The 62,378-nt window shown below is 39.2% G+C and overlaps 6 protein-coding genes across 6 annotated transcripts; 2 read left to right on the top strand and 4 right to left on the bottom strand.

Moving 5' to 3' along the window:
- Nucleotides 1-12,365: 12,365 nt before the first annotated feature.
- Nucleotides 12,366-12,938, bottom strand: LOC135707377 (adult-specific cuticular protein ACP-20-like). The gene is made up of 2 exons (XM_065229222.1): nucleotides 12,880-12,938; nucleotides 12,366-12,821 (listed from the first exon to the last, which is right to left on the bottom strand). The coding sequence occupies exons 1-2, from the start codon at nucleotides 12,886-12,888 to the stop codon at nucleotides 12,396-12,398; spliced, it is 435 nt and encodes a 144-aa protein (XP_065085294.1). The 5' UTR covers nucleotides 12,889-12,938; the 3' UTR covers nucleotides 12,366-12,395.
- A 13,556-nt stretch (nucleotides 12,939-26,494) lies between these two features.
- LOC135707461 (adult-specific cuticular protein ACP-20-like) lies at nucleotides 26,495-27,055 on the top strand. The gene is made up of 2 exons (XM_065229323.1): nucleotides 26,495-26,542; nucleotides 26,596-27,055. The coding sequence occupies exons 1-2, from the start codon at nucleotides 26,534-26,536 to the stop codon at nucleotides 27,019-27,021; spliced, it is 435 nt and encodes a 144-aa protein (XP_065085395.1). The 5' UTR covers nucleotides 26,495-26,533; the 3' UTR covers nucleotides 27,022-27,055.
- Nucleotides 27,056-31,436: 4,381 nt separating this feature from the next.
- LOC135698563 (cuticle protein 7-like) lies at nucleotides 31,437-31,866 on the bottom strand. The gene is made up of 2 exons (XM_065218635.1): nucleotides 31,861-31,866; nucleotides 31,437-31,802 (listed from the first exon to the last, which is right to left on the bottom strand). The coding sequence occupies exons 1-2, from the start codon at nucleotides 31,864-31,866 to the stop codon at nucleotides 31,437-31,439; spliced, it is 372 nt and encodes a 123-aa protein (XP_065074707.1).
- Nucleotides 31,867-41,019: 9,153 nt separating this feature from the next.
- LOC135708044 (cuticle protein 19-like) lies at nucleotides 41,020-41,410 on the bottom strand. The gene is made up of 2 exons (XM_065230019.1): nucleotides 41,402-41,410; nucleotides 41,020-41,326 (listed from the first exon to the last, which is right to left on the bottom strand). Exons 1-2 carry the CDS (start codon nucleotides 41,408-41,410, stop codon nucleotides 41,021-41,023), a joined length of 315 nt encoding a protein of 104 aa, XP_065086091.1. The 3' UTR covers nucleotide 41,020.
- A 12,714-nt stretch (nucleotides 41,411-54,124) lies between these two features.
- LOC135698640 (cuticle protein 19-like) lies at nucleotides 54,125-54,567 on the bottom strand. Its single transcript, XM_065218741.1, has 2 exons — nucleotides 54,559-54,567; nucleotides 54,125-54,499 (listed from the first exon to the last, which is right to left on the bottom strand). Exons 1-2 carry the CDS (start codon nucleotides 54,565-54,567, stop codon nucleotides 54,125-54,127), a joined length of 384 nt encoding a protein of 127 aa, XP_065074813.1.
- A 577-nt stretch (nucleotides 54,568-55,144) lies between these two features.
- LOC135707877 (cuticle protein 19-like) lies at nucleotides 55,145-55,629 on the top strand. The gene is made up of 2 exons (XM_065229817.1): nucleotides 55,145-55,179; nucleotides 55,255-55,629. Exons 1-2 carry the CDS (start codon nucleotides 55,171-55,173, stop codon nucleotides 55,627-55,629), a joined length of 384 nt encoding a protein of 127 aa, XP_065085889.1. The 5' UTR covers nucleotides 55,145-55,170.
- The last annotated feature ends 6,749 nt before the right edge of the window (nucleotides 55,630-62,378 follow it).

The raw sequence follows: 62,378 nt of genomic DNA on the forward strand, positions 1-62,378 counted from the left end.
GATCGGCAAGTGATCACTACCGTGGGGATCTTGGATCACATTCCACGTGCAATCCAACGATAATGAATTAGAGCAAAGTGTGAGGTCTAATCTACCTCCATTTGAGGATGGACCAGCCAGACGTGTTACTTCTCCATTGTTAAGAATTGTCATATTGAAGTTATCACAGAGGTCATATATCAAAGTAGAACGGTTGTCATCATACAGTTCCCCCCAGCCTGTACCGTGGGAATTAAAATCTCCCATAATCAACCGTGGAGTAGGAAGAACTGAACAGATATCTGAAAGTTGTTTTTGACTAATCGAAACTCGGGGAGGAATATACACAGAAGCTATACAAAGGCTCTTGCCTTTAACAAAAGCCTGACATGCGACAACTTCAATACCTGGAAATTGTGGAAGATTCACTCTATAGAAGGAATGGCACTTTTTGATCCCCAAAAGTACTCCTCCTCCACGCGAATCCTCACGATCCAGTCGAATAATGTTAAAATCATAAAAAGGAAGATCGATATCTGAAGAGAGCCAAGTTTCACAAACAGCAAATGCATCACAATCATTATTGTGAATTAAAAACTTAAAAGAATCTAATTTAGGAATGAGACTTCGACAATTCCACTGTAGAACAGTGATCAAATCCCCGACCTCGTTTGGAAAATTATCCATCGAAGGAAATGATTGCTGCAATGAGGGGCCACTTCAATGTCAATTGCTTCAAGAGGGTCTTCACAGAAGGAAGCATTGCCAGAACAATGCTTTTGAGAGGATCAGAAATATTGAGGTACTTGAGAATATCGTCCACAATTTTATCAAATGAGAACAACCCGGATGAAGAAGGGGCTTCTGTTCTTAAAAATGGGCCATCAGGGGTTTTTGATGTCCCCGGGAGAGATGGAAAGTTCTGGTTATAGTCAGTTCGGCGGAAACCAGGAGGAGTTGAAACTTCCTTTTTTTCCATCACTCCTTGATTTGGGCAAGCTGATTTGGGGTTCCTTATCTGCAACTTTCCGCGAACGGATGCGTTTTCGTTTCCGTGCAGAACCTTCCGGAAAACTGAAAGAAACTCCCTCCTCAGCCAAGTCAGAGTCAGACTCGTCATCAGACAAAACAGCAAAGGGATTTTTGTCGTTGGTTGATGGTGTGGCTGTTTTTAGCATTGCTGCAAAAGACTGCCTGGAACGCTCCTTGTACGCCGGGCACGATGAGAGACCATGAGGAGTTCCCTTACAGTACACGCATTTTGGTGCAGTGACTGTGCAGGCGCCATCCTCGTGCTTCTCCCCGCATTTGGAACAGCGTGCCTTGCTGCCACAGTGAGAGGCCGTATGTCCCAACTGTTTGCAATTTTGGCAGTTCATGACCCGAGGAACAAACAAACGCACAGGTAGCCGAAGTTTTCCCAACTCGATGTAGTGAGGAAGGGCTGAACCAGAAAAGGTCACCCGAAACGAGTCTGTGGGGGTAAAGTTCTTTTTACCCTCGCTGAAAGATACTGAGTTCAGCTTCTGGACTTCCAGTATCTCAACCGTGGGAAGCAAGGGGTTCTTGAAACGGCCAACCGCTTGCTTCGCCAAGATCTCGGGGGTCAGACTCGCTTCGGTGACCACACCTTCGATCTCCACATTACGAGCTGGGATGTACACTCTATACTCGAGTGTAAAGAGCTGGGAGGCAGCAATCTCGTTAGCTTGTTTCAGGTTAGAGACGACAACGCGAAGTTTATTGTACCTCACCTTCGAGATTTCGGTCACGGCCGAGAACCGCTTCGTCAGATCATTAGTAATTTGCATTACATTCAAAGGTTTCTTTTTGGGCTGAAAGTAAACAACCCATGGGCCAGTCGAGTCTTCTGGGTAGGCTCGCGATCGGGGGCTTATCTGTCCCTGTCCATTACCAGACTGAGATGACGAACCAGGGATGGCATCATCTGATTTCTGGGATGACAGACGTTTTCGACCCTTCTTGCTATCGCGTGGCAAAGAAGTGTCATCTTCCGACAAAACGTCCATTTCGTCTTCCGACAAAATGTCCATTTTGCCGTACTAGTGGGAGCGAAAAACGCTCTACCACTGCAACGATAATCAAAATTACTCGGACACAATACACGAGAAAAAAAAAATACAAACACAGAAACACAAACTTAAAATTTAACTGATGGGAGAAAGAAAGAAACAAGAAACAAAAACTTATCTGATAATCCTATACTACTACCACCGAGCGTTTACACAGCAGCAGCGGAGCGACGCGCAGCTTTGATGATCTTCGATCCGCGTGTGCGGGCGGTCTTCGTTGGTGTGTGCTTATGTGAGGGTCGGCACTCAGCTGAACACACGAGATGGATGAGCGGTTTGAATGTGGAGGCAGATGCTGACACTCGATGACGATGATCCGTGTGCACAGGTATGCGTGACCACGCACCGATGGTGCGCAAAATGGTTGGCGAATTGGCAATCGCAAAAACAATTTTCCTTCCGATGATGCCGAAAACACACTTTCTTCTCAGAAAAAAAAACTCACTTTTTGATAAATTTATCGGGAATTATGCCAGGAATCACTAAGCGAGAAAAAACTGATTTTTTACGTCAGATAATAGCGAGAAAACTTCCAAATTAACAGAGCGCGAAACAAGTCGACCGTACTTCTTGCTAGGACGCAGTGAGATGAAGCAACATAGTTGTTGATTCTTTTATTTGAAAAGTTGTTAACAATATTCGTGCAAAAATACGCCCTTTTAAATGGTGAAATGAATTAGTTATGCATAACATTCTCATAGTTTTGACATGAAATCCCGACCTTTCTAATGCAACTAATTGCATAAAAATCCACTTGCTTCTTTATGGAATTTGAACATTTGAAAATGCAGTCAACTCTCTACAACTCGATGTTCTATAACTCGAAGCATTCTGCGGTCCTTTCAATTTTCCATGTATCGTTCTCGCCATGAGTCGATATTCTGTGATGATTTGTTTAACAATGAATTTGCTAAGGTTCAATCGAATTAACTTTACAGAGCCAAGGATTCTTGTTCACTTTACAAAATTTCATAAAACTCAAAAGGTACAACACAATCAACACTTTATCTTCCGCTATGCAATAAGCCTCCTCCATGAGACCGGAATCCGCTTGAAGTGACTTCATTGTATGGCAGTATCGCCAACGGGGGGCAGAGTGCTTCCATTGCAGCAATTGACGCAAAACGTGGTCATCCACACACTCATCACGATAGCTTTCCAAAGTCGACGACGCATCGACCAAAAGAACTGCTGATGAAGAACAATGAGGAGGACCACACAATGGCTGCTGCCGAGTAAACAGACGATCGCGTGACACACATCGAGAGTGGATTTCTTCTGTCGCCAGTCTAGAGAGAACACTTAATGAATTCTGTGATTTTGATGATAAAATCGATCGAACTTTAAAAACATGATGACTGGTGATCATATTGAGTACACAGGACCTATTGACCAGAGCAGAACATGTTCCGTACCAGGACCTATCATGAGATATATCAAACAGGTTATATTGAATGCTCAGTGCTGATGCTGGGTGATTTGGCCAGGTTGAAGGTCAGTTGGCCGAATGGTCATTAGGGTGAATGGTCATTAGGGTGAACGGTCACTTAGCCGAACGGTCACCAGGCCAAATTCCGGAAAGTTATTTCTTAACACTTGCGAATAAAATTTGCTGGATTGGTAGAGATAAAACTAGCAAATAATAGAAGGATAAATAAGACTATACAATTTCGAACTCAAATTGCCAAAAATGATTCCGTCTCATGTCAGGAAGAAGAAGAAGAAGAAGAAGAAGAAGAAGAAGAAGAAGAAGAAGAAGAAGAAGAAGAAGAAGAAGAAGAAGAAGAAGAAGAAGAAGAAAAAGAAAAAGCCAACTACTATAGAAATTCAGGGTGTCTAATACCTGGAAAAAAATCGTGGAAAACCGGGATTCCTCAGGGAATTTTCTTTTTCCTGGAGGAACCTGGCATTCTTAGGGAATTTCATCATTACTCAGAGAATTTTGAAAGATTATTTTATATTTTATTATGCAAATATTTAATTTTCCTCGTTATTTTCTTTCACTCAGTCAACTTAATAGATCTTTCAGTGGATTTATCTTCAGTAACAAAATAAATTTCTTTAATTAGAGACTTGCATTGTATTTTTTTCAGATCCGGGAATATTTAAAATTTTCACAAATTTTGAATTTGAACAAAATATTTTGAAATTCTTGGCTAAAAAATCACTATGCTTGGAGTTATTTCCAAGAACTTCTTTCCTAGCTTATTTCCAAGACCACAAATTTGAAAAACATCAAAATTAAGGACCTGGCATAATTTCCAAGGCTCATGAGATTGGATGATAGTATCTAATGAACTCATTCCAAGGGAGTTCTGGGAAGAACTGTGAGGAAAACTTCAAATACAATCTGCTAGCATGGTAGTCATAAGGAACTCCAGATTCTATGTAAACCCTGAATACCAAGGAAGTCTAAGTAAACCATGCATTTCGATTCGGAAGAAATTTTAATGGAAATTCATACAAATTTCTGAAGCTAATTCCAAAGGAATCATAAAGAGATCTCCAAGGAAATTCAAAGAAGAATTCCAAAGGAATTCTAAGCATAATTTCAAGAAGTTACAGGGAGAAAAATAATCTGGAACATAATCTCAAGGTAGTTTTTGGAGAATACATCGAGAGTATGCTAAAAGTGGGATTACAATTATATCTGAAAATAATTCCTGGAAAACTTCAAAAGAAGTCGGAAAAAATTCCAGGAATGTTCTGACTTGAATGCAAACTAATGTTAAATGGGAAATCTGTGGAATTTGTTACTGCGCTGCAAGTGAACTCTTAGGAAAGTACAAAGTATGTTCTAATTTCAATAGAAAGAGTAAAACTCAAAAGACGTTCGAAAATGATTTTTTTTTTAATTCCGAGATTATTCCAATTGATTTCTTACTCATTTCAAGGTAATTCCTAGGAAAATTTCCTGAGAACGGAGTTCTGATAATGTTTCCAAAATAATGTCAGATAACAGTTCAAAAGATTTGTAATCAGTGTTGACTAAAATCAAAATCAGAAAATCACAATTAGAAATCTTTCAAGATCAATATCACCTAAAATCACAGGCACCAATATCACAAGCCATCATCACCACGAAGATCATACGTGATTTTCGACCAATATCAGCCGCTATTTTCGATTTTCAAAATCAACCAGTATCAATATCAACCAAGATCAAAATCATCGAAAAACATAGGATTAGAAGATATGTGAAATTCTAGAATTTGGGGCATTCCGAAATTCAAGTCAACATTCCGGATGAAATTAAAATGGTGGATTTCAACCCAAGATGGCTCCCACAAATCCAAGATTGCGGACCAAAATCCAATATGGCGGCCCCTGGACAGGGAATATGCATCTAAACCCATGCAATATGGGTATCTACGAAATGGGCTCCATGAGGGGAACTGGAAAATTGGCATCCTTCGCCATTTTGGAATCCAAGATGGCGGATCAAAATCCAATATGGCGGCCCCCGGACAGGTAATATGCATCTGAACCTATGCAATATGGGTATCTGCGGGCTCGCTAAGTGGAAGTGGAAAATTGACATCCGCCGCCATTTTGAAATCCAATATGGCAGACCAAAATCGAATGGCAACCCCCGGACAGGAAATATGCATCTAAGCCCATGCAATATGGGTATCTACGAAATGGGCTCGATGAGGGGAAGTGGAAAATTGACATCAGCCGCCATTTTGGAATTCAGAAGGGAGGACCAAAATCCAATATGGCGGCCCCTGGACAAGGAATATGCATCTAAACCCATGAAATATGGGCAGGGTGGCCAGACCTACCGATGTATCGGTAGTCCTACCAATTTTCGGGATGCCTAACGATTCACAGACAAAAGGTTAAAAATTATCGATTTATCACTTTTCCTACCGAGAATCACAGATATTAAGTAATCCTTGTAGTCAGAATTAGCATTAGAATTAGAAATATTGTTTTCGATACGTTTAAAGCAGAAGAACTGAAGAACAGCCCCCCCCCCCTCGCTCACAAAGGTTTCAAGTATTGGGAAAGTTTTCTTCAGACGGCCTACCGATACCTACCGATAAAAGTTTTGAGAAGCTACCGATAGTGAAAAAAATAATCTGGCCACCCTGAATATGGGAATCTACGGAATGGGCTCGATGAGTGGAAGTGGAAAATAGAGATCCGCTGCCCCTGCCCATATTTCATGGGTTTAGATGAATATTCCCTGTCCGGGCCGCCATATTGGATTTTGATCCGCCATCTTGAATTCCAAAATGGTGGTGGATGTCAGTTTTTTTTCTTTGACTGTAATACCAAGCTATTGATTTTCCGTTTGGTTTTTTGTTACCTCAAAATCAGCTAAGGCTAAAATCAGCCTTGATTTTCTGCTTTGTGATTTTGCTGATCTCAAGATCAGCTGTGATTTTCGACCGTTCCTGATTTTGGATTTTCTTGATTTTTTCCATCACTGGTTGTAATCATGTTTTGATGATATATTTTTAAGAAAATTCAAAGGAGAGTTCCAAGAAAATTGCGAGGAGCATTTCACCAGTCCTAAACAAAACTTTAAATGAATTCCTAGAAAAGTTCCATTGGAATTTCTGGAGCATGCAAAGTGGATGCTGTGGAGAACTCCAAGTGAACTTTTCGTAAAAATATCCTGGGAATTCCTATTTAACACTACATAAATTATTAATTTTTAAGGTACACTGCAGATTTATTCCAAAGAGTGTTCTGCAGATGGTATTATGGAGCAAACTATAAGACATTTCCAGAAGGAGGTCTTAAGGTATTCTGAGATGTTTCAAGCAGAAAACACTGAACAAATCCTGTAAAGATTTCCAAGGGATTCGGTATGATTTCAACATAGAATTTATTTTCGAGACATTGGAAAAAAGCAAAGAATTAAGATCCAGGATTTTTATAAAAAAAATAGGGGAAATGTCGGCTTCGGCATGACAGACTATTTTCGGCAACCCAAATTGAAACACTATTTTCACTGGATTTTCACTTCGCTGGAAACACTTCGCTGAATGCATGCAAACGATTCTTTATGCTTTCAGCTTCAATTTGACTATATTTTTACCACTGAGAAAAAGCAATCTAGCAAGGTTTTCTTGAAATGCAACACACGCACTACAAATTGTAGCTGATTTCGAGTTGCCAATAATAGAACAGCAGATTTACATGCAGTTCAAATGGAACGGTTGCCGAAGAAAAACTGGTTGCCGACAATACTCGCTCTCACTAGATTGGAGCTTTGTAAATGCGTTTCAAAACAGTTTTTGACGATTCTTTCGACTGAAATTGTTAGAGCAGCTGGCAGCAAAAGATTGTAAATAAACCAATACTGCATATGTGTGCGTTCCTTAGAGAAAAAGGCTATAGAAAGAAGGTCGCTGCTTAGGTTGCCGAGAATACGTAAATTCTCCAATTAGATAAGATCCAAGATTTGGAAACATTTAATAAATTATTAATTACACACACATTAAAAGCATTTATAATCCTGGATTTAGAAAAATCTTTTAGATCCAGGTAATTTTATTTTAAAATATTCCGAATATGGGAAAATTTTCAATATTCTGGGACGTTTAAATAGTCAGAGCAAATATCTAAGTGTTTAAGATCTTAAAAACAAGAAGAAGCTCGTCAAAATTTATTTAAGCCTCGGCTAGTGACAATTTGGGACCTCCATTGGCTCAATCGGTAAAGGCGCAGCTACAAAGCAAGACCATGCTGTAGGTGACTGTGTTCGATTTCTTGTCTGGTCTAGACATTTTTCAGGTTGAAAAATTTCTCGACTTCCCTGGGCATAGAAGTATGATTGGACTTGCCACACAGTCATACTAATGCAAAAATGGTACTGGCACCGAAAGCACGCAATTAAAAACTGTGGAAGTACATCTAGAACACTAAGTTGAGAGCACACAATAATCTAATATGCGATATGCAATAAGCTTGGAATGCGAAGAAGAAGAACAAGAAGAAGTAGTGACCATTGTGCCACATCCAGAAATTACTAGAACATTTGATATAGTGACAAATTAAGTTTTAATATTATAAATTAACTACTTCCACACAGTGGCGCCGGTGGTGTAGTGGCAAGCGTGATTACCTCTCACCCCAGCAGGCCTGTATTCAATCCCAGTCGGCGCCGCCGAGATGTTCTGAGGCATAATATCTCTGATCACGTCTTCCTTCGAAGGGAAGTAAGCAGGGTGCCTTCCATTCATTTTGACTAAAAAAATGTTTTATGAAATTATAGAATAATAGGATATTATGATGATATTTTGTATGTGTAAGTAATTAGAAAAGATTGTAAAGTTTGTGTTTCACATATCAAACCTGCGAATTTAGCTTTGACAGAGTCACGATGAGCGTTTTTTCTGATCGCCTCTTCGCGAAGAGTGAAGAGCGAAGAGTGGGTGAGATAAATTACAAAATCGCTTATTGCGACTCTCATGTAGCAAAATTGGCAGGTTTTATGTATCAAACACAAACTTAACAATCTTTTCTTGTTGTTTACATATTCAAAATATTTTCATAATGTCTTATTATTCCATAATTTCTTTAAACATTTTTTTAGTCAAAATGAATGGAAGGCACCCTGGAAGTAAGTAAAGCCGTTGGTCTCCGGTTCATGAGTTGATGGGTCGATGGGTAGCGTCCAGGTGTGGGAGCTGCCTGCCTGGCATCGGTAGCATTGGTGCTCAGCACGGAAAACAAGATCGACGGAAAACAAACCAAGCAAAAATAAAAAAAACTACTTCCATAAATGGATCTTGGATCTATTTTTCAAATTCATATGGGTAAATAAGGCCAGATATTTCAGTTAATTGTGTATTTCGGTATTGTTCTTAAAATTATAAACGATAAATAAAAAAAAAAATCTACTAACCGATAATTCTATAACTCGATGGTCCCTTCAATATTTTGTTATAAAAAATTGACTCTAGCATATTTTTCAAGAAAAATCTTTTATAATTTTCCAAGAGAAAGCAATAGCAAAATAGTTTTTATCAAAAACATGCTCAATCAAGTGTTTAAAAATCAAAAGTTTATGTTAAAAACTGATTTTTTGAGGGGTCGCCCTGAGTTTCCATTTAAATTTAGTAAAAATCGAGAACTATTAGAAAAAGTTTCTTTTCATCATTAGTAAAATTGGCTGCAAATAAAATAATTTTTTAAATTTATAATATTTTATTTATAAGTTGTACACAAACACTTTTAAAAGCTACGGATTTTCGTGTCTTCGGTGCACTTATTATTTGTCTCATAAAGAATAAGTGCGCCGAAGACACCAAAAAGAATTAATGTAGAACCGTAGATTCATAAGCGTTTGCGCACAGCTTATACATTTATATCTTGCGATACGCAATACCTAATGATGCAGAGAATTTATTGTAAAATCCTTATTTACCATAAGTTGTACGGTACAATATTATCAATTTTATGGTGCAAATAATAGGTTTTATTGCACTGTAACAGTAGGTTGTGTTGTCATCTTCTTCTAGGCGTTTTAAGCTTCTGTAGCGAGCGTTTTGTCAGTTCTCTACTCAGTGTTCTAGATGTACTTCCACAATTGTTAATTGAGAGCTTTCTATGCCATTCAAATGCATGAATTTGTATATTGTTCCAAGAAACCTAAATTCATAAAATCATCAGAGTTGGTTGGAAATGCTATCAAACATTAAGCTTTAGTGTGATAATTTATTAGCTAGAGAATGGTCTTAGAAGAGGGTAGGTAGGTAGATAGTTCCGTTAGAGTACGGCAGTATGAAAATTGAATAGAAGTTGAAAATGAGCAAAGGGCCATTAATGCGACAGTACAAAGTCAAACGCACACTTCTTTGCCTAACCTGAACGATGTACGTGGAGATTTGAAGTATGTCTTTAAATCTACAGGTAAAAAGTATGCGCCTGACTTTGCTCAAATACTGCCTGTGGAATAGTTCTAGTGACGTTTCATCACTACCTAAAGCCCCACGTTGCCGAAAACATTTCCAGTCGATGCAATTCTTCTCTACCCAAGTATTGTGTTGCTCCTCTCGTCATGACCAATTTAGTAATCTCAGAGAGAAAGCTGTAGGGTGGTTGTTGTGTGCTGTACCATCATTAGTAGTATTGACGGCTACTCCCGCCTTGAGTTGTTACATTCAAAGTGTTTTTATGTTACTTCATATGCGAAGTTAGCAATTTTCAGAGTTGGTTGGAAATGCTATCTAAGATGAAGCTTTAGTGTAATTATTTATTAGCTAGAGAATGATCTTAGAAGAGGATAGGGAGATAGTTTTGTTGAGTAAACTGCTATACAACAAAAACCTGTCATACAAAGGTTATTTAAACTGTTATAGAACATGTGTGGTTGGAGTGTGGCAAGCACAATGATGACACTCTATTCCTAGGGAAGTCTAGAATATTTCCAACCCCAAAGATTCCCTCGACCGGACCAGAAATCGAACCCACCGCCACCGGCTTGGGAATACCGTGCTATGACTGACTAGGCTCATTGAGGCCCATTGTAAGGTGCATTTTTTTTTCAATTAATTTTTTATTTGGGATGTTCATGCCATTTGTTTTGCAGGTTATGATTTCCGAACACGACACGTTTTCAAGTACCTAAAACGAAGTTAAATTGATTAGTGGCTTGCTATGGAGCACCCATTGTTTTTGTTCAGTTATAACACTTTTTAAAACAAATTATGTTGCAATTGGATGCTTCCTAGCGTCCTGGAAAAAAAATGTACCTTGAGAAAAATAATGACAAATATCAGCGATCAAATACGCTGATCAAACTGAAACCCTTTTTACCAATCTCTTTACAAACTGAAATATTATTCACATTTTTTTTTTCAATTACTGCCAACATAAGCATCCCAGACAACCAGGAGTCGTATACCAGCGTACAAATAGAATTGTAAATTAGTCTTGATAAAGTCAACATCGCATACAATAATGATATGCTTCGTATAAAGTTGAAGTAAATTCGCAAAGAATGCAAACTTTCGACCTATTGGATGAACCTATTTTTGTATCGTACCGTATCACAAATAAACTTGAATGAAGTTGTATGGTTTTTGAGACTAACATTGTTATAACAGATGAGATCGTAAATTATGGCTTATCGAATCCATGAAAACTAATAACTACAGATAACCATAGATAACATAAGAATGTGCACACTAGATCGCATTTGAGATTGCCTCAAATCAAAATCCCATGAGTCTATAAAAGCATTCCATCTTGTAGCATTAATGCAAAACTGCGGTCCAAATGCGATTTTCTCAACTGATCTTTGACAGATCGTAAATAGTTACACATCTCTATTGCGTGCGGAGGTGCTGATGAAGCTGAACCGACTCAAGATCCAAACGTAATCTGATGATTGTCATCAACATCAAAATCTTTTCAAGTCCAAGTAGGCTTTTTGAAGCGCATAATTTATCACTGATATAATCCTCCGTACTTATAAAGTAAGTGTTCCAGTAATAGTGGTGTACCTATAGTTGCGGTATGGAGGTTGTGCCGGAATAGTGAGGAGGACCCGGATAAGATTATTTTTCATCGGTAGCTCTTCTAAAATAAAGCATATTTGTATATTTCAAAATTAAAATATGCCCAAAAGTGACGGAAAATAATTAACTTTCCTTGAGATTTTCACTCCTTTGCACCTATAGTTGCGGTAGTGTTCCTGTAATAGTGGAACCCATAAGTGCTTATATGGTGTAGTGGATTCAGTGGTGGTTTCTGGATACGAAGGTGTAATGTATCGAGACTAGCAGCGGGAAATGTTTTTTGTGCTTAATTTTATATGGATCATCGTATTTCTTTTATATTGAAATCGGAAAAATCGTTACTGGAAAGCCAGTATGTATGTATATGGCCTCCTTTTTGGAACGTATATATCAAATCTGTGCATCTTTTACGACTTGTTTGGTTCGTCTATCACTGTGTACATCCGAAATTATATGGATCAAAATGTTGACTGGGATGTGGCTTTATTATTGTTTAAGAGCCATTTTTAGAACTTAACTAAATGACCATTTGCGTGGATCATTTCCGGTGATATTTCTAATAGTAAGGTGGTGTCTTTCAGAATGCAGAGCACTTTCGTGATGCAAACTCGCTGATTTCACATACGCCTGTAGGGTAGTACAGTCTCATAAAGAGTGTGGGAGGTACCTAAAAATGAGACGGGTTTGGGCAAAAGAATATTCAAGACTCAGAAGACAATAAAAAAAGCCAAATATGCACAGTGAAATCGCACCCTTTAAAGGCAAGATCTTTATTTAAAGAAATCGAAAGTGGTGAGTGAAAGATGTGAAAGTAACGAGATCAGTCTACCAGCATTTTCATTTAGTGATGATACGAATGCAGGTTCGAATTGGCGTAGCTACTGGCATGACCATGTCCGTGTCCGTGTCCTCCAAAAGAAGCCTCTTCACCTCCATATCCTCCCTCATGGTGTCCATACACCTGTGGGTGGTGAGCATGGCCAACGCGTTTCACATGGGCCTGGAATCCATTATGCTTGTCGGAAGTGTATTCCACAATACGCTCCGTGCCATCGGCCTCATGCAGCGAGTACTGGCCCTTCACAACATCTCCATCGCGGTGTTCCCACTGGCTCTTGTGATCTCCGGTTTTGGAATCCTTAACACCGTACTCGAACTTGTATTTTGGATGGGAGTGATGTTCCTCGTGATGATGATGTTCACCACCATAGCCGCCTTCCCATTGGGCTGAAACGACCACGACTGCCAGAGCAAGGACTAGAACGAACTAAAATCCCACGTTAGAGTATCTAAGATCAATTTAGATTTATCGAGCAATATACTACCTTCATCATGTTTGAACCTTTTCTGATGCTTCAGATATGAACACTCAATGAGAACTGATGTCTGACTGTGCCGTTGTTTATGGTTTTATACCACACGTTTGGTCATTGCATACTAGCAGAGCACGATTCCTTCGGCCTGAGCTTGTAGCAAGATTTATTGATTGAAAGCATGATAATCATGATACCAAAAGCCTCTCTCAGTACACCTGCGAGCTTGATGTTCAATGGACTGGAAAGATAAAAAAAAACAAAAATTAAATAATTAAATCTTAACAGTGTGGCGCAATCAATTGTCATTAGTTAAGAAGTTGAGGACATTTTCATCTTCTTACTGGCCTATGGTTTCCATCCGGATATTTAGTTTTTATTTCAACATTTTTAAACATTTCTAAATCTTTACATTAATTGCATTTCGACGAGATAAACTAGCCAACGAGCTAAAAATCTCTCAATAAAAGCTTAAAAAAAAAACAAAATAAAAATTCCTTTCATTCGTTTATTGTGTGGTAAGCAAAATAATATTCTATGCCCAGGACAGTCAAGAAATGTTTTATTCTGATAAATTCGTTGACCGCACCGGGAATCGAACCTTGCACCCCTTGTATGATGTACTTTTGTTCGGTCGCGATATGCATTCAGCTTACTGGGCCCCCTTCAATACTTTTGTAGATTTTTTTCCCTTTTTCTCGAGATGCATGAAAAATGCATTGAATTCCAAATCAACCAACAATTGCCATCTACTACATTGACAAATTTGCTACAACTTTCATCCAACAAGTGGCTTTAATTCCTACCTTGGGTGCCAATTTTGTTTTTCTTTTGTTGCGTGCTTTGCGAGTCATGTTTCGCTAATTTAATTAAGGTGATTTCTAAATTTGAAAACCGCTCAAGAAGTTGAAACTATGTAGCGCCTGCCGCCTGCCGGTTCTATGTTTTTCCATACTGACTAAATATGTGGTATAAATTGTGATACAACGATCTTAGAAAACATCAGTTCCGATCTAGCGCTTGCATTCAAAGAATCAACACAGTTTCAAATATGATGAAGGTAGTTTAATTGGACATTTTCAAAATGTTACTTAATATTAAAACATGGAATTCTAGTTCGTTCTAGTCCTTGCTCTGGCAGTCGTGGTCGTTTCAGCCCAATGGGAAGGCGGCTATGGTGGTGAGAATCATCATCATGAGGAACATCATTCCCATCCAAAGTACAAGTTCGAGTACGGCGTCAAGGATTACAAAACCGGAGATCACAAGAGTCAGTGGGAACACCGCGATGGAGATGTTGTGAAGGGCCAGTACTCGCTGCATGAGGCTGATGGCACGGAGCGTATTGTGGAATACACTTCCGACAAGCATAATGGATTCCAGGCCCACGTAAAACGCGTTGGACATGCTCACCACCCACAGGTCTATGGACACCATGAGGGAGGATATGGAGGTGAAGAGGCTTCTTTTGGAGGACACGGACACGGACATGGTCATGCCAGTAGCTACGCCAATTCGAACCTGCATTCGTATCATCACTAATGCTCATTTGCATTGTTTGGCAATAGGATGGCATCTGATACTTTTCTAGATTTCTGTAAATAAATTATTGTCAAACAATATATGATCGATTATATTTAACTCAAAATTATATGCAATTGTGAACACTGACCTGTGACGTATTTTAAAACATTCATTTCATTTCAAAATATGATAATTGCTTGTTTATTTTCGTGTCTGATTTAATGTATTCATCCTCATCGAATGATTAAGCCCTGTACAGGAAAATGTGATTTTCAATCGTTAGACAAAATCATAAAATTACGAGCTTAACTTAGTGGGAATATAGAACTTGTAAACTTTTTACAACCTTCTCTTATAGAACTTGGATGAATTTTAAGTCCATTCGTAGCTTAAACAACACTGATAGAGGTGAACTAGCCAACGGCTAAAAATCTCTCTAATAAAGTTTAAAAAAAAAACGTAGGTAAAACATTTTTTTTCGGAAGAGTGTTCAAAACGAAATTTGGCCCCTCCTGTGGGGCAAAAGTTCGTTTCAGAAATGCACAGTGGTCCACAATGCAGATTTATGTGGAAGGATATGTTTGAGCCTGAAATTGAATCTTTAGACTAAAAGTTTTGTATACAAAGTTGATTCTTATAGTTAGGCCCTCATTTTTATGACAATGAATTCTAGGGTGGATCTTATTATCATTGAAATCAAAAATCTATCTTTTTTGTTTGAAAAAAAAAAAATTAAGGTATACATTCATCGGTAACATTACAGTTGAGCTAATTTCAAGCAACTTTGTTAGGAAAAACTGTTTTGTATCTCTTAAATTAACCGACTTAGAGCTATTTTCTTGAATTGAGTTAGGGTGTCTCTTAAAAAACAGTTGTTTTGCTCTAGTTTTCTTATTTCAAATTTTTCAGCAAAGGTGTCTTCAACTAACTTTTAGATCTTTAGAAGGCGCAAATTTTTGCTGCACAGTGCTTGTCGATATCTTTTTGCTATTGAAAATCTTTAAATTTTCCTTTATGATATGAATTACATTAAGAAACCACATGTTTATGCCCAGATAATGTCAAAACTTGACGAACATCGAAATCCACTCGAAAATAGTGTTTTTCCATATTCTGCTCCATTTATAATTGATTAAAGTTAACAAATTCGTTTTAGACAATTGTGAATGATTACATGGGTTTGGGACATGACTCACTATATATACTTCCAGCTTCATAGCATCAATATATCAAAAGTACGATGGTTAAAATTATGTTTAAGAAAAACGAAATCATGAAATAAAATTACCCCTTCACTATTGAATTTCTTTTATTGTCTACCCCTAAAGTTGGTAACGATGTTTTTATATATCCTCCTGAAATGCACAGAATTGCCTACAATTCTTCGAAAAATACCACAATTTTGGAAATTTTTTGGGAGAAAGTCTGACTCTAAAAGACCTTTCAAACAAGTGCCAAAACTATCAGTTTTATTTCGCACAGGCGTCGTGTAGGTAGTAATACTAACCTCAACAGATTACCCTTTTGAATAATTCCTTATCCCTTACTACGGACCATGCATCACATGGGAAGTATAATTCCATTGCACATCATAAATTAAATACTCGCTCAGCTTGACATAGAAACAATTACCCAAATTCTTAACCTACTGAGAAAACACTCAGTCAGCACCAAAACCCTTTCCTTTTCCTTATTTTGAGACCATTTAAGTGCTACCATATGTACACAATTAATTCCGTCCGTATGTACGCCAAATAGTTTACAAAACAAGCCTAACGCGTTGCTTCCCTCCATGCTAGTTTTCATTTGAAGAACCCGGTAAAATAAACTCACATTCTACTTTCAACTGTCTAAGACTATAGTGCATAAATCCGAAAGTCCGATCTTGCCACAGTCGAAAACATCAAATCAAACTTTTGCCCCACTTTACCTACCTTTTCGAACTTTTGTCCACAACGTATAAATTTTTCACAGCCCATAGGTTTGAATAAGAAGAATCAATAATTTATTTATTTATTTAATATTTCTCATCTGACTTTGTGTTGTCTTAATGAAATTAGATAATTTGATGGGGAAAAGCCGAAATGGCGTAAAAACCCCACATGTTTTCACAATACACAATACAAAATACAAAATAAGGAACATAACATTTAACAAACATGATGTCAGCAGCAATCAGAAGCATAAAATGTGTAATTGGCATGGTCCATCGTTGGAAGCAAACCTCGTCGTCAAGTAAAATACAGAGAACACGAAACAAAAAAGATTCAGGTAGCACATTTCTTAAGCTGTGAGAGCATTGGAATGTTACTCACCTGTTGCAAAATGTAATTTTGCCCATCATTGCACGTCGAGTTATTCAAATTTTCAGTAGATTTCATCCCTCATGCAGACTTCGTTGAATTCGGTTACGAAACGCAGCCGCAGAAATGTTGAAATCGAAGTATTCGTAGAAGAAGAAGAAGAATCAATTATAATCATTGGATTGGTGCTGTTTATTCGGCCTCCTCCTGAACGGATATTAGTATTAAGGAAAAAATAAAATAAAAAGGAAAGTTAATTCGGCTCCGCAATGCTTTCTCAATGGAGCCTAGACAAATAAATAGTTGATGAAGAAAAAAAAAAGAGTGCTGTTTGTTAGTTTTATTTGAAGTTTGAAACTTCAGTTAGGGGAGACTTGATCAGACACTTTTAACCCTGAAATTTGACTGGACAAAAATAAAACTCTGTTTGGGTAGTCCTTAAGACCTGAAATTTTCACAAATTCAATCCCAGGATGTGTGTAAAAATTAATATAATTAAAAAGGGGATGGCCCTTAAGGGAGGCCCCTAATTATTAAAATGAATCCTGGCATAATTCAAAAAAACGTACTTAAAGCATTGAATATATCTTGTCAAATGCTCTTTCAACACACTTTGATTGAATACAAGGTGTTTCCTAAAGTAAACAGGATTTAATAAAAAATAGCATAGACTTATTCTTTCGACGAATCAACTTTGTTTTATTCAAGATAGTCCCCTTCAGATTCAATACAATGATTTTCACGATCTAAAAACATATAAAACGAGTGTTTTATGGCCTCGATAGGGATGTCCTTCAGGATGGTGCTACAAGCCTTTTGGATGTCTTCAATGTCCTTATAATGGTTTCATTTCATCGGCAAATGTAATTTTCCCAACAAGTCGAAGTCGCACGGTGCCAAATAAAGCGAATACAGGGCATGATCGATGGTTAAAACGCGATTATTTTTAGTAAAAAATCAGTCACAAGCGTTGACCGATGCAACGGAGAATTATCGCCAAATACGATGCATCAAATGCTTCCAAACATCAAGGTAGAATACAGCATCAACCGTTCGGCCAGTTGGAACGAACTCTTTATGAATAATCCCCTTGGAATCGTAGAAACAAATCAACATTTTCTTCACTTTTGACTTCTCCAAACGGCTTTTTTGCGTACTTGGCTCGCCTGGAGGCTTCCATTCGGCATTTTGACGCTTGGTTTCTGGATCATATTGAAAACGCCACGTTTCGTCACCCGTCACAATGCTGTACAAGAAGTTTTTGTCCTTTCTTGCCTCCTTAGTGATGTCTTTCTAATGTTGAATTCTCAGCAATTTTTGGTCGTCGGTCAACTTGTGCGGAACAAATCACGCGCACACCTTTTGGAGGCCCAAATGTTCAGTCAAAATGCGTTAATACCTAATTCCATTTCCATAAATCTCACTGACAATTACGGGTGATATTTGATGAAATCACGCACAGTTTTGATGACTTCCTCGGTATTTGCAAATTTCGGCTGACCAACATGTTCGTCATCGTTTATGTTTTCACGACCATTCTTTAAGTGCGTAGACCACTCGTGGACTTTGCCACGGGATAAACAATCATCACCATAAACTTGTGTGTGTGTGCGAGAGTATTAGAATATGACTCGAGTATTAGTACAAGACACTGAAGAAGTCTGCACATTGTAGACGAAATACGCGTTTCTGTCAAGGATAAGCAAATAAGGTAGTGGAATTAAATGGAAATAACTAATCCTTCTCTCTCTCTTTTTATAGTTGAAATTGGTTCGAAAATCATTACGTCTTTGCCAGACCTAGGATATAAGTATAGCATTTCTTACCAACTCTGAAAGTTGGTCACTTTATTAAGGGCCAACTTTAGGAGTTTTCTGATTAGTTCGTATTCCTGCCGCATAACTAGCGCTCGTATCTATATTTTTAACGAAGGGTCCTAGAAGTTGTGCATTTTATAGTTTTGAGAAATGTTGTCTAATAGGGGAAAATGGATGTAATGTCGGCCCAAATGCCCCTAATTTGGACCCATACATAAATTCAGAAATCGACTAAATTTTCAATAGCGACCAAAAATATCCATTAGTACCGTCCCAATGACGTGTTTATCTAGATAAAATTGATAAATAGCAGATTTTAAGCGATGGGTTAAATCTTAGAGCCATGTCACCTACAACAAATATCTGTGATTCACCTAAAGCGAGGCATCGACCTACTAAGCCTCATGTACAGTACATTGTCGAAATGATAGAACCTATCAATATCTCACATGGGTATCCAACATTTTTAAAAACATTAATTAAATAAATGTTTCAGAATAGTGGAGTATAAAATTGTCAATAACTCAAATTAGCGCGAAGAGGAGCAAGACTTTATGATGTTTTGTCTTTCACCCTGTGCAAATGACACACACTCAGAAATAACGAAAGCTAAATGTGTAGCCATAGCTCTGATGGCTCCGACACAAAGAGCGCCACTAAGTGTAGGGTTGCAAATGGGAAACCCAACAAAAAAAAAAACAAAATTCTTCTTCGTTATGTCCTTCTTCATAAGCAAAGTCTGCAATGAATTCAAAGAACATATAAGTCTGATATCATGTTGTGCTTTCATTATGCAGTCAAAACTTTTTAAATGAAAGCAACTTAACTTGAAATTTTGCTGTTAACGTCTTGTTTAAAATTTAATTTAGGTTCATCTGTCGTTTATGCCTATTTGTTTATTTGTTTTGTTTAACACATTTTAGGTCATTCGTCACGAGCCCGGGGTGAGATTTGAGCTCAAATCCGTCAGCGTGAGAAGCATGAATGCAAAATCAGTAATCAAATTGATTTCATTGAAAGCAAGATTAGTTTTCCGTTTGATTCAACAGTGTAAAATTTTGCTCTTATTTTTGCTGTGGTAACCGTTAAATCAACCAAAATGAGATCAACTGAAGTATTCAAAATAAGTTAAATCATAACAGCAAATTTTGATTTCAATTTGATCTCCAGCTTTGCTCGGGTAGCGCTTGTTGTATTATATTCGCTCCCTGCGCCGCACGAAGTGTATCACTCATTGTGCGGATCGCTTTATCACAGATTAGTTGGAAAAGAGTGTGCGTAGTAAATGGGAGAACTACACTCTCTTTGTCGAGTGTTGTGAGATGCATGCACAAAGTTGTTTTGCCAACGCTCTAAGGTGGATTTCAGCCCTGATTTGAAACATTTTAGAAACTACTTTTATAGAAATGTAATCATTGGAAAAACTTCAGCCTCTTGATACAGTACTACGCATTAAGCATACAGTTCTGAGCTAAAAATGTTTAAAAACATGTGATAATTATTTTCTTAAGTAAATTTATTGTAAGCAGATACCTGTGATACAGTGAGTATGATGCCTTTGATGTCTTTGACAAATCTCGATTTATGTGTTTTTGCAAATTTCTAGTATAAGAATTTAATTGCTGTCTTTTGTCTCTCTTTATTAGTTTTTGTTTTACTTGTCCCCCCATCTCGATAAGTCTCATTGTCGCCCACTAATCACCATAGCCGGTCGAACTCCAGATGAATCTAGTAGCGCACTACCGTTCATACTGGCGACAACGTTCTGATGAGACAACGAAACTTCACGCCCAAGCTCCTCCCTTGATCCTATTATTTGACGATGTACCCCTCTAACCTCGGGTAAGTCACGAGCGCTCGACCCAACTCCGTAAAACTAACGCGATTGAGTCTTCCAAATAAACAAAAATATTTCTCAAAACTTGAAAAATGTACAACATTGCCAAAGAAACCATCCTTGTAGGACGCTCCGTTTAAATGATAGATTCGAGCACCAAATATGCAGTGCGAATAAAAACTAATCAGAAACCACTTAACTAAACAACTTAATCGAAGATTGAAAATCTGTTGGATTCATATCCATGACGCTAGAGGTTTCCAGCAGGCTAACGGGATCATTGTCTCGGTGTGTGCGAAGGAAGTAGCTGACACACAGTGATCAGAGAAGTTTCAAATCACGACATTAATAGATCCTCAGGGTTGAAAAATGGTGTCTTCAGAAAATTTACTCCATGATACCTAGGCCTTTATTTGATACATCAATGTAATTCGAAATGTTACCGTCAAAATGAACATAGTTTTCTTGTCAGTTAAACAAGAAGTTCACTGCTCACTTAAAATAGTGATTTGCCAACGTACCTTTTTCAAATTACACGAATGAAAACATTTCCTTTTTGATTGGAAATCTGATGCATGTATTTTATTTCTATCGGTTTTCGCCACTCCTTGCGGTACCATCTCCTCGTTATTCTGTGATCGCTGGACGAAGAGCCACGAGTTTTTATGGTGTCGAGGATGTTTTTTTTTAAATTTAGAAGTGAAATTACTATTCAAATAAAGAGAATTGTGTCGTGAACAGCAAAAAATAAATTTTAATATTACATCCAAGAGGATGCACTTTAATCATGTCGAAAATTGTAATTTTTATGGCCCCAAAAATAAACAAATGCAGTAAAAGCAACGTAATGTTAGTTCATGTACTGTATTAATGATAATTTTGTCCTTTTTGGCAAGTTATTTTACACCCTATTTTTGACACGTTTGAAGTGCATCCACTTTGATGTGATATCAAAATTATTTTTTTGCTGTGTGTGTAATAGTAAACCAAAATGATTTGAAGAAAAACAACAAGCAACCTTATATCAAGGACTATTTTTGAGGGGCCGAAAAAGCATCCATTTATAAGCCTAAGATGGGAACCAATATTATATCCATTTTCCTGAAATATGTTCATGTGATTTAATGGAAAGTTTTGTAATTGCTTTTCATGATCTATTTTTATGGAATGGATAAGCTTATGTTGACATTGAAATTTCTGCTCGTCAATAATTAGTTGAGATATGATTAAAACCACAATCGATAGCTACTTATTAGAACCAAGTTAGCGACGTGCACTTTAAATACTTCACACCCAAAAGGTCTGGTTGCTAATGATCTTCTTTTAAAGTTTTCGAAAATTTTTGATGGTATCGTGGCTCAAATTAGATTTCGTTCTAATTTGAGCCAAGAAATCATCAGTCCGAAAATGTTCAATTTAGTTCTGGATACTCATTATCATATTTTTGAACGTTCGGTGTGTTGAATATTATCAGGTATGATATTGAATATTGATATGAATCATATAAAATCATCGGGTCACTTCTACGGCAGCACCCGGAAGCATGTATGGTTGTGGTCATTGTAATGCTGAACACTAAATATGATCACTAACCATCTTATTATCAAATTTTCCATGTGATTTTACGTTTTGCATGATAAATTTGGGCTACGGTAGATTCTTGTCACTACTCGGGGGATACCCAGAACATGTGCGTGTGTGACCATTTTGCTCTGCAGAGTAGTATCAAAAAGTCAAAGCAAAAAAACTCAACAAAACAATCACAAATAAAGAAAAATGCCTTAAGGTGTTTCGCTGTGACATCCTCATTCTCGGAATCACTTCGAAACAATGAGTGCACAAATCTGGATCAACAATAGAAAAGGGCTCATCATCATTTGTAAACAAACTGTTCCAAAGCCCATTCCTCACAAACCAACACTATCACCGTGTAGGTGGAAGTTTCCCCTATCCTCCGATGATGGTGTTGGTTTGCGTGGGTGGCCGTCGCTTTGTGAGTAAAGGGATTTGGAACGGTTTGTTTACAAATGCTGATGGGCCCTTTTCTATTGTTGATCCAGAAATATAAGCTTCTACGACATGTGCAACATTCAAATTGTTACTCCACGTTTGCTGCACTGCAGTATACATGCATGAAGTAGCAATTTCAGGTGAAATTGGGCACTGATTTCCGAAATTTGTGTAATTGAAAATTCGAAGTGGAAGTGCATGTTTAACCTACGTAGCGGCCATTTGTGGACTCTACAAGAAATCACCTCAAAGCAATTTTAAAGTTCTAAACATAATTTAATCGACTTGGGAAAGCAACCGTCTCGTGATGACTGTGCTGACCTAGTTTTGCGTCCATTGTTGCAATGGAAGCGCTCTGTCCCTCGTTGGTGATACTGCCATACCATGAAACCACTGAAAGCGGATCCCGTTTTGATGGAGGATGCTCTTTGAATAGTGGAAGATAAAGTGTTTGTTGTGTCAGTGTTAGTGTATAGTTTTAAGATGTATTGTATAGTGAATAAGAATCCTCGGCATCCAGAGGCGAACCAGCCTTTAGGCTGAAAACCTCTTAAATAAATAAAAAAAAGTAGAAGGGTCTGTGCTTGGGGGCACGAACGGAAGCTTGACGTAGGACCGCTAGTGCGCGGAACAAATGTGAAGACCATGTAGTTCTTTTAATTGATCGATCATCTATTAGCTTAACTCTTTCTGTTTTTGAATTGTAGGCGTACTAAATTTGAAAGTTGATGAAGAGAATCGATCAAAATCACTTGCACCCCTGCTTCCAAGTTTGGTTACAAGATTACAACTCTGGAGAGCATTTTGTGTGGTCGTTGGGGGCGTGTGGATCTGAATATGGACAAAAAGGCACAGATAAATTATATCCCAACTCTTTACTGTAATCAGCTTGTTGGCGCTGAAAAGGGCCTTTTTGTTGACAAAGTTGGTTATGATGTAACCTCCTTAACAGTAAAGAGCGTATCTCTGTCGCTTAAAAGCATAAATGACATCCATGGCCGCTTACGCTTGTCGTGTTCAGTGTAGGTGACAGCATCACAGATCTTATTTTCCAGGAGCACCTTCAGCACACCACATAGATACGTTGGACACCGCCATGGCGAACCAGACGACGGATGGCGGTTATCACGAAGAACCTACCAATTTTTCATATTATTGAGAATAAAATACACCCTTCAAATGCCGTAAAAAAACTTTTTTTTTTGTTTTCCGACGAAAGATATTGACAAACCTTGTGCTGCAAAAATTTGCGCCATCTAAAGATCTAAAAGTTATTTGAAGACACCTTTGCTGAGAAATTTAAGATAAGAAAACTAGAGAAAAACATTTGTTTTTTTAGAGATACCCTAACACAATTAAAGAAAATAGTTCTAAATCGGTTAATTTAAGAGATAAAAAAAATTACAACGAAGTTGCTTGAAATTAGCTATAACTTTGCCGATGAATGTATACCTTAATTTATTCGTACAAAAAAGTTAGATTTTTGATTTTATTGATTATAAGAACCACCCTAGAATTCATTGTCATATAAATGAGGGCCTAACTATAAGGAACAACTTTGTAGAAGAGATATTTAGTCTAAAGTTTCAATTTCAGGCTCAAAACATATCATTCCACCTCTAGACCACTGTGCAGCGCTCTTTTATATCTGCTCACTTTTTCAATAGTTTCTTGTTGAAAATCATCAACGATTTTGATGCGTAGAAATATTTTTGATCGACTGGTGATAAAATTATTGAAAGTGGTCTAGGGGCAGCTGAATTATTAATGTTCAAAATCTTTCATAATTTAGTTACATGTTCCATTTCAGGTTTTCACAAAGTGTACCCCCATATATAAATCACAGACGTCCTACGTAAAAAAGAATCCTCGGCTCTGTAAAGTTAATTCAATTGAGCCTTATCATATAAATTTACAAACAACAACATAATTTATGCTTTTAAATCGCCGAAAACTGTCAAAACACCAATAATGGTCTCACAGCCGTTACGAAAATGGATTTAAAACATTCAAATAGTGTATAATAGGTTTGAAAATGCCAAAACTCCATTAAAATCATTAAACCTCATTTAATAATCTTGAAAACGTTTATTCCTATAAGAATAATTTATTGTCAAAATAGTCCTAAAAATGCTTACACAGAACAACAATCTTGTTATTTCTTTTATTGAGGAGACTTTCAGCCCAAGGCTGGTTCGCCTCCGAACACATAGCCTATCCAAAATGACAAAATGGTCTTGAAATCGCACAAATAGTATTGAAATTAATCTATAGAACAGCCTTGGTACCGCCAAAACATCCTTTAAAAAGGAAAAATTTCACATCAATCACAAAACATGGCATTCGAAAAACTAAAATTATGTTCAAACGTCAAAATATTTCAGAAAGTAAAATTTCGTTAAGCTGGGTTTAGACTAGACAAGTCAAATGATCAACTCAGTTGAATTCAATTGGCTTGAAAAGTTGAGCCTGGGTTCAATTTTTTTCAATTCAAGAGAGTTGATCAAGTCAGTTGAATGGCATGGTTTACACGTCCAATTCGCGTTCAAGTCAGTTGAATTCGATCAATTGACTTGCCCTGTCTAAACCCAGCTTTATGGTGAATGGCTGTGGAAGCATCATTTCTGATACATCTCATTTACACCTCGCAATTTCCAGAGCACTAATATCAGCTCTTACGAAACATACAACAAGGATACTGTAACTTAGCGTTTGCTGCAGTGCAGCAAACAGGGAGTTACAATTTCATGAGCAGTGTGGCAACAGTTTCCGAGATTCGTGTTCTAGAAAACTTGAAAAAAAAAACATGGATTGAGTAGCTTAAAAACGTGACGTGTTAGAGCTTAATTATATTCTAGACGACGATGCATTCAAATATGGTTAATTTTTTGTTTCCATATCTGTATGTCCACTCTCCAGCTCCATCTATATGTCGATCTATCCATTCATATCTGTAAATTAAGCAATCCGTTTATTGAACCTCAATTTGGAAACGAATGGGTTAAGAAAATTTAGGCTGATGTTCTATCTTAAATTTCTAAACTGACAATCATCGGAACATTGCAAAATTTTGATTTTTTGCTGAATGTTTAACAACATAGGAAAAAATTAATGTTTGATGTATAATCCTTTTCGGATTTGTATTTATTTTGATAATTTGTGTAATACCACGGTTCATTCAGTTTTTGAGCTTGTCCCTTGTTTGTTTTTCTCTTGTTCAACCTTGGACTTACCTCTGATCTAGAAAAAAGCCAATGTTTAATAACAAGTCTCAGTTTCCGAGAATTCATACTGACTGTTAAAAGAAAATCAATCACTATTAACGACGATTGTAACATATGTTAATCACACATGTTAAACATCGAGCAGCAATTCTTTGCGGGTTTTATGGCTTCTGTCCGGCCAGAAGAACTACTTACCGATGCTGGCATTAACTATGACTCGTGTTTACCATTCGACTTTGCTCTGCAATGGTAATCGATGTTGGTGGTACCAAATACCTACATGATAGACCACCGGCTACGAGCAACAGTAGCAGCAGCATATGTGGTGGCGCTAATAGGAGTAAATATGTTGCATGGAAGGGAGGAAGGTTGATTTTATTGTGATTTATTTTTAGCCATGTTTTCCATTCGTTTTCACATGTGTCTGATTTGCCGGTTGAGCGATTTTCACTTATTTCAATTATTAATGTCGAAAAGTTGACAAATGGTTCGACTAATGCAAGGCGATTAATTTGTTGGACGAGGTTACACAGTCCAAGGGTTTTAATTTTTGCTACAGGGACGGCATTTTGGGGGCTGATGGACGCTTAATTTTCTGAATTAACGCTAGATTTTGGTTACGAGTTGGAATTCGGTGCATCGTTAAAGGTGGTTTGAATTAAAAGTGTCAGTGGAGGGATGATTTTTCAGCGTTGATGGCTTATGGATGCTTTCCTACGAAGGGACTGCATGAAGTTGAACTAACGTCGTAAGAGGTAAACAAGCGTGGAAAATAAAATGATTTCTAAACAATATGATCGGTAGCTGTAAAGTCAGTCAGTGGCACGAGAGTAAGCGCAGGACGGAATGATTGGCATGGGTTAGAGTTGGTATAAATGAGTGTTTCGCAGAACCTTTGGATATCAGTTCTCATCTAGCATTCCAATCAAGCAGATCAATACAGTTTGAAACATGGTTAAGGTAATTTATTGTTGAATGTATGTTTCAGAAAATTGTAAATTGTGGTTCTTTAGTTCGTTCTAGTCCTTGCTCTGGCAGTTGTGGCCGTGTCAGCCCAATGGGAAGGCGGCTATGGTGGTGAACATCATCATCATGAGGAACATCATTCCCATCCAAAGTACAAGTTCGAGTACGGCGTTAAGGATTCCAAAACCGGAGATCACAAGAGTCAGTGGGAACACCGCGATGGAGATGTTGTGAAGGGCCAGTACTCGCTGCATGAGGCCGATGGCACGGAGCGTATTGTGGAATACACTTCCGACAAGCATAATGGATTCCAGGCCCATGTGAAACGCGTTGGCCATGCTCACCACCCACAGGTGTATGGACACCATGAGGGAGGCTATGGAGGTGAAGAGGCTTCTTTTGGAGGACACGGACACGGACATGGTCATGCCAGCAGCTACGCCAATTCGAACCTGCATTCGTATCATCATTAAGTTCTGCTTAATATAGACTGATCTCAAATTGTTCCGCATCTTTTACACTCTGTTCTGAACTCCTGTAAATAAATTTTATATTTTCTTAGTTTATGTTTTTAATATGGAACAATATTTCTATATACACCATTCGTTTCCAAATGGTGAATTGAGGTATTTATTGGGGTGCTTCATTTTGGAAAAAGTTTATGCAATCTTATAGGTCATCCTCAAGTTTCATTAATAACCCCAAAATAGGTGGATTGGCAAAAGATGGTTAATATTGATCATTCATTGATGAAGGTTTAGAGGTTGCGCAAATGGTTTGAAGTTTATTCGAGGATTCCTATAGAAGACATTTAAATTTCTCAAATATCGCTCTAACCTTGGTTCTAATAGTTCAAATACTGAACAAATTTTATATGTGGCTGCTATGACAATGACCAACAAGCTGGTTACTATCAGTTTGGTAGCAACGTTTTGGAAAAAGTTGGAAGGTGGTGTACAAGACACGATCGTATTGTTGACGTAGCACTATGAAGTATTTGTTCGATTTTCTTGTTTGTTGCTTCAGATATATTTTTTTTTTTGAGTAAAGTAAATTTTGTAACTCAACTCTTTTGTAAAAAGTTTTGTTGATGTTTTTTTCTATTCATTCACCTACATCTGCAAAATACAGTAAAGAGGGGCATATAATGCTTATCTAAATGCTTAAGTAAGGGAAACGTAGAAAGTTTGAATGCAGCCCGAAACAAGCCAACGCCAGGGATGGATCCGCTGCAGACCTGCGGAGGGATATTATCAAGATAACACGATGCCGTGGAAAGTACATCATCGCTGGCGACGTGAACGCCAAACATCAAGCTTGGGGCAACCAAAGGCGGAATCCGTACGGCACCATCCTAAACGACGACCTGCAAGAGACCCAGTACACCAACCTGGCGCCTGACGCTCCCACTCGGCTGAGCCGGTTCGGCGTGCACTCCATCATCGATATCTTCGTCAGCAACATGGAGAACATCTCCCAACCGGTAGGCCATCAAGAGTTAAGCTCGGACCACTTTCTGGTGGTGGCCGAGGTGGGCTCCTCTGCTAATCGATTTCATGCTTCCCGTCGGAATTACCATCGGGTAAACTGGAATCGGTTCCAACAAGTCGTCTACAAAGCCATCGATTTCGGCGCCCTACTGGAGACGACTGATGACATCGATAGATCTATTTGTGCCGTCGAGGACGCGGTATCCCGAGCCCGCGAACAACACGTGCCAGCTTACTGACGGGTGAGTAATTCTCTGAACCTTGATCAGAATACTAAAAGCCTAATCAGACTTCGTAACGCCATGCGTAGGCAGTACCAGAGAACTGGACTGCTTTTTCTATTCATTCACCTACATCAGCAAAATACAGAAAAAAGAAGGGGCATAGAATGCTAATCTAAATGCTTAAGTAAACGAAACGTAGGTCAACACTTCGTCAGCTTCCATAATCTCGGACAAAACATCGTCAGCCCTCACGAAGCTGAGGTTGCTGAAAATGTATCCAATCTCCACCAGTTTCCTAACATCTTTCCCGAGGAATCCGAGATCACGGGTGATGAACTTATATCAAAATTTCCAAAAACAGGTTTCGACGACATCCTGAATCTGGACCTCAAGCACTTGAGTTCCAGATTCTACAACCATCTCCGAATTGGCTACTTTCCCTCGTGCTGTAAGTTAGCTAAAGTCATCCCCATTCGAAAACCTGGGAAGGATCTTTCCTCTCCTTCAAGTTACCCACCCATCAGCCTTCTCGCAGGGTTATCCAAGCTGTTCGAAAGAGCAGTTTACAGCTGGCTTCTAACATCTGCCGAAGAAAACAACATCTTACTCGAGAAGCAGTTTGGTTTTCGAAAAGGTCGATCAACCGTCCACCAACTGACCCGAGTAACAAACATTCTTAGACGGAACAAGGCTGTTCCAAAAACATCTGCTATGGCATTTTTAGACGTTGAAAAAGCCTTTGACAATGTCTGGCATGGTGGCTTGGTGTACAAGTTGCATCGATACAGTCTTCCGATCTTCCTCATGAAGATCATTCAACATTATCTATCGTACAGGACGTTACAGGTCTCTCTCAATGGCATCACATCGGATGCCTTTAACATCGGTGCAGGTGTGCCCCAAAGAAGTGTCCTTGGGCCCATCCTGTTCAATCTTTTCACCTCCGATATTCCGACTCTTCAAGATGGTGGATCGTTGTCTCTGTTTGCAGACGACCATCCATCGTCTACAAGGGTAGGGTCATCGGAGCTCTGACTACCAAACTCCAGAGAGGCTTGGATGTCCTGTCTGAGTATTTCAATAGCTGGAAGATCCATATCAACGTGGCGAAGACCCAGGTCATAATTTTTTCACACTCAAAATCTTCAAGACTTGTTCCGTCTGAGAATAACAAAATCTGCCTAAACGGAACAGTGGTAGAGTGGTCCAAAGAGGTAGTCTACCTCGGACTAACACAAACAAAATGCAACATCTTGATAAGGTCGTTGTAACCGCTAATCAATAGGATATCCACCCTATCCCTGAAAAACAAGCTTGCTGTATACAAGAAAATAATCCTTCTCGTCATAGAGTACGGGTTACCAATCTGGGAGAGTTGCACACATTCTCATCACCTCAAACTACAAAGGATCTAGAACAAGATCCTGAGGATCATCCTCAACAGTCCACCGCGTACTAGAAATTCTGAGGTCCACCGCCTGGCTGGTCTTCAGACCTTGGCGTAACGGAGAAATGCTGCCATCAAAAGGTTCAGAGATAGCTGCATGCGATCCGATCAACATATCATTAGGGTTCTGGCACGTAAGGTTAGGCAACTAAGTTAAGTAGGTAGAATATCAATTTTTCTAATTAAAATCAGCAAATATGCTTTCCTTAAAAGCAAAATGTAAACTATTACAATGTAAAACTAAAATCAAACAGTAACTTGTTACAGACATCATAATTAAAGATAAGGAGCTTTCGGGCTTTAATGTACAATAATTGCAAACTACAAGACAATAAGTAAATAAACACACATTTTAGTTAGTAGTAAAGTTTGAATGCAGTCGTCGCTTGACTGCCGAGTGATAAACAAGCGACTGACACCGCTTGCCTTTGCTCACACAGCATATAATTGAGGAATTAGGGTAGAGCACTACTTCGTCGTAATCGCCCATTTCCGTTCTGTCGATCAGAAAAGATCAATAATATCAATGATTTCAACATGCACAAATCAATAATAGGTTTGTTCCGATGCGTTAGTTCGTTAGCTACAACATAAATCCTGTTAGAGTGCATTGTATGAATATTTATGCTCGTTATTCTCAAAACAAAAGAAGTGCTCCTAGCGAATCCCCTTTTTCTACGTTTATCCGTAGGACGAAGAAAATCTAATGGCGTTTCAATGCGTTAGGACGGAATTGAAACTCGTAGAACGAATTTAGAATCAAGAAGTAGTGTTAGATTTTAAACAATATCTCAACAATGTGTGGCTCTTTATCAAATCCAATGGTACGTATGGAAAGGACAGAAATATGCCAGTTTTTGTTTGAACTCGTTCAGAAAAGAGAGGTAAAGCACGGGTTGTTCTTAGTGGGCCGGAAATGAGATCAAAAACCCTATTTCCATAGAAAATGTACGATCAGTCATCAGTCACAAAACAAGTATTGGGTACTATCACGGAAGAATAAACGTGCTGACTGAGCTACTGAATGAATGCTCGGCTGTCAGTGACTCGATTACTTCCCAATCATTCAGACTCTCACGAGGCAGTGAATGATGAGGCGGATGGCTGTTCATCTATCTATCTTCTATCTATATATATAAAAATGAATTTCTGTCTGTCTGTCTGACCCTTATAGACTCAGAAACTACTGAACCGATTGGCGTGAAAATTTGTATACAGGGGTTTTTGGAGCCGTGGAAGGTTCTTGTGATGGTTCGAGACCCCTCCCCCTTCTGTAAGGGGGGTCTCCCATACAAATGAAACAGAAATTTCTGCATAACTCGAGAACTAATCAAGCAAATGGAACCAAATTAGGCATGTGGGGGCGAGTGTGGGGGTATAAGGAGATAATCATAGGGGGTAGCCTCTTAGATAATATGGGGGGGGGGGCTACGTACAATATAGCATGCTTTTTTTAAATCGGCGCATAAACTCAAGCTAATATTGAATCCCGAGCAAGACCGGGCACACTCAGCTAGTATACATATAAAAATGACTCATTGAACCCTTGGAGGTATTTTCTTCAGAATTCAAATAGTCTTCCCTGCCCGGTACCATCTTTCTTCGTGCCAATTAGGCCAGTATTGGGAACGGATAAGGAGATTCAAATTCGGCAAATGTTATTCTGAAAAATAATAATTTATTTACAAAAATCAAGGCCAATGAGTTCAGTCTATTCTAAGTAGAATTTAGTGATGATACGAATGCAGGTTCGAATTGGCGTAGCTACTTGCATGACCATGTCCATGTCCTCCGGAAGAAGCCTTTTCACCTCCATATCCTCCCTCATGGTGTCCATTATGCTTGTCGGAAGTATATTCCACAATACGCTCCGTGCCATCGGCCTCATGCAGCGAGTACTGGCCCTTCACAACATCTCCATCGCGGTGTTCCCACTGGCTTTTGTGATCTCCGGTTTTGGAATCCTTAACGCCGTACTCGAACTTGTACTTTGGATGGGAGTGATGTTCCTCATGATGATGATGGTTACCACCATTGCCATCTTCCCATTGGGCTGAAACGACCACGACTGCCAGAGCAAGGACTAGAAGAAACTATAATTCCACGTTACATTATTAAAAATCAATTTAAATCATTCGTTCAAAATACTACCTTCATCATGATTTGAGCTGCTTCGACCACTAGATGCGATCACTAGATTAGAACTGATTCCCACCAGCCATCTAGCGTACTAATTTATACACACGTTTAGTCAATGCAGAACAATAATATGCCACTTACCAGGCAGTAGGAGGCATATAATTTTTTTTATTGGGTTTTAAATTATGAAATCGCCTTAATTAAATAAGCAAATCACGCCTCCCCTGTAAAGCTTGCGACTGAACAAACACGAACGTAGACTACCGTGGTGGAAAAGTCGCATGCTAATGAAGGTTAATGCAGTAGAAGTGCATGGAAATTTGGGTTGGTTTATATTTTGGCAACGATATGCAACTTTTGCTTTTCATTTAATACCTAAGGCAGCGCTGCACAACGCGCAGCCCGGCCGGACGTGGTTGAGATTCTCAGGAGGATCTCAGCAATGATATCATGCCAGTGCAATTTTATTCATCGTTATGAATTTTAATCCAGAATGAATGAGAAATGGACAAATTTCTGCTTGAAACATGTTCATCAGTGTATCTCAAATTTGATCGTACCGCTGTATTTAGATTTTTGAAAAACGACTCTAAAAGCGCAAGTTAAAAAGATACGTCTCTGAATTATTGGCAGCTGACTCAGCATGCATATATCAATAATTATCTCAGTATTAGGCATATTTGGTTGATTTTACTAAAAGTTAGAGCAATTTAAGAAAAATGCCTTGTTCTTGAAAAATCTTATTTTCTTGAAATAAAATGATCATAACTTCTTGAAATTTTGCTCATTTTTAGTCGTAGTAACGATCTTTCATATGTCACTAATTTTACTAAAATTCGTCCATTAGGTAAAAAGTTAAAAAGCGAGCATTTTACTAAAATACATTAAACTTCATACACTTCGAATAAAGACGAAAACTATAGCAATAAATCAATAAACATCTCTTCAACGCCCATCCATTTACTTAACTTACTTAAGGGTCCTGTGCACCACCAGCGGTGCAAAGGGCCAACGTTAAACACTTCCATCCTGGGCGGCTGCTCGCTTTTGCCTTGACCTGGGCCCAGGTCAGATTCCTATCGACTTGCTTAAGGGGAAGCTCACCGGCCCAAAAATAAAAAAAATATTTTCGGTACGTTTTTATTTTTCTAAAAATATTGGGAAAAATTATCAAAAATCCAAGAAAATCAGTTTCTTCCTTAGATTTTTGTCAAAAATTACATGCAAAATTTTTTTCTATCCCATCATGAAAAAAAATTGGACTCTCAGAAAAACCGAAAAGTTGATGTTTTGTGGTTTTTTGAGTCCAACTTTATGCCATAATGACTTATAAAACATGTATTTGCACGTGAATTTTCTTTACAAAATTAGAAAAAATGTGTTTTTTTAGATTTTTGATACTTTTTTTCAATATTTTTGGAAAAATCAAAACGTAATTATTTTTTTCGAAGCGGTGAACTTCCCCTTAATTTCTTTATTGAGGCTCCGCTGCCATGAGCCCCTGGGTCTGCCTCTGCTGCGATGTCATGCGATGTCAATCCAGCGCTTGCTTGCAGATTTCCTTTCCGCCCCGTCGAAGTGCGTGGCCGACCCACCCTCACTTTCGCTCTCGAATTTCTGTTGCTATCGGCTTCTGATGACATCGACGATGGAGCTCGGCATTCGAGATCCAGTTGTGCGGCCACCAGGCACGAATTATATACCGCAGGCATCGGTTGATGTAGACCTGCAGCTTTTGAGTGTTCTCCGCTGATACACACCACGTCTCGCTGGCGTATAACCACACATATTTCACGTTCGAGTTGAAAATTCGGATTTTGGTGCGTTGACTTATCTGGTTGGATCTCCATACGTTTCGTAAACTCGCAAAGGCAGCCCTAGCCTTCTTGGTTCGTGCACCTATGTCGCTCTTGGTCCCGCCGTCCGACGCTATTTAGCTGCCAAGATATTGGAAACTTTCGACCTTCTCCACTGCTTGCCCGCTACCGTAAAGTTGGAAGGGTTGCCCGTGTTGATATCCAACGATTTGGTCTTGTTGACGTTGATGGTGAGACCCGCCGCAGAGGAGCGTTCGGCTAGGTCATTGAGCTTACTCTGCATATCAGAGCGCCGTTGTGCTAGTAGAGCAACATCATCAGCCAAATCGAAGTCGTTGAGATGCTCCATGGTGATAGGCTGCCAAAGTAGCCCACGGTTCGGTACACGGTCAATTGCACCTACCATGATCTCGTCGATTACGATGAGAAACAGTAGCGGTGATAGTATACATCCTTGTCTCACACCAGCGACTACCCGGATAGGGTCGAACAAGGCTCCGTTATGCAGAACTCTGCACGTGAAAACCTCATACTGCGCTTCGATGAGTTTGACGATTTTATCCGGGACTCCCTTGCGTCTCAGGGCGCCCCACAGATTCTCGTGATTGAGACGGTCGAAAGCTTTTTCGTAGTCAATGAATACCAAATAAAGGGACTCTTGGAATTCATTGACCTGCTCCAGGATGATGCGGAGCGTGACAATATGGTCCACACAAGATCTTCCGTCGCTCGTCTCCTGTATCCGATTCAGGATAACTTTGCACAGAACTTTGAGAACAATACACATTAACATGATGCCTTGCCAATTGTCGCACAAAGTCAGATCCCCCGTCTTTGGGACCTTGACTAAGATGCCCTGCATCCAGTCGGCCGGAAAAGTCGCGGTGTCCCAGATATTACAGAATAGTTGATGCAACATTTGTGCGGATAGCATGGGGTCAGCTTTGAGAATCTCTGCTGATATGCGATCAACCCCTGGAGCCTTGTTGGATTTCATGCTTCGGATAGCTGCTTCAATCTCCTGCAGTGATGGGGCCTCGGAATTGACGCGAGTGATGCGCAGCACCCTAGGCGGATCAGACCGAGATGTTGATGGCTGGTTGGCCGTCGAAACTTGAAGAAGTTGTTCGAAGTGCTCAAACCAGCGTTTCAGCTGGTCAGTGGGGTCGGTAAGCAATTGTCCAGTCGTGTCCTTCACTGGAATCCTCGGGTTCATCCATGCTCGACTCAAGCGTCGTGAGATATCGTAGAGGAGGCGTATATCGCCAGTGTTTGCGGCTTTCTCCTCTTCGTCGGCCAGGGAGTCCACCCACGCTCGCTTGTCCCGTCTGCAAGAGCGCTTGACTTCCTTCTCTAGAGCCGAGTACCGTTGACGGGCTTCGTTCTTGGCTCCTCTGCTTCTCGCCCGCTCTATCGCGGCTTTTGCTTCTCTACGCTCCTCAATCTTCCGCCAGGTTTCGTCTGTGATCCACTCTTTCCTCTGGGTGCGCAGCTCGATGGCCGTCCATTGTTCTTCTACGCTGCCACCTTCTGGAACGTACGCAGCTCGAGTCTCAAGTTCTTCAACAAAAAAAAAACTTTTTACCGCTGGATCTTCAAGTCGGCGTGTGTTGAACCGCCGCCCGAGTCTCTCCTCCCGTCGCTGGATCCGCGCCATGCGTAGGCGGATTTCACCGATTAGAAGGTGATGGTCAGACACGATGTCAGCGCTGCGTTTATTCCAGACATCAAGAAGGCTCCGTCTCCATTTTCGGCTGATGCAGATGTGGTCGATCTGATTTTCGGTATGTCCATCACGGGAAACCCACGTGACTTTGTGCACTGGCCGATGGGGGAAGAGCGAGCCCCCGATCACCATGTCGTTATTGCCACAAAATTCTGCAAACAGCTCACCGTTCTCGCTCATTTCGCCGAGACCATGGCGTCCCATGACACGCTCATAGTCCGTGTTGTCGGAGCCGATCTTCACATTGAAGTCGCCAGTGTAGATCTTGATGTCACCCTTTGGAACCTTATCCACGACAGCATTCAGTTGACTGTAAAAATTCTCCTTGTCCTGTAGCTTGGCAGCATCGGTTGGTGCATAACATTGGATTATGGTAAGGTAACCCGTGTTCTAAATCTGGCAACGATTATCCTCTCATTAACAGACTCCCACTTGATGAGCGCAGCACTTGCCTTGCCTAAGTAGGAGACCAACTCCACGATGGCGGGGAGCGTTTTCACCTCGAATACCAGAGTATAGTAGTACCTGTCCCGACGACAGTTTGTGTTCTCCAAAGTTTGGCCAACGAACTTCACTCAGTCCCATGATTTCTAGCTTCATGCGTCGCGCCTCGTTGGCGAGTTGTGCCAGTTGATCCTGCTGGGCTAACGTCAATACATTCCATGATCCAATTCGTGTCCGTTGTTTTGCGCTAAAACTCGTTGCCGTTAAATCAGTTCGATGTCTTTCTCTGTTGGTTTCCGTAACAAGTGTAAAGGTTTCAGAGACAGTAGGTGGTTGGCCTAAGGTCAAGGTGGCCTATCCGCCGTGATGGGACTGCCATCTTAGGTGTAGCTTCCGGGGAAGAGCATTTCTTATTCATCCTCTGGATGTCAGTCAGACGCTGTTTGAGCCGCACCTCCATGATGAACAGACGCTCGGGTTGGCGAAGCATTTCCTCTATCACCGTGCTATGGTTACCGCGCCAGTGTTCCTGTCGCACCTCCTCATTCTGCTATTGTCGGATTGACAACATTGCCCAGGCTACGCCAACCAGCTATGTCCATGTTTCAGCTGGCAGTCTTTTATGATCATATGACTCGTGGAGGCGTGAGGTAGGAACTTGTGAGGACCGGAGCAAGGTATATCGCTCCTTCCAGATTGTCACTCACCATTTTGTAGCCCCAGTGAATACATTGAACAAGCTAAAATTTGATTTGCGTTATGGAAACAACAGTTAGGTGGGTCATCATGATACATTTTTCAGGACAATGTTTTTTTTGTTCCATTTGTGATCATAAACATCTTTGCAAATTTTGGGGACGATTGGTTGTAATCCAGCTTTCCGCATGTCATTGGAAATTTGTATGAAAATTAATACGGAAAAACCTACTTTTGTGCATTTTCATCCCTAGAGACCACAATTTACTCAAACCATGCAACAAATCATATAAAAATATAGTCCATATAATGCCTAACATCTTTAATGGAGAATGAACGGTGCTAGAATGTTTCCAAAAAAGTTATAACTGTTCAAATATTTATAGTTTGAATGTTGGTTAAGAACACAAATAACTTGTTGGGTGATGGAGTAATCTATATTGATATCATTTTCATAAAGCTATTAAAAAAAACCAGGTTTGTAGCCACTTTAGGGCAAAATCCAAAAAGGCGTTTTCTTAGAATTTAATTATAAGCATTTTGTCAAAGTTTGATTGAATTCTTTTTGTTTGACTTTATTAGAGAAATTTTTAGCCATAAAATGTTGTTGTATAGCCCACCGTCCTTAAGGAAATAAATAACTGTCGCTAAAGTGGAAGGTTCGTCGCCCAGTATGTCCCTAATGCTGTTGGGAAGTGCGTACTGCTCCCGTAGTTGTTGGTATTGCGGACACAGGCATAGGATGTGTTCCACCGATGCAGTGGTTCCGCAAACGTAGCACATTCTGGGGAACTGCGTCCCACCAAAACTATGTGAGATCCGTGTATGGCCTGTCCTAAGACGAGAAACCACCTTCTGGTCCCGTAGTTTCGACATATCCGTCCACTTGCTCGTCGTTCCTTTAATTCTTCGGATGAAGAGAAATTGGGATTGGCACCACTCTGCCCAGGCTTCCCACATTTTGCTGACTATCCATCGCTTTACGTGTAACGGGGGCCAGCTGGTCCAGACCCTGCCAGGCTGTCGGCTTCGCTATTTCCTGGGATACCGCAGTGCCCAGGGATCCAGGAAAACACCGTGTTCGGAGGAGTGGCCTCCACAATACCCTGTATCCAGGGGTGAGTCAGGGTCTCAGATGTAAGGGCTTGTATCACGCTGTACGAATCGGATAGCACCAGTATGGGCCGGTCCGAGGGTGTTGTAACGGCAACAAAGATGGCCGCAGCTTCAGCGGAGAAAACCGAGCATTGTGGTGGTAGGCTGCTACTCATCGGTGCTGAAATTCCGGCTACTCCAATTCCGACCCCGGCTCGGGAAAGCGATCTGTCCGTGTATATGTGGGCATGGGTTGGGTAGTCCGAGCCTAGCAGTTTGGCTACTGTTCTCCTCAGCGCTGCAGAGTTATCTCCAGCCTTAAAGCTGCTCTTTATCCGACTTTCGATTTTTGGTGCAGGTATGCGCCAACTTTTGTCTCCGTACCAGTGAACCTTGGCCACTGGGGAGAGCTCCAAATTGGCAGTCATACGGATGAGTTTGTTCCCCTCATCGAGGAGAAAGATCCTGTCATTTCCGGAGGTCATTGCTGTAAAGGCAGCGGCTTTCGATGCAATTGCTGCGGTTATACGATGGCGGAAGGGCTGAATACCCGCTTCGATGCATGTGGCATCGGCGGGCGTTGACGGAAGAAGACCGGAGACAATCCGAACGTAGGTGTTGAAAGTTGGTGCTAGTATCTGCACGAGCTTTTCGGTGGCGATGCCCGTCATCTCAAGACCGTACAGTAGGCGACTATCGATGACGGCTCTTGCAACCCGGAAACGAGTGTCGCGATTGTTAGACCGGTCCTTCGAAAACTCCGTTCATGGCCACAAGAAAGAGGGTAACGGCGATAACTGAACCTTGTGGGACACCCGTCTCTTCTCTGAAAAGCTGGGACCTCGTGTTGCCAACTGCGACTCTGAAAGAACGATCGGTCAGGAAATTTTTGATGAAGAGGACCATGGGTCCACACAGCCCCCAGTTGACAAGCTGTTCTAAGACGAGGGGCGTCCACGTCCTGTTAATTATCGTTGGAACTCTTGAGGACCTCCCCTAATGTTGCGAAGTAAGTTGACGTTCCGTACCCTTGTAGCTTGTTAAAAAGCTCCAGCATCCGTAGCTGGCCTGGCGTTGGTAGCCTCTTGAGTAGAGGGTACCCGATTTCGTCGGAACCCGCCGACTTTCCGTTGCTGCAGCCGAGGGCATGCTGAAATTCCTGCCAGGAGAATGCCTGGTTGATGTCCAAGCTCCCAGCAAAAGAAGAAACAGAGCAACTTGCAATGGATGACGAAGAAGGCTTAGCTTTCCGCTTGAATTCGTCTTCGTACCTACTTCTCGATGGCTGCGAGATCGGCAAAGTACGAGCAGAGTTCGTCCGCTACAATTGCAGGGTCAGAAACCGCTTCACCGTTAATCTGTACGTGGAGCAGTGTCATGCACCGTTTCCCACTGAGGGCGTTGACTTGCCTCTATAAGTCGGCCGAAGAATGCGATGAATTCATTCTTGCCATTAATTATTGAAAACGATGACATTGATCACAACTCTGTATACAGTTGAGCTGGAGTGACTTTTATATTGTGTGGCAAGTACAATCATAACACATTACAAATGGCGAATCGATCTATGGCAACGTTTCCAAACCTTCTATATGACCAGGATCATGTTTCCATGAGGCAGTCCCAAAGTTGGTTTACAAAATGAAAGCAAACCGATGTTAAAGATTGCAGTTCCTATCATAATGAAAACTCATTTTGATTTTAATTGTCACGAAATAAGTCCAATTTTTTAAATGAATGCAACTTAACTTGAAGTTCTGCTGATAACGTCTTGTTGCAAATTTAACAAATGATTATTGTCTATTTGTTTTGTAATTCGTGATTAGTCTGGATTGAGATTTGAACTCAAGTCTTTCAACGTGAGAAGCCAAGCCCATTTTTTTCCTTGATTTGTTTTCCGTTGATGTTGTTTTCCGTTCTGAGCACCAATGCTATCGACGTCAGGGAGGCAGCTCCCACACCTGGACCCTACCTATCAACCCATCAACTCATGAACCGGAGACCAACGGCTTTACTTCCCATTCGAAGGAAGGCGTGATCAGAGATGTTATGTCTCAGAATATCCCGGCGGCGCCGACTGGGATTGAATCCAGGTCTGCTGGGGTGAGAGGTAATCACGCTTACCAGTACACCACCGTAACATCAAATTTTGGTTTCAATTTGACCTCCAGCTTTGCTCGGGCACCCTTACCCCACTTGAACTTATTGCTTCATCATTTTTTGTTTGTTGCATGATAAAATATCATCAAATTAAAAGGACATTTCTTAAAAATCAATGGGGTTATGTGAAACATTCGAAAGATCAAAATTTACTTAATTTATTGCTGAAATGTTGTATGGATTTGTTTAAATTGTAATTTAGGCTTTGGGTGGCCATCAGCCAATCCAAACACATAATACAACCATCGATAAAGACAAAACGCTTGCTACTACTAACACGATAAACTCTCTCTATAATATAGCTGGAACGGAGTTGTAAAAGGATAATGACATATTTCTTGCCTGGTTGTTGGAATATACATGGTTGAGAACATAGTTTGATCGGAATCGAGAAATGCCATAGCGAAAAAAATCCTATTAACACATGCAATAATGGAATACTCATTAACAAATTGATATTTTTCCGCTCTCATACGCTCTCAATATCACGCGTGATATTGGAGCAAAATATCATGCTTGATATTGATTTTACGAGCTTTTACTATTCACAAAGTTACACCTCGTTTTCTTAGAAAGAGAAGGTATAATCATGCACTCTCTTTTTCTCTTCACCGATGGCAGACACGAATCGACTACTAACAGCCGTTATGGAAGTTTCGGTTGAGTTCGGGTGTAAGGCAAAAATCTTGTTCTTTGGTGAGATTCGATTTTTCGATATTTTTCCAACAGTGAACGCACGTGTATGATCTTCGGCTTTACTTCGTGAAGCAGCTTGCCAACAATTTGGTCGTTTCGTTCTACCGACCCGTGTGAGCTATACTCCAAAGGCCGTTTGTCATGAAAAAAGTAAAGAAGATTATATAATTATTGCTTTATATTGCTGTCATACCGTTATCTTTCGGCTCGTTGATCGCTTGTCATTTTGTCATTTTGAGAAATTGTTATTCCTTGGTGCCCATCAATTCCAGTCTTCCCCTGAACTTCAAACTTATGCAAATCCAACGTTTAATTAATTGATTTCCTTGAGAGAACCAGACCAACAAACATTTTAAAACTTGTATCAATGATTTGACTAATCTCTCTTTTTTTCCATTAATGATCGCCCAAGGGGATGAAATGCAAAGCTGTAGGTTGTACCTAGAGCTGGTATGGCCAAATACTTCAATTAGTAATGAAAGCACCGTATTCAAAGAAGGATTTATTTATTTAATCAGTCGTTTCAATTTCTCAGTACTTAGTGGTGTTGGTCAATGTTGGCATAGCTTTCTCCATGTGGGTGGTGAGCGTGTCCACTGCGCTGAACATGAGCCTGGAAACCGTGGTGATGGTCCGAGCTGTAGTCCACAACACGGTGGGTACCGTCGGCCTCATCCAGAGTATACTGCCCCTTGACGACATCTCCATCACGGTGCTCCCATTGGCTTTTGTGGTCGTGAGTGTGGCCATCCTTGACTCCGTACTCGAATTTGTACTTGGGATGAGAATGATGCTCGTCGGCTGCAACAACGGCGATAACCACACAGGCAACCAGAGCGATGACCTATCCAATAAAGATTCAAGAGACTCGAATTACAATTTTACCGCTTACAATGTAGGCTTGTGTTTTTTCACTAACCTTAATCATTTTGGTTTTAATGGAATGAGCTTGTACTGTTTGAACGGCTGATGTTTGACTGATGCTGACCAAGAATCACCTCAGAATATTTATACACATGCAGGTTCATTCGCCACTCAAACCGATCGCATTCAAATTTCCAATTAGCTTTTCCTCATGACATGCAACTCACCACGAATTTAACCATCATGTGTACTTTGCTTTCGGTTTCATGGTCAATCGATGCTGCTGCTACCGGTGCACTTTGCACTAGGTCAGTGGTGTGGTGGAATTTCGAGCGCACACCTTGCGGAAGGTAAGTAAAAGCAACATCGCATGCTCTTCATCGTTCATCTTGATTGGCCTTGTCCGGAATTGAAAATATGAAGTTGCGTTTCTTTAGCGTTTCACTCGCATGGAAATGATTCGCACATATTGAAGAAAGGCCAAAATGCGGGGAAGCAGTGTGATTGATTTGATTGATGCTCAACAATGTAGTTTGATCCGAAGTTTGCACCCTGATGAGTTGATCCATTAATGTAACCGTATGAAGATGACTTATCGTGAAAGAGGGGAATTAGTTGATAATTCTACAATTAAATCAATCGAAAATTATTCCAACAATATGTGGTGGGTTTACTTATCAACCCCCTGTTTCCTATTGCCCATTTGATCTATATTGAAGTCTTCAACAACTGTGCCAAATTTGATTGTGTTTGGTTGCGATCTGCATTTGCGGAACAACTTCGTAGTTTGCAAGGGAAACAGAGAGAAATGATTGTCAATAATTTACACATTGCTCAATATTGCCCTCCCTTAGCTCAGTCGATAAAGGCGCAGCTTTAAAGCAATACCATGCTGGAGGCGACTGGGTTCGATTCCCGATCTGGTCTAGCAATTTAACGGATTGAAAAATTTCTTAATTTCCCTGGGCCTAGAGAATGATTGTACTTGCCAAAATTATACTTATGCAAAAATGGTACAGGCTTAGAAAGGTATCAATTAACAATTGTGGAATGCTCAAAGAACACTTAGTGGAGGGAGACGTAATAAATCCAAACAAGAAGAATGTAATTATGAAAAATAAAGAATGTACACATGCTTATCTTTTAGAATATCATGTTGACAAAATATAACCGGCTTTGAACAAGCTTATCTAGGCTTCATTTTTAACTGAGCAAACTTTTTCCTTCTCTCTGTAATTTTTTATTTTGCACATAGGTCTTCTCCTACTCGATAGTGATGTATATTTGTATGGGCGAACCTTTTTTTCTAGAAATCATCGAGAGAAGTCATTGTATACGAAAGCTATTACGCCCTCATTCCAGCTCTCTGCTAGACAATTTTCGTGACGCCAGATGTGTTTCTTGGATGCCAGAAAAGCATGGCATGGATGTGTGTACGGTGGGCATGGATGCCAGAAAAGAAAAATGTGGGCATGGATGCCAGAAAAGAAAAATGTCGAGGAAATATTTATTCTTAGCAAATAATATGGAATCATTTCAAGTACCGTAATCCAGGGGCCAATTGATCATAACGTCATGCGTGTTTAGTCAACTCGTAGAAAATTTTAGGTGATAGATAGAAAGTAAAATCTTGATTATATTTCATCAAGGGATCCTAGTAAAGGCTGACTAAAAGTAAATTTGTACGCCCCTCGCAAGCCGCTAGCACGGCTCTAGTGTTGGGAATCGAAAATCTTTGACAGTGGTTTGTTTACACTTCTTTACACGCTAACTTGAATATGGGGCATGAAGTAGTTCGCCTCCTCGTGGTGTGCCCTGGAAACGTTAATTATCGAACCCAAGGGAGAGATATTGCGGCTAAACGAACTACAGCAGAGTAAAGACGCTGGAGCCCCATCCAGCTCGTCCCAGGAGGTCGATAAGCCCTGCACAAACCCTCGTTGTGCAAAGGCAGGAGTGACACCGGGTTCTTAGAGTGCTTAGCACACGCAGCTGGTAAGCGGTCACATCTGTCCTGTGCTGCCGTGGACAGTTGGCTGGCTATCACGTCTGCTCTAGAACTCAGACGAACAATTAACAGCGAACAATAAGAGGAAGGCCCTGCACAGCTGCTCACCAGTGATGGAAAAGTTCGCGAAAACTCACTATGACTCGCGAACTTTTCCCTTGGTGAACTTCGTGAAATATCGCGAACTTTTCCAACACTGCTGCTCACTGTGCAGTAACGAGTGTCACGTCTGTGACACACCACAAGTCTGGTGCGCCATAGCGCAATCGGCCCCCTCGTGCAATGCTTTCGGGCGGTTCCGGGGAGGGCAAGGGCCAAGAGCAAAGGTTTAGTGGGTCGGGAGCGCTACTTCTCCCATCCCCACACCCTGAGTTATCTTCTCAGGTGTCTGGGAGCAAAATCCACAATGTATAAAAAAAAAAAACGCTAACTTGAATGTACCAATTAAATGAGTACATTTGACACATTTTATGATATTATTCCAAACTGTCAAAAAATTGGTTTTTTTCAAAAAATGAAAAAAGGGTAATTTTTAATAATTTGTGAAATTATCTTCTTGCGATAGAAATGGGTAAAAAAAAGGGTTTGTTGAAGTGAAAGTGCAAAGTGCTTTGGAAGTTCACGGACTATGTCCTGCAAATTGGTTGGAATCCGAGCGATAAGTACCGCGTTTCAAAAAAATATGCGGCAGCAGATTCCTTCCTGTCGGTGTTGATTGAGGTGAAAAAGGTGATCAGGTAGTTACATTATTCCCATAAGAGTCAAACCGCAAACGTAAGTGTTGGGGAAGATCAGCACAGAACTTCTGGGTGCTTTCAAGAACCCAGTATAGTGCTATGAGGAATGTAATTATGATTAAATTTAGGTATGTATTCTAAAAACTGACGGTCCCGTTTCAGGTAAGCAGGTTAATAGTGGGTTCAGAAAATAAAACGATGTTTATATGCCCAGGAATCCAAATCCGATTGTTCAACGAATAGATGCAACTTCTTTACCCTACAAATTGTACAACAATGTCTACAACTTACTGCAACACTCGCATATTCCAGTACATAGGTTAATTCAAGTGTTTTTGATTACCAATGTGATTATGTTTAATAAAGACTATGAAGTGTTTTAATGATTTTAGTTTCTACAAACGTTCAAATCCCTTATATTTCTCTGTGCTTATATTTAATGACAGCCAGCTCAATAAAACAAATAAAAATAATCTATAATACGGGTACTTTTTACTCATTTACAGAAAAACCAAGATGATTAAAAACAACTCATTTTATGACGTATTATTCGAATACTCATTAATGAGTAAAGTTGCTTTTACTAATTTCATGAGTTAGGCCACTTTTATTCAAAATGAGTTAAATTTTACTCATGAATGAGTACTTTAGAGTTAGCGTGAAGAGAACAACTGGTGCAAGTTTGATCAAAGTAGTCGAACGCGTTCAGAAATAACGTCAAATGGAACTCGAAGGAAGTAAAAATATTAGTTAGTGCGTTAGTGTTAGTGTTGTTATGATATACTTCGTAGATTGGATACTAGCGACACTCACGTCTCTTCTGAAATTCTCAGTTAGACTACTTTCAGGAATAATGCTGGGGAGTAAACATTGGTTCCAATCTAAGCAAGAGTAACATAAGCATAACTGTCGCTATTCCCGGCCACGCCCATCTTTACCATAACTAGGGATAGGGAAGGAAATGTTGATGTGGTACTTACTTAACGAGAGGCCACCGACTTAGCGACACCCTCATAAGTGCTACGGAGTTGGAGGGTTGGGTAGGGTATTCGGTTAGGATTCACCTCAAGTTGGCGATGCAACCAAAATTATGTATTGTTTATTTGTTGTTTATTTAATCTCTCGATAGCCGGCTATCGAAAGAACATATTCATTTTGTTTAGTGATCATGAATTTTAAGAGTCATGACGGAGAGCTTGGGATTAAACCCATGATTTTCTGCTAAGTAAACAAAAACGATCCCTCCAGGGTCATCGAGCATCTCAGAACCATAACGCTTCGCGACAATACAGGACTACGTTTTCGCTTGATATGCAAATAGTTTCCGAGGTTAATGTTCAATATCAAATATACAAATGATAGTGGCGATTTATTGTGCTGTGGAAGAGCTTGGGGTTAAAACCATGATATTCTACTCAGTAAGCAAAATCGATCCCTCCAGGGTCATCGAGCATCTCATAATCCACAGCGCTTCGCGTCAAAGTACGAATATATGGATGAACTATTTATTATTTAATATCTATTATTTACGATGATTACATGAACGAAATAAAATTTAAACTACAAACAAATCGTGACTACTAAAATCTCAAAAAGATATTCTTACAAATATATTTCACGCAACCAGAATCTCAAAACCATTAGACGCTATAATGATACTCTGCACATGTTAGACACAAGAAGAGGCCAAAAAGCAAGCGTCCGACACACAAAACCCGCCAAATCCACTTGCAGTCACAATCAACGATTCTACGAATTGCGAGCGCTCATGAATCATAAAACCGCCGACTGCGGCACTCTGAAATCGAAATTGACAGGCTCTATGCGTCAAACACCCGCCCTCCAATCTCCTTTCGCATCCAACAACACAAATCTCCATTACAACATCTAACGAATTCAAAACTCCGAAAATCTGCCTATCTTTCTATTGGACCTGTGGACATGCGTTAGCTCGACAAATTACAGCATGAACGTGGCTCTTTGAAAAGATGGTATCGAAACAAGTAAACAAATAAACTGGAACGAACTCACCAAATGAACGATGGTTTGCACGTGAAGCCAATACTTGAAAGGCTGTTGCATCTCTTAATTCTAGCTAAACATTTCATAACATTCCTTCGGATCTCCAAAGAAGCTCTTGCACCTGCTTCCAATCAGAATCATCGATTATGATAAACGAAAACACTGTGGAATGCATTTCCAACCGATCACTTTCACTGTCTTGCACTAAAATTAGAAAACGCCAAGAAAAAATAAAACCGTAAATTTGACACTCGGAAATTTTTTTTTTCGCATCCGTACAGAAGCAGAGCACACTTCGATCTCTCGAAGGAAGTAAAAATATTGTGCGCAAACACCTGGAATATCCGGAGTGGTCCGGTGCCAAGCTGGCTCAAGTGCTGAAGATGCCAAAAACAAAAGTTTGTCAAGTGCTCAAAACCTACAAGGAAACCCTGTGTGTGTGGAAAGGAATTAGCGGACCAGGGAAGGATACAAGTCGTACAAAGCCACTAAACATCCGAACCGGCACATGAAGCAGCTTTCCGTGGCCAAAAAGCGTGCAAGGCTCTTGTACGACCGTGTTTTGACGAAACACAAGGGCTGCACTTTGATCGAGACGAAACATACGTCAAACTCGATTTTAAGCAGCTTCCCGGTCAAAAGTTTTACATCGCGACTAGACGTGGGGATGTGCCGGGAAGATTCCATTTCGTGTTTGCCGACAAGTTCGCAAAGAAAGCCATGTTTTGGCAAGCGATTTGCAGTTGTGGTCTGAAAACGGAACCATTCGTCACAACCTCGACGATGACATCCCAGGTTTACTACGAAGAATGCCTGAAAAAGCGTGTATTGCCGTGCATCCATAAGCATAGGGGCAAAGTTATCTTTTGGTCCGATTTGGCCAAGGTGATTCTGGAGTGGTATGCTGCCAACAAGATCGATTTTATCCCCAAGCCCATACTAGGCAATTTCAAAGCAGCGACTTCGACGAAGCGGCGAGGCAGTCAAGGACATCCAGCAAATGCGGGCAAAATGGAATAACTTTGCTGATTCTGTGTCCGTTTCTACTGTGCGGGTGCTGATGGACTTCATCAAGAGAAAGGTTCGAGATTTCTTTCGAACTGTAGAAATGTAATCATCTAATGCTGTTACTTTTTAAGTTAATAAAAATATTGTAAAGCAACCATTAATGGACTTTCTAAACTTATTGAATCACGAATTATATGTCTTTTTTGTGCGTACCAATTTAATTTTAGTCAGCCTTTATGTAACTGTTTTGATGAGTTTTACGTAACAGGTAAATGTTGCGTTTGGTACGATTTTTTTATCCTTGTTGGGTGTTTTCATCACTGCGACCATTTTTCTGATCTATTGTGATATATTCCCCACTTTTTTATGGCAATAAAAATCACTTTTATTAGTGGTGATCGCCATTGTTTGACTAATAGCATTATCCCAGCAAGGCATTACACTTCGAATAAAGTGCACTGCCGTACTGGGAGTTGTTCTACAAATGTCAAAGGGTTCTACTAACCCCTTGTCGAAGAAGTGGCATAGCAAATGTTCCGAGTCTTCCTTTTCTATGCCACAGAAGCGACTAACATCATCTTGAAGTTTTCCAATCAGCTTCAAGTGATAACGGCTCGATACTTGGTACGATACTTTAGTTCAAATGTTACCGACCGAAGTCAATATGAATGCGTGATATGAATGATTGTTCACAATATTCTCAAATACAAATGAAGCGCTCCGTCCGAATCAATTTTTATGTTCATCCGATGGGTCGAAGTGAACTCAGTGGCGTTTCAATGCGTTAGGTCGAGATTAGAATCCGTAGAATGAGTTTGGCGTCAAGAAGCAGTGTTAGACTTTTAACATCTCAACCGGAGAGGTAAATAAATTTAGAATCCATCAGTAATAATAACATCCCGTTTGGTGCTAAACTACGCTAAATTAAGAAAGACTAAGTGCTGGAAATGGGGTAGTTAACTCTATGTTGCATAAATTTCTATTTTATTTAGCAGATGTTCAAAAGCATACAGTATCACCTTTCAAATAAGCGTTCATAGGGTTGCGTTGATAGTTGTCAATAGCTTGAAAGTGGTATTTATGACAACATTATCAATTCATAAGAATATTAACAGTGTATTTTAAGAAATCTTTTTTTGCATTTCTGTTGAAAATACAAACCGTACAAGTATTTTAGTTCAGCGGCGCCGGTGATTAACTCTCACCCCAGCAGGTCTGGGTTCAATCCCAGTATGCGCGGCCGGGATGTTCTGAGCCATAACATCTCTGATCACGCCTTCCTTTGGAAGGGAAGTAAAGCCGTTGGCATTGGCGTGACTAGAACATTTATCTGGAGGGGGCCGAAGGGGGCGGCACGATTTTAATTTTGCAAAACTTATATTTTTTTTATTAAAAACTTACTCAAATTGCGTCCAAGGCAACTCATTTTTAGGTATATTTTTTTTTCTGTGACCAATAATATGACATTGAGGCTAACACGCTTAGAAGTTATCGCCGACTGAGGTAATTTTTACCGAAATCTGAACAGCTGAACTTTTCGGTAAAATTTATGCAATTCAATTCAATTCAATTGCTTTTCAGCTACTTTGAAACGTTATCTCCACTAAAATGACAAGATTTGATCATTTAAACAAGGTTGAACATGTTTTGATATTATTTTCAAATTCAATAGCCTTTAAAATGAAGGTCAAAGTTTTACCGAACGTTCAGCTGTTCCGATTTTGGTAAAATTTACCGAACACGGAAACAAAATCTTAGTGTGTACAATTATTTTAATGGTGAAACAATAAATTTGATTATATTTATTCCATAACCACGATTGGGACCTCGTTCAATGATCGTTTGTTCATGTTTTTTTTTGTAAAAAATCACAGTCCGGATCTTGTAAATGTTAGCATCTCAAACTTAAGAAAATTATCAGGGTTAGGTATTTTCATGAATTTTGTAACTAGATTTTTTTGATTTGGAATATATCACCATCAGTCAAATCTCAGACATTGGAACCAACATTAAACTCTAGGAGTTTAAATTTTATATTTTTTTAAAATTCTGGCTGTTTCAAGGTAAAGTGCACACAGAAAAAATTTAATACATTTAGGACGTAGGAAAATGTTCAAGATGCACAATTTTTTGACGTACGACTCCGTCGGTGATTTCTATATGGGGGTACACTTTGTGGAAAATGGAACATGTAACGAAATTATGAAAGATTTTGAACGTTAATAACTCAGCTGCTCCTGGACCAATTTCAATAACTTTATCATCAATCGATCAGAAATATTTCTACGCATAAAAAGCAATGCTGCTGATTTTCAACAAGAATTTTTTTTTAAAATGGGATATATCAAGCATTGTTAAAAAGCGTCACTTTTTAATGCTGCAGATGCACAATTCTTAACATTGTTAATGTTAAAATAAAAATAGTTTTGTGATCCCAAACCAATATATTTTCAAGATTTTGTTATTAGTGGCAAAAAGTATCTCTGATACAGATTGTAAGCATAAATTCTTCTAATACAAATGTTAATAAAAGTCAACGAATTTAGATCAATTATAAGACTAAGATAAAATTGCAATATCCTTCCTGGACAGTCATTTAATCAAAATTCTAGTACATTAATATTAAAAACAAATATGAATTTTAATACTAATAGTATGTTTGACCTAATCAAGAGTTAAAAAACTCCACAAAATAAATGTGCCTTCTAAAAAAATATGGACGAAATTTTGTTCAAAATAAATTTAACGGACTTAAAAAAATTTCGATATCATAGGCTTAGACAAGTTTTGAATGTCCTGCTTTTCAAAGTTCGTAATTCAAGATCTTAGGAAACTTACCTAGATTCTGGGACTGAGATTTCTCGAGAGAAAAATTGTTCGAGATAAGAAAGTAAGAAAAAGATAGGAGTCGAAAATTTCGAAAAATCTTGACATGTGGCAAAAATGGTTATAATTTAATTTGATCAGGTTTTTAAGATACTGGATTTTGAATGTCATGATTCAGACATTTGAAGTGAAAACAAGTAATAAAGCATTTATACAGAACATTTTTTGTGATTTTAGAACTAACTAGTAAAATCAAGATTTAACTATATTTCTAATCGAAAGGAATACACTCTAAACTTGCATGATTGTGTTCCTGCTTCTAGATAGTAATTTAACTTTTTTTTTGCAAAAGATGGGATGTTATTAATATTTTAAATTGAGTTAGTTGTGGTTAAACCCATTTGGTATCAACTTATTATTTACACGTACATACAGGTAATTTATTAAATAAAAAAATACACACACAAATCACGGAATTTTTTATGTACTGATCCATGCAAACAATCCTGCAGCTAAATTCCGGGCATACAATTTATCGAAACGAAAGAAATTTATAAATATTAGGTATATGCGGCAATTGAAATTTCTGCCCGGAATTTAGCTCCTGGAGTGCAAATTTGTGACAATATAGCTTAAACACGAAGGCACTGGTCTTCCCTATAGAGAATGTACAAATATGGCCATAAAATTAAGATTCATCATTCAAGATTCCATCTGATTCCATTAGGTGGAAAACTTTTGAATACTTCATGATCAACCTACAACCTACCAAATATCCAGTGAGCTTTACTAATATATTGGAATATATGGAGATCATTTGAATATTTCCTGTTGTCAAACATCCTGAAAGAATATCCTGTAACTTATGCAACTTTTCCTGAACATCTAAAAAACTTAGGTTGTCTGCGAGCAGCATGAAACTACGGATGCAGCCAACCGCACTGACTAAGTTTAGGTACTCCACGGTGCTAAAAATCGGTTGAGTGTGGTGGCTAGTATAGTGAACCGATTCGCCGTGGTCACTCACTACTACGCACGAACTGCACGGAGAAGGAGAGAGTTTCTCGCCGAAGAATCTGGGAAGTAGAATTATGCGATAGAAATGTAAATATAGGAAATTAATTAGTCTAGAAAGTACACCGTCGCGAGTAGTCGACCGGGGGCGAAACCCGTACGCAAAAAATATATGTTTTAATTTTAATTAAAGTAATGAATTAGTGTATATTAATAAAATTCGATGTAGTGTTTAGCTCGGTGTTTTAGTGGCAATAAAATGTATTTTGTGTGGACATTGGTGTAGTTGGTGCTTGCGAAAGAAGGTCTACGGATGACGGAAGGCAACAGGATCAAGTAAGGACGATAAAAGGAACGTTCGCCTGGCAAGTGGAAGTCATCACCAATCGGTCGGGACGGTCCCCGACATAGGTTTTACAAAATTTCCTCAACTTCTATAAAGTTTTCTGAATTCATTGCAAATTACATATTTTTTTCCATTTCTTTAAATTCTTGAAAGATCTCTGAACATCTTTGCACTTCTGGAAAGACACCTAAGACATCTGCAAATATTCTTGAACACCTAGAAAGTTCCTTGAATTTATCGAAGTTCCCAAAACCTCCAAGAAGTTCATGGAGCTTTTTTGGAGTAAGATCTCTGAAAAACTGCAACGAAGTTCCCTTAACTGAAGTGAAGATCCCTGAAGTTCTTAGAAGTTCATTGAACTATTTTAAGATCTTTTAAAAAATTCCCTGAACTTTTTCAAAATTCCTTACACTTATATGAAGTTTTACGCAGCTCCTCAAAATGCTACGAAATTCGGAAATCTTCTGCACAGTTTTCTGTTGAATTTCCAGAACTATTCCAAGTCCATGAGGCTAAAAAAACTGAAAATATGTAGAGGTTCCCGATCAATAATGAGCTTCCCTAAAATAAAATATTGTTCCTTTAATTTCTACGAAGCTCCTCCAATTTAAATGAATTCTCTACGCAGTTTTCAGAACTTTTCCAAGTTCCTTTTTTCTACGAATTTTTCTGAAGGTCTATGAATTTCCCAGAATTTCTACCAAGTTTACTTAATTTTTTAGATCTTTCCTGAACTTCTATTTGAAGTCTTACGAAGTTTCCACAAGTTAAAGAAAAATTCCTGGGCTCATGGCCAGCCTGAAGACGTCTTATTGCCATCGATTTGATATAATATAATTTCTCAAAATTATTTCTTCTAGTCATAACATAAACATAGCAAAAGTAATCAACATAAAGGACTTTAAAATATCTTAGTTGGTGGTCCAATTTTTTTAATCACTGTTAAATAGTAGCATTGAACTTAAAAAGCTTGACAAAATACCGGTGAGTCAAAAACAAACACCAAAAATTCTGGAGGGGGCCTGGCCCCCCTGGCACCCCCATTAGTTACGCCAATGGCCGTTGGTCCCCGTTCATGAGTTGATTGGTGAAAGGTAGGGTCCAGGTGTGGGAGCTGCCTCCCTGGCGTCGGTAGCATTGGTGTTCAGCACGGAAAACAAATCAAGGAAAATAACATTCTACAAGTCTAAATCATGGTCTACAGGTCCCTCTTAAAACCAAATTATTACATGGGCAGGGAAGTCGAAAAATCGATCAATAAGAAAATAATTAAACTGGACCGAGAATCGGTCTTGATTTTTAGCTGCGCCTATACCGACTGAGCTAAGGTAGGCCCCTAGTGGAAAAGCTATAGGAAATAATATTCGTGAGAAGAGAGATTATGTAATATTTCTATTTCTCACCATAGCCTATTTAATAAAGTTATAAGAAAATCTTTCACTTCCTGGCTGGGTGCATGATTAATAAGCTGAATTATTATTACATAACAGTTGAATGAATGCTTTTCCAATTATTTTCTCATTAATTGGCGGGGGGCGACCCCGGCGTAGTGGTTAACATCCATACCTCTCACGCCAAAGTCACGAGTTCAAATCTCACCTCCGGACAAGTCACGAATAACCCAAGAGTGTTAAAATGACTAAAAAAAAAAAAAAAAAAACAATAATTGGCAGCTCGATACCCATACTCATAAATATCAATAATAAGCCATGAAGATGACATTATATCACTGCAGGAATCGTCCAGAACCGACGGAAATTCCATGGTACCTCCGCAATTGTTGAAATTTGTTAACCAAAATCTGCATATCAAAATTTTTTAAAATCTGTGATATTTTTGTTCCATTATTATCATGGATATAGAATACCGTATGCGTGATAATGTTTGTACCATTATAAGAATAAGCGTCCACATTGCGCATCTCGAAACGAAACACTTTTTGTACGAATGCTAGTATGAAAAAGTTTTTCGTTTCGAGATGCGCAATGTGACCCAAGGTTCCCGTTTCACCAGTGCATACAATGCCATGGTTTTTTTTGCATGCACGTAGCCTATAGCTCATACCGTAGTAGGCTGTGTATAAAAGAAAATGATTTACTTAGTTTGACAGTTGCACCATGACGAAGTGGCAGCGTATTTGTGATTTGTCCCACGCGTGGGAGTGTCCCGGTGGACCGTCAAAAGGGTTTTAGACCGAGAAGAAAGGACAACTATCCGCGAAGGTGGCCACAGGTCGTCCGAGGCCAGCTCGTGTTTCGAGGGTTATCGCTGCTATCGAAAGGAAGATTCGGGTGAATCCAGTGCGTTCAATAAGGAAAATGGAGTAGTAGACCAAAATGCTTATTGATTTTTCCCATTCCATGAAGAATACAGAATCACTTCTTCTTCTTCTTCTTCTTCTTCTTCTTCTTCTTCTTCTTCGCATTTCCAGCTTATTTCTTATCGCATGTTATCTTATTGTGTGTTCTTAACATAGTGTTCTAGATGCACTTCCACAGTTTTCAATTGAGAGTTTTCGATGACTGTACCATTTTTGCATTAGTATAATTGTGTGGCAAATACAATCATGGTATATGCGTCGACAAATTTTTCAATCCAAAAAATTCCTAGGCCGGACCAGGAATTGAACCCAGCCCAAGCTGGAGATCAGCAAAATCTTGCTTTGTAGCTGTGCCTTTACCAACTGAGCTGAGGGAGGCCCCGAATACGGAATCACCTATTTACGGCAACCCCGAAATTACATACAAAATGGAACGTTCAACACTTGTTTAAAATTTCAAACTAACATTTATTTTCTAATACTCGACGGTTTCAGTCTCAGTGGTGATGTTGGTACAGATTAGCATAGCTGCTAGCATGTCCGTGCTCATGTCCATGTGTGGCTTCAGAATGGTGATGCCCTTCTTCGTGTCCATAGATCTGTGGATGTTGGGCATGTCCAACTCGCTTCACGTGAGCCTGGAAGCCATGGTGCTTATCGGAAGTATATTCCACGATGCGTTTCGTTCCGTCAGCTTCGTACAGAGAGTACTGCCCTTTGACAACATCACCGTCACGGTGTTCCCACTGATCCTTGTTGTCTCCAGTGTGGGAATCCTTTACTCCATACTCAAACTTGTACTTCGGATGAGAATAGTGCTCTTCATGGTATTCAGCAGCGACGAAAGCTGCAAATGCTAGAACGAAGATGAACTGAAGAAACATGGAGTTAGAATAAAATGTGGACTCGTCGGATGTTCATTGATCCGTACTTTGAACATGTTGACTCAATTTAGTTTACTGATCTCTACAGTTGTCAGAACTGGACTGCTTCCAACCAGATCAGAACTATCAATATATACTGATTTGAATCAAAAGTAAAAGTAGCTGAACATAAAAATGGATCACCAAACACCTCCTACATAGTAACTCCTATAAGCTTTTGCCCAAGCGCATAATTTGGTGCAAATTCTTGCTGCATGGGTTTTCTCAATCCTGTCGGTGGTGCCTAAGCGGCCTCATAGGTTTGCCACCGTGAGCTGCACTGCTGCACCAAACAGAGGCTCAGATGAATAAGCATGATAGGAAGAAAACGGAGAAAAATGCTCATGCGAACTTGAAAAGTGTGCAAACCAAAAGGTAAAACCACAAACCATACCTACTCGTCAAAAGCTGTGGCGGGGTTGCACTTGTTCTATGAAAACCGCTCGAATGAATCCAATGGGAAAGAAATTGCGTAAAATAGGTGCCTAAGTGTGATTCTTATGTACAATTTTACAGCTTTTTGATCACGATGATTGGTAGTTGGTATTTAAAGCGGCTCACTCGCTCACCTAGTTAATCAGTGTTCCGCCAGCAAGTCGCAGCTCAAGTACTCAGTCAACATGATGAAGGTTCGGTGTTCATTTGTTTTGATAGGTGAAGAAATTTTGTGTGAGCCAAAAATATGTGTTTTGTTTTTGTTTTAGGTTGTAGTTTTTTCTGTTGCCGTTTTGGTCCTGGCAGTAGCTGCAGAATACCACGAGGAGCATCATTCCCATCCCAAGTATAAGTTCGAATACGGAGTGAAGGACTCCCACACGGGAGACAATAAGGACCAGTGGGAACACCGCGACGGTGATGTTGTCAAGGGGCAGTACACTCTGTACGAGGCTGATGGGACGAAACGTGTGGTGGAATATACTTCCGACAAGCACCATGGCTTCCAGGCTCACGTGAAGCGAGTTGGACATGCCCAACATCCACAGATCTATGGACACGAAGAAGGACATCACCATTCCGGTTCCGATCATGGCCATGGTCACGCCAGCAGCTATGCCAATCTGTACCAGCACCATCATTGAGACTGAAGTAGACTGTGATATTAGTTAATAAACAGAGTTTTTAAAAGTGCAACCTATGGATCGTCAAATTGAAAGAATATTGGTTTACATTGAATACTCGAATCTCAGTTCATTTCAGAGGCAGTAATGACTATTTACCCAGAGCTTACTGTAATGGCGTTATTAGAACTGTGTCCAGGCTTTGGATTTGGGAATTATTTAGCAAATCATGTCAAAGTTTGACCATTTCATCCATTTCGGCGAATATCCTTTTGATTTAAAGTTTGATCAGATTAAGTCAAACCATCAATATTCAGAAAGCATCCGTCTTACAGTGTATCACATAATTTCCCATGCAGCTGTCCTTATAGCATAGACAAGCAGCTGTATGGGCACTAGACTGATGCATAATTTGAAATTTCCGCTCCGTACTGCACAGTGGCCTAAAAGTGCCAAAACGTGTGTTTTTAGTTTATGATAAAACGGTCCATTTCAGCCATAGAGTGTCTTCGGTGAAGTTTGTGCATTTAAATAGCCACTTTTAAGGGAGATAAAAAAATTATTTTTTTACGTTTGTCAAAATAGCAAATTGGTCAGTTTTAGACAATATTATTTCAAACATTTTTGCTGAAAACGTCAACCCACTATCTCTTATGTTTACGGAGATATGTATTTTTTTGGTAAGAGACTTCAGAAAATCATTGTTTTGCAAATAACTTTTCAGGAAGCAATTTTTTGACATTAGTTTGTTCTAAACAAATGTTTTTTTTTTTTAATACGCCAATTTGTCCTGGGAAGCAGGTTCCTGTCTTCAATATTTCTTAAGATATTCAAGGTTTTAACCCAAAATTAGCACTTTTTTCAAGGCCAACAGCTCTAAGTTGGACAAAATTGGGCAAACCAAGCTAATTACATTTGAAAGTATACTTAAAATGTTGCCCAATGCATACCACATTATTAATTTTCTTTATTATTCTCTGCCGATCTACTTATTACCAAACTATAGTAAACCATGTACAGATAATAATTTTCTTGCATTTATACATAGAGCAGCTTCTTCACTACGTCACTTACTCTTGGTGTTCAATTAAAGTAGGCATGCAAAAAAGGGTAAGCGTTGTAAAGCAGCGTGCGGTAAAAGATGATGATGATGGTCCCACCTCTTACCCCTACAAAGGTTTGAGCTGGACGATTTATCTTTAAGATAATTAAATATAAACATTTTAACCAGGTTAGCAAACAAAAACGAGCTGGTTACAGTTACAGATATAAATTCCCTCTAGACTTTACAGTTGCTTCACAGCAATATACATAAATGTGAAAAAGCTTAGGCGTCCACCTCTTAGTTCGCCTTTTTGTCCACCTAGAATATTCATAAGTATTACAAGCAATCAAGAGTTAATGAACAATCAACAAAGCATCCTATACACTAGCAACCCCGCAATGATGCTATTATAATTTTCAGCAATGTCAGGAATGCTCACGAACCCCCGACATTCAGCCAGAAAACTTAATACTAACTCAAAGTATCTTCCAAATAAGCTTCAAAGTTCCATTTTTTTTTATCAAATGTTAAATTCAGTCCTCTATATCCGTAATACGCGCGCGAGGCTCAAACCTTTGTAGACTACTACTTTTTTTTTAACTACTACTTTAATTCAAATATAAAAAAAAATCCATCATCACCATCGTGGCGAACAAAATAGTTTTTGCAGTGCTACAATAATTATTAAAAAGTCGTTATGACAGCTATCCATACAAAATAATCCGTTATAAATAACTTCGTCAAGATACATACTTCGTCCATTCATAAAAAAAAAAAAAATAAAAATCACTGGATAACTGTTCAAAAGACAGTTTTAACGTGTGAAATACAATGTCTCTTGAATTCTGCTAATGTTGTTGCACGTTTAATATGTCTAGGCATCGAATTGAAAACATTTACTCCTTTAAAATACAATGAATTCTGTGAAGCGCAAGTCAAGAAATGTGGTGTTCTTATTTCATCCGCGTTTCTAGTATTATATCTATGAAAATCACTTCCTCTTTCAATTCGATCACACAAATATCGAGGCAGCAAACCATTTACTACTTTAAAAATGAACACCATAGTCAAATAAACTATTCTTTGCTTCACTGACAGCCATTTTAAAGCGTCCAGCATCAAAGTTGAGGAAGTGAATCTATTACATCGCAAAATCAAACGCATTATTTTATTCTGCAAGCGCTGTAATCTCGATATTTGTGTTTCATTGGCTAGAAATAAAATGGATGGGCAAAAGTCTAGATGAGGAGAGATGATTGATTTGTATAGCTGTATTTTACTGGCAATAGTTAAATCGTTTTTCAGTCGACATAGAATTCCATACTTCTTGGCAATTTTCTTGATGACATTGTCAATGTGAGAGTTGAACTTAAGTTTGTCATCAATAATCACGCCAAGATATTTAATCTCCCGAACGCGATCAATAGCCTCATCATCAATTACCACGGAGACATTATCATTTGCTCGGTTCCGCGAAATTACCATGAATTAAGTTTTACTTGTATTTAATTTCAACTGCTTACACTTCAACCATCTACTTAGAGAACGCAAATCTTCATTCAAATGTGAGACGGCAACTTCTAAATCCTTAGCTGCAATGAATAACACAGTATCATCTGCAAAAAGATTAATGTCGCAAAATCGTAAAACGCGTCGCAAATCATTAATATACATAATAAATAAAAGAGGCCCTAATACACTTCCCTGGGGCACTCCAAGGTTATTCCCCACGGGACTGGAAACAGAATCATTAAAAACAGTCCGTTGAGTTCTGTCAGATAAATAGCTTTCAAACCATTTATAAGCAGTACTCGTAATTCCAAAGCGCTTGATTGTACTTAACAGTAAGGGCCTAGAAATTGTTTCAAAAGCGCGTTTCAGATCCAAAAAAACAGCAACAGTCGTATCTTTACGCTCCAAGTTGTCTTTCCACTTTGCTAACACCAAATTCAACGCAGTTTCACAGGAATGACCTTCCCGATATCCTGATTGTTCTGGTATCAACAAAGAGTTGCTATTCAAATACTCCAACAGCTGGCCTTTAACAACAAGTTCTAAAATTTTCTCTAATGTGTGCAACATGTTGATGGGACGAAACTCTTCGGCTTTAATCGTTCCAGCAACTTTTTGAATAGGAACCACTAAGGATTCCTTCCAAATTTGTGGCACATGTCCAGTCTGCAAAGATTCATTAATAAGGTCCAGCAAGATGTGGCCAATGACATGAAAGCAATCTTGAATAACTCTAGAATTAACATTATCTACTCCAGCCGATTTTCCTAATGAAAAGCAAATAACTCTAAGTTCATCTAAAGTAATTTGGTGAAAACCTTCAAATCTACAACTACTATTAACTGGCTGTTTTATTTCGTCAGGTTCATCGACCAATTCAATGGATTGATTAATCAATGAAACACTTTCGACAAAATAATCATTAAACATAGATGCAATTACTGGTTCTGACTGTTCTAATGTGCCATTAAAAGTTATGGACCGCGGTTTGCAATTACTAGGTTTTAATAAAGATTTCAAAATTTTCCATAACTCTTTGCTGTTGTTTTGATGCTGATCAATCTTCCTCTGGACATATTCACAACGAGTTTGTTTTATCGATTGTGAATATTTATTACGCGCGATTGTGTACCTATTCCAATGATTATCATTATTTGATCTGCAAAACTTTTTGTACCATTTGTCCCTCTTACGTTTAAGACGCAAAAGTTCCAAATTGTACCAGCTGTTCGAGTTTTTCAAAGAAACAAACTTTTGCTCAACTAATTGATTGGTACACGTTTTCAAAGTGTTAGTTAGAACAGCTGCAGATTCATCTAAATTACCGGCCGCGAATGGAAAATCCACGCTTCTCTCAACAAGATTTGAAACAGCCTGTTTCGAATATTTCCTCCAGCACTTCAATTTGACTAAGTCATCGTTATTATTGATATTATCTAATACATTAATCACTAAGGTCTCATGATCGGTTATTTTCAAATCAGCATCCGGAACTGAACAAATGGAATCAAAATTGGAATAAACGTGGTCAATTAAAGTTCTACTGTGCCTGGAAATACGCGTATACTCATCTACCGTTTGTTTTAAATTGAAAAAATCAGCTAAACGCTTCAAATGATTCGAATTATGGTTGTCACGCCAATTAATATTAAAATCACCAGCTAATATATTTAATTTACTTGAATCAAGGAATGTCTCTAGCCAGTTCTCTAAAACATCAACAAAACGCTGGTCACTAGAACTGGGAGAATGATACAAAACACCATAATTACCCATCTTCATGCCACGCACAACTGTAATGCCCAAGAACCAGTTACCATCGATAACTTCGTTGATTCGAAGGTCGAATTGAATTGATTCTTTGACATAAATAGCAACACCGCCAGTGTGTCTAGAATGTGATAAACAAGCAGCAACAATATATCCCGGAATACTATACTGATCAAAAGCTTCAGTTTCTACAATATGAGTTTCAGATAATAAAACTAAAAGAGGACGTTTTTCCTCAACAATCTGACGTAATGCTACGTAGTTTGTTGACAACCCCGCAATATTCAAATATAAAAAATCAAATTGATTCACATTCCTGGAACTTGGCTGCTATTTATTGAAACGCAAGCTGCTTTTCTTCTGTTCAAAAAGTCTTTTATAGAGCAAACATTCAGGACTAAATGCGGCATGGTTGACGTCCAAGTTCATTTTACGTTCTTTATTCATTTTCAAACAATTAACACATTTCAATACAGTTGACGTACACTCCGATGTTTTGTGTTGTTGGCTGCACCTAGAGCATCTCTCACAATTTTTGCAATCCATGCTCTTGTGCCCAAATTCTCCACATTTGAAACACCTCAATACATTAATCGCGGGAACTATAGAGCACCGATCAAACCCTACATTTACTTTTTTCGCGCATAACAAACATTTATACGTATCGAAATCGACTTCAATCACAACACTGAACTTGTTGTACGTAAAGCGTGGATTTTCAAACATGTTAACTACTTTTACATCATTTATAGCGATGTCTTCATTTTGACTTTTTAAATAGTCAATGAAGACATCGGAGGAATACTGATCGCTCATGCCCACTATTTTCAATCTCGGCACCGAAGTGGGAACAACAGCACTATAGTTTTCACCCAGATTGCTTTCAATACCATTTTTGACATCACTTACATTTGCTCCTGTTGCACACTCAACAATAATGGAGCCATCTTTACCATTTCTAAAATTACTGATTTTGTGTGTTTTTGGATCCAACTGAGTTTTCAAAAACTTACGAGTGTCTTCGCAAGCTTGTTTGGACTCTTTCGGTTTAATCACAATGACCGGACGAGTCTTACGATTATCTTGTTTGTTACTGTTACTGTTATTTTTACTGTTACTGTTACTAACATGTTTACTTTTACTAGCACGACTGTCTCTTTTTACAACATCCGCAAAAGTCGCATTTTCTTGAAAAACATCATCATTATCACTATTACTGATTACTAATTTACGTTTTTTGCGTCTGGTATTTTGGTCCGATTCCGACTGAATCGTCCTAGATACACTGCACTGATCATTCATTACCGCTAATTTGTTTTCCGCATCAATTTTAAAAAATGAACTTTTCATATTATCCAATTTCTCACAAATTAAATTTTCAAAACCATTTACATTTCGGCTTATATCTGCCATCCCGCTTTTAACCGCGATGTCTATCTGAGCAGCAATGTGATCTCGTATGCCAGTGATAGAGTCCGAGAGTTGAAAAACTTTCTTCATCTCTTCTTCTATCCTATTGACACGCGAGATCAGATCATTCTGCTCGCCACAACACTGACCTGATAGACAGTTACCACATTTGAAAACCACATTTGCATTATCTGCTATTAGGCGCGCCGCAGTCTTAGTGAGTGCCGCACAATTGAAGTGGAACATTCCATTGCACGGACCTACACATGTGACTGGGAGCCCACTAATAGTAATAGACTCCTTGCAGACATTACACACATCCATATTACCACGCCAAATTAAACGCGCACACTGTTAGCAGTAGACATATACAGGGGAAGAGAACACAAAATAAAATTTTACCGCCGCAGCTCACTATACAAAATCAATAGCGCGCTGGGGGGAAAATCAAAATTAAATCCAAAACGAGTTGCTAGGCAACCGTTCTCTACTTATCCTGTTAAAAACAACACAACGGGCACGCGTTGGGATGATCCTTTCGCGGCACACGGCACTATTTCACACGAAATTATGTATTTATTTCCACAGCACAACTCAACAAAAACACTACTTTGTTCGCCATATCACGGTAGCTGTGGGTAAAAGTTTTGATTACAAATTCTAATTTGCAGTGACCGGTTGACTGGACAAGAAAGTGATTCTTGTTTCTCGTGCCAGGTGATTCCCGGTGTCTACTGTAGTGACCAAAAATTGACTGAACTATGATGGGTCTCAGTGTCGGTAGTAGTGACCGATTGATTTAACAAACAGTTGTCCTTGTTTTTCCCGGAATGTGATTCTCGATGTCTGTCTGACTGAACGAGCAGAATACTCGTGGTTTTATTTGCCTGTAACGGTGCACAAAATACTTGGCCATGGCTTGACGACCATGCAATCTTTTTTTGTGCCAATTAAACAGTTATCTGAGGAAACCTAGGAATCACGAAATAAAGACATAAGGTGCTTTCGGATCGACTATACTTGAAAAATCTCC

Source organism: Ochlerotatus camptorhynchus, unplaced genomic scaffold (genome assembly GCF_037179485.1).
Source record: "Ochlerotatus camptorhynchus isolate MF236.1 unplaced genomic scaffold, CSIRO-AGI_Acam_v1.1 ptg000002l, whole genome shotgun sequence".
Taxonomy (NCBI): Eukaryota; Metazoa; Arthropoda; class Insecta; order Diptera; family Culicidae; genus Ochlerotatus; species Ochlerotatus camptorhynchus.